The sequence below is a fragment of the Ursus maritimus genome, unplaced genomic scaffold, assembly GCF_017311325.1.
Source record: "Ursus maritimus isolate PB19 unplaced genomic scaffold, ASM1731132v1 scaffold_22, whole genome shotgun sequence".
NCBI classification, from domain to species: Eukaryota; Metazoa; Chordata; class Mammalia; order Carnivora; family Ursidae; genus Ursus; species Ursus maritimus.
The window spans coordinates 1168990-1241078 of NW_024424675.1; positions in this window are offsets into that span (position 1 = coordinate 1168990).

Sequence of the window (72089 nt, forward strand, 5' to 3'; positions counted from 1 at the left end):
AAAATTTCACTAAAATAAAGAAATATAAAAACATAAGAAAGAATCTGCTAAATTTGAAAATTCAGCTCATTGGTTTGGTTTGTGAATCCAACCTATGTGAAAGAACATCTGTCCCTGCATTCAGCAAATATTTTTTTGTGCACACCAACTATGTGCTGAGCCCTAAGCTAACCCCTTATTAGCAAGAATTGGGACCCTGCAGGATTCATAACAAGCAGCAGTGAGATGGGTGCTCCTAACACCCATCCAATAAACTATGCCTGGAGACAGCATCACAGAATAAAGTCCCATGTCTCTGGTTTCCTTGAAGATGAAACTCAACACAGAAGTTTGGTCTTATTTTCTTCTAAAAAAGAAAAATAAGCAAACTACAGCCACTTCTGGATTTACTACAAAATTTTTTCTCTAAGTGGCTTTCTTAACTGTCATTTTTGCATACATCTTTAATGTGTATTTTTTCCCCCTGAGTCTACATTTATCCTATTAGGTGCCTCTCTCATACTGCCATTAAAAGATCAGGCTCAATCCTTTTAAATCAGTGGTACTCAAACTCACCACACGTGTGCACTCCTTTAATATATGATGTGATATGCTCATTTTACTATCCTGCAATGAAATCAGTAGATAACATACATGCTTGTCTGTGTAATTTTTTAAAAGTATGCCCTAATGACAATATAAAGGATAAATAACAATACGTATTTCAAAACATAACTGTTTGGGTATAAGTAATCAGCTGCTTGCATCCAGATGCAAAATCACTGTGGACACAACAGCAAAATGAGACCCATGAAGAATATTTATTTGCAAACCAAATATAAAGAGCTTTGTCACTGGGGCCATAATTTTCCAAGCTGGTGACCAACTCCTGACAAACTTTCAAAACACAGTGGCATCTTCCCTCAAGTTATCTGATTTTAGGATTCCTGTTTCAGTATATGTTAAAACTGGGCAACAATTAACTTGTTTTTACATGTAAAATGCCATGAAGTTTTAACTTACGGGTAATTAGGCCTTTCAGGATCATAGATCTTGCCAAGCAAGATTTTAAATATGGCATAAGCCCTCACTGTGGAACACTTCAACAGAGGTGGGCTTCCCAAACTTGCTTGTGCCCCTCTGGCCAGTCTCTTTGGCCAGTAAGCTGTAGATATATGAGCAACTTTGGCCCTGACACGGTGGGCAGAAGTGATCTGTGGGACTCCTGTACTAAACCAAGTGACAGCAGGGGCCTCGTCCTTTCCTCCCTCACACCCTCCCCCTGTGAACAAACCACAGTGGCCTGGGGGCCCAGGATGGAGGAGGGTCCCACACCCGCATGAGTCTCCTCACATGAGGGAAATAAACCTGCCTTGGGTTAAGACCCCTAGAATTTGGTATTTTCTGTTTTGACACCTGGTGTTTATTATCCTGCCAAACGCAAGACCTATCCTTTGCATTGCAAGGTATTTGTGTCACGACCTGCACCCACTGAACATCAGCAGGGCTCCAGAAGTCATTGTGACAAGCAAAGACAGCCTCATGAATCCCCAGAGTGCTCCCTGAAGAACCACGGCTTTAGATCCATAGCAAGCTAAAAATCTTCACTAGTGATTCTTCTTCCACTTTATGCCTTGGAATAGATTTCTGGCATTTGTTTGAACTGCTTTCTAGTCTTAGTTAAAATTAAGGAAACAATCACCCACACCAATCGGGATTATAGTAACAAACACAGTGAGGCAGAAAGCAAACAGCCTTCTGCTTCTGACCAACCACTCTGTCTTGGACTCTCATGTTCATCAGGGCATTTGATGGATTTTGCCTCCATATGTCAGGCAGATTCCCTGCCTCTATGATGTCCAGTGCCTCGTGTGGAATGGCTTTGTTCAGGTTGAGATTTAAGCGACAGAAGGCAAATGTGCTCTCTTGACAGCCACCATTGGGGAAGATGCCACAGTTAACTGAGTTGCTTTCAGAGTCGATCCACCAAGGTGAGGCATTGGGCCCCACATTCCAGTGGCCCGCAGTGGCCCAGGCACTCCCTGCCCCCCAATCATCAAGGTAAATGAAGGGCCATGTGCAAGGACTAACCTCATATCCATTGTGCTATGCTGACACTCTGAATCCCTGTCACTCACTTGATGACATTGACAGAGTCATGAATCTATCTGCCTCTTCCTTTAGTGGGCACTCCTGAGCTGACATTTTATGTCTTTCCATGGTGCCCAAAGGACTGCCACTGACATGGAGGACACCTGACCCTGTGTTTTCCATAGAGTCAACCACAGCATAGCAACTCTATTGATAGCAAAGAAATGAAACAAGCAGCCTGTGACAGGCAGCCATAACTTGCTATTAGTCCCAAACCCACACTCCAGAGACTATCTGCTGTGTTTGGTAAGCTCTTTGAATCACCAAGGATTTAATAGAGGGGTCTCCTGGAAATCTTCAGTCCATAAGACTATTGCCAAGCACTGCACTGGAAATTAGCAGAAGAAAACATGATCAGATTTTGGATTTTGTTTGCCTACATAAATAGTTTGGCTTTCACATAACCAAAAGCAAAAATATAGTATGAAATTATACTAAAATATAGTATGAAATTATTACATAATAAGATACTGATAAGAATGATATTGACTTCAACCAGTAGAGGGCAGGTTTGTCTAACATGCCAGACCCTCAGGAGAAAAACCCAGCTTGCCTTTGGTCAAAACAAGCTTTGGGAAAGTGTCTGTTCATATCTTCTGCCCATTTTATGATTTGTTTATTTGTTTCTTGTGTATTGAGTTTGAAAAGTTCTTTGAAAATCTTGGATACCAGTCTTTTATCTGTAGTGTCATTTGCAAATATCTTCTCCCATTCTGTGGGCTGCCTCTTAGTTTTTTTTACTGTTTCCTTGGCTGTGCAGAAGCTTTTTATCCTGATGAAGTCCCACACAAGTTCATTTTTTCCTTTTGTTTCTCTTGCCTTTGGAGATGTCTCATGAAAAAAGTTGCTGTGGCTGATGTCAAAGAGGTTGTAGCTTATGTGCTCCTCTAGGATTTTGATGGATTCCTGTCTCACATCAAGGTCTTTCATCCATTTGGAGTTTATCTTTGTGTATGGTGTGAGAGAGTGGTCAAGTGTCATTCTTTTGCATGGAGCTGTCCAGTTTTCCCAGCACCATTTACTGAAGAGACTGTCTTTTTTCCACCGGATGTTTTTTACTGCTTTGTCAAAGATTAGTTGCCCAAAGAGCCAAGGGTCCATCTCTGGGCTCTCTATTCTGTTCCATTGGTCTATGTGTCTGTTTTTGTGCCAGTACCATGCTGTCTTTGTGATCACAGCTTTGTAGTACAGCTTGAAATCTGACGTGATGCCCCCAGCTTTGTTTTTCCTTTTCAACACTTCCTTGGTGATTTGTGGCCTCTTCTGGTTCCACACAAATTTAAGGGCTATTTGTTCCAGTTCTTTCAAAAATGTCATTGGTATTTTGATCAGGATGGCATTGAAAGTGTAGATTGCTCTGGGTAACACAGACATTTTATTTTATTTATTTTTTTATAATGATTTTTTATTATATTATGTTAGTCACTATACAGTACATCCCCGGTTTCCGATGTAAGGCTCGATGATTCATTAGTTGTGTATAACACCCAGTGCACCATGCAATACGTGCCCTCCTTACTACCCATCACCGGCCTATCCCATTCCCCCACCCCCCTCCCCTCTGTAGCCCTCAGTTTGTTTCTCATAGTCCATAGTCTCTCATGTTTCATTCCCCCTTCTGATTACCCCCCCTTTCTTTATCCCTTTCTTCCCCTACTGATCATTCTAGTTCTTATGTTCCATAGATGAGAGAAATCATATGATAGTTGTCTTTCTCTGCTTGACTTATTTCACTTAGCATTATCTCCTCCAGTGCCGTCCATGTTGTAGCAAATGTTGAGAACTTGTTCTTTCTGATAGCTGAGTAATATTCCATTGTATATATGGACCACAACTTCTTAATCCAGTCATCTGTTGAAGGGCATCTCGGCTCCTTCCACGATTTAGCTATTGTGGACATTGCTGCTATGAACATTGGTGTGCATATGGCCCTTCTCTTTACTACGTCTGTATCTTTGGGGTAAACACACAGTAAGCACAGACATTTTAACTATATTTATTCTTCCGATCCATAAGCATGGAATATTTTTCCACCTTTTTGTGTCTTCTTCAATGTATTTCAAGAGTGATTTGTAGTTTCTAGAATATAGATCCTTATGTCTCTGGTTAAGTTAATTCCGAGATAATCTATGATTTTTGGTGCTATCGTAAATGGAATGGCTTCCCTAATTTCTCTTTCTTCAGTATCATTATTCATGTATAGAAATGCGACTGATTTCTAAGCATTGATTTTGTATCCCACCACATTACTGAATTGCTCTATAAGTTCTAGTAGTTTGGGGGGTGGAGTCTTTTGGGTTTTCCATATAGAGTATCATGTCATCTGCGAAGAGAGACAGCTTGACTTCTTCTTTGCCAGTTTGGATACCTTTTATCCCTTTTTGTTGTCTGATTGCTGTTGCAAGGACTTCTAGTACTATGTTGAATAATAATGGCGAGAGTGTGCATCCTTGTCGTGTTCCTGATCTTAAGGGAAAGTCTTCCAGCTTTTCCCCATTGAGAATGATATTCGTTGTAGGTTTTCATAGGTGGTTTTTATGAGATTGAGGAATGTACCCTCTATCCCTACACTCTGAAGGGTTTTAATCAGGAAAGGATGCTGTATTTTGTCAAATGCTTTTTCAGCATCAATTGAGAGGATCAGATCATTCTTGACTCTTTTCTTGTTGATATGATTTATCACACTGATAGATTTGGGGATGTTGAACCACCCTTGAATCCCAGGGATGAATCCCACTTGGTCATGGTGGATAATCCTTTTAATGTACTGTTGGATCCTATTAGCTAGGATCTTCTTGAGAATTTTGGCATCCATATTCATCAGGGATATTGGTCTGTAATTCTCCTTTTTGATGGGGTCTTTGCCTGGATTGGGGATCAAGGTAATACTGGCCTCATAGAATGAGTTTAGTAGTTTTCCTTCTGTTTCTATTTTTTGAAACAGCTTCAGGAGAATAGGTATTATTTCTTCTTTGAATGTTTGGTAGAATTCCCTGGGAATCCGTCACGCCCTGGACTCTTGTTTTTTGGGAGATTTTTGATCAGTGCTTCAATCTCTTCATAATTAATCAGTCTGTTTAAAAAATTAATTTCTTCTTGTTTCAGTCTTGGTAGTTTATAGGTTTCCAGGTAGGCATCCATTTCTTCCAGGTTGTTTAATTTATTGGCATAAACCTATTGATAAAAGTTTCTAATGATCCTTCCTATTTCATTGGTGTTGGTTGTGACCTCTTCCTTTTCATTCATAATTTTATTAATTTGGGTCCTTTCTCTATTCTTTTGAATAAGTCTTGCCAGTGTCTTACCTATTTTATTTACCCTTTCAAAGAACCAGCTTCCAGTTCTGATGATCTGTTCTACTGTGCTCCTGGTTTCTAATTCATTGATCTCTGCTCTAATCTTGATCAACTGCTTTCTTGTACTTGGGTTAGGCCTGTTCTTCTGTTCCAGCTCCAGCTTCTTGAGGTGAGAATATAAACAGACACTTTTCCAATGAAGACATACAAATGGCTAACAGACACATGAAAAAATGTTCAAAATCATTAGCCATCAAGGAAATTCAAATCAAAACCACACTGAGATACCACCTTACACCAGTTAGAATGGCAAAAATAGACAAGGCAAGAAACAACAATTGTTGGAGAGGATGTGGAGAAAGGGGATCCCTCCTACATTGTTGGTGGGAATGCAAGTTGGTACAGATGCTCTGGAAAACAGTGTGGAGGTCCCTTAAAAAGTTAAAAATTGAGCTACCCTATGATCCAGCAATTGCACTGCTGGGTATTTACCCCAAAGATACAGACGTAGTGAAGAGAAGGGCCATATGCACCCCAATGTTCATAGCAGCATTGTCCACAATAGCTAAATCGTGGAAGGAGCCGAGATGCCCTTCAACAGATGACTGGATTAAGAAGATGTGGTCCATATATACAATGGAATATTACTCAGCCATCAAAAAGAATGATTTCTCAACATTTGTTGCAACATGGACAGAATGGGAGGAGATAATGCTATGTGAAATAAGTCAAGCAGAGAAAGACAATTATTATATGGTTTCACTTATTTATGGAACATAAGAAGTAGGAAGATCGATAGGAGAAGAAAGGGAAGAAGAAAGGGGGGTAAACAGAAGGGGAATGAACCATGAGAGACTATGGACTCTGGGAAACAAACTGAGGGCTTCAGAGGGTAGGTGTGTGGGGGGATGGGGTAGGCTGGTGATGGTTATTAAGGAGGGCATGTATTGCATAGTGCACTGAGTGTTATATGCAAGTAATGAATCATGGAACTTTACAAAAAAAACTAGGGATGTACTGTATGGTGACTAATATAATATAATAAAAAATATTATTTGAAAAACAAGCTTTGGGGTTATAGAATGGAGGGAGGTGGGGGGATGGGGTAACCAGGTGATGTGTATTAAGGTGCATATGTGCTGTGATGAGCACTGGGTGTTATATGCAACTAATGAATCATTGAACACTACATCAAAAACTAATGATGTACTATATGTTGGCTAATTGAACATAATATAAATAAATAAAAATAAATAAATAAATAAATAAATAAATAAATAAAATAAGCCTTGGTCTGCCCACATCTCTCAGCAGACCACAAGGCATGCTGTCTGAGGAGACAGAGTCAGCTGACAGCCAACAGAGGTCGCTGACATATTAGCAGAGGCTAGCCAAAAGACTGGGACCATTGGAGGGCCAGACCAGAGATGAAATCTCAGTGGTGAGGTAATTGGTCCTTTCTGCCTACTTAATTCACATAATAGCTTCACTGCTTAATTAACGCTAATTGCTTGATCTATTAATTACTTAATTAACTTGTTATGGGAATAAATGCATGTTTATTAAGCAATAAGTGTTTTGTAGCTTTCTTGGTTACTTTTTCCCATTGACATCATCAAACCAGAGATCATTCACATGTAACAATTGGCAGCTGGCTCAAATGACACAAAAACAATGCAGAAACATCAAGTAAGGTACTAAGTGGGCATTGACCATCATTTTTTTTGCAGTGTGGCCAACAATGGTAACCTTGAGAAGAGTAGTTTGTGTAGATTGGAGTGGATTGAGGAGAAAATAAGAGTGTGGGGATTGGAAGCAGTGAGTCCAAGTGACTCTCTTGATGTAAGGATCATGAAATCTGGAGGGGGTGGCTGGGGAGGGTAATGGCATCAAGAGAATGTAGAAGAAACAGTGCATGCTTGCATGCTGTGGGGTGAGGGGCAGAGAGAGGAGAAGGTGACACAGGGAGAGAAGTCAGAGTTGCTGCTGTGGTATCCCCAAGCCAGTGAAGGGGACAGAAGCCTAGGGCACACATAAAAGCCTGTCTGCAGAGAGTGGGAGAGGGGGTCATGAACTGAAGATGAAGGCAGCTAGCTGTATGGTGCAGATGCCAGTCTGTGCATGGTGGGGGGGGGCGCACTGTGGTTGACAGAAAAGCCAGTTGAAGTGCGGAAGATGTGGGTTAAGTCCAATGAAATTATAAGAAAAGATATCATAAAGATAAAAGTAGAACTCAATGAACAGAAACAAAGTTTAAATAGGATGGATCAACAAAGATAGAAGTTTGATTCATTAAAAAGCTAATAAAATAGGCAAAAAAATTCCCCCAAAACAGATCATAGAAACAGACCACAGGGATGGTTTTCCTGATGTTTTTCTCCTAAACCTTCCCATATCCTGCTTCTCTGCCTTGAGTCAGTGTTATTGCTCCTGACCAAACATGTGAAAAATACCACCTCTTCTTGCTGGCTTATGGCCTCAAGTTTCCATGGGCTTGGTCTGACATCACAGGAACATTCCAGCACATTCTGTCCTGCTCAGTGAGTTGGATAATTGCATCGTTGTGTTTGTCTAGGTAAGTCTTTTGCTTTGAACCCCAAAGTGCCAAATGTCAGCCAGCACTCTTGGTCAGACCCAGCTCTCTATAACCAACTAAGACAGTGCAGCAGCACCTGCCATGGCTGCATTCAGAGGGCTGCTTTGACACAGCTGGGCCAGGCTGAGTGCCAAAATGGCAGACCCTGGGACTCTATGGTGGAAAAGTCATGGTCTTAATCTTTGCTTAAAGCAGAGTTTCTACCCCAACAGACCTGGCAGTTGGTGTTCCAGCCTTGGGCACAGGGATGCTTTCCCTCACAGGCTAGCCCATCCCTTTGTTAGAGTGCCCTGCTTCTCTGAAAAGGCTCCCTGATTTAGCTGTAGAGAGCTTCTTGGAAAACCTTGGAATACCAGCTATAGATCTGGAATAATGCAAAAGCCAATCAAATCCCACTTTCACATAATAACAATATGAAAATTGAAAGCAATTCTGATGCCCTCAACCAGAGGTGAATAACTTAAAAATGCCAGGCTATGTAGTAGTGAAGTGGGTGGGGTATGTGGTGAGGACTGCAGCCACCAGACAGCATGTGCCCATCTTGTGGGACAGGTCATCATCAGCTAATCCCCATGGTGGCCATGGGACAAAATTAGCCAACAATGACAAATCTTTAAGTTTTTCTGAAAAGAAGTCAGAAATCTAGACTTTTAGTGAAAATGAACAGATCATGAATTAGAGGGTTTTTTAAAGATTTTATTTATTTATTTATTTATTTATTTATTTATTTATTTGAGAGAGAGAGCACACAAGTAGGGGGAGGGAGAGGGACAAGTCATGGAGCCCAACATAGGACTCGATCCCATGACTCTGAGATCATGACCTGAGCTGAAATCAAGATTCGGATGCTGAATGGACTGAGCCACCCAGGCGCCCCACACCTGAGTTTTTTGTTTTTTGGGTTTTTTTTAATAGTACAAGCCAACATTTTCATAATCAGCATCATCCTTAAGACTTCACTTTTCCAGGATAAACTAACCCAACCCAGTTAGTATCCTTGATGTCACAAAAGTTTTAGACCTTCAGCCCCAACACCCATAAAGATAATTCTCCTCTTAAAAATCTCACCAGGAAATTGACTCATCACTTTAACCAGATTCTTTCAGTGTAGTTACAGGGAATTCTTGTCTTTGCTCCAACACTGCAGATTTCTATTAATTAAATCTTTGCTTGTCTTGGCTTGTATCATTTGGATTTCTGTTTGGCCAAATCTACCTGTCCTGTGTGTATACAATTTATTTTTTATTTTTGGTGGAGGACTTTAATCTGTGACTCTTAAAATAAATTGAATTAAGATAGGAGGTGGTGGTGGGGATGCAGTCTGCACTGAGCCTAGGTGGTGGAATTTCCATGCATTATAAATGACAAGGTCTAGGGTGAAACTGGGGATGTGAGTGACTGACAAGGTTAGAGGACAAGGCCATGTGATGAGAGGCAGTCAGGAACTGCCAGGACATTGGAAAGAGCCTCCATGTGGATGTCCATGTGAGATATGGATTGTCGGGGAAGCTGAAATCCAAGGAATGAAGGGAAACAGCACTAAGGTGCCTAAAAACAACCACTGTAGGAAGGAGCAGAGTTCAAGGAGGAAGAAAGGCTACACCACACCAAGTTCAAGTGGTAACAGCACTGTAGAATAAATGCATTCACCCAGAGTGTGCTGCATGGGAGGCAGGTAGCTTCTCTCAACTCCTACCACATAGGCAAAGTCCTTATTATGCCCAATAGGCCCTCCTGGACCAGCTTGTGGCTACTTCTCAGCCTTCACCCTAGCACCTGGCTCACTGGAATTCCATCCACAGGCTTCTTCCCAGTCCCTGGAACAGGCCACACTCCTCCTCACCATGACTGGACTGCTCCCCTGGGGGAATGTCTCCATACCGATTCCCACAGATACCCACCTTTCTCCTGCATTTTGTCAGACCTCGGCCTACCTGTCTCCAGAAGTGGATTTCAACTGAGGGGATCTTGTTGGTTGTGAGTCTGCACCTGCATTTCTTAAACTCTCTGGTCTCATTTTCCTCTCAACAGGTGCAGAGTGTTAATCTCGTGGCCTAAAGCATGGGGTTGAAAGAGAAGCCATCGGTGAATGGGTCCAGCTCAGATCCTAGGCTTTGAGGAAAGAATGCCTAAGCCTAAATAATACATGTAAATGTACACTTAAAGAGTGAAATGTTATACAAATAAAAATGTTGGCTTGAAATAACCAATGGCCCCATCAACCCACTGTCATTGCAAAGTGGGGTCTTGGTTGGAAACATCAGCTCACACAGGGTGGTAAGGAATGAGGAACTCTCCTTCCCTCTCTCATTTTGTTCCCATGTCCTGTGTCCCTACTGCCAACAGCTCCATGGAAGGCAAGGTGTGGGAGGGGAATGATGGTCATAGGGATACCCAGGTTCCAGCTGTGGAGTACTGCTAATGAGCTGCAGCCCTAGGTAGCTCACACAGTGTCAGGGCTCCCACTCTACCCGATCCAGGAAGGGGTTTGCTCTGGATGACCTGAGGGAAGCCCCTCCATCTCCATTGACAACCTGGGGTTCTCAGTGGTTCAAAGAATGACAATCACCTCAGAGGGACTCCAGCTCATGCTCTGGCAAAAAGAGTGAATCAGCTACTGAGGTTTCAGGCAAAAGGCCTGTCAGGGTCTACTGCAGCTTCTCTTGCATCTCACAAGCCTCTGTGGAAAGCAGAGTCTTCACTACCTGGGCTTGACTTGTAGACTAGGTGTGAAGGCCAGAACACCACCTGAATGCTGCTTGGAAGCCCAATGAGCTTTGTGCTACAGTCCCACACCAGGCCCCAGTAGAATGTGAAACACTAAATTATGTTGATTTGTCATCTAGCTGTATAGTTCTGAGTCAAGGAGGATCCAAGCAGCTCTAAAGAAGACAAAATGCCTAAGATCACTTTTCTCACTGAAATGAAGCATCTGATGACCATAATTTAGTTGTCTTTACTGAATAGTCCCAGTTGGATAGTCTTTATAAGAAGGTCAAATAAATGAAATTTCTGAAGTTCAAAAATCTTAAATATCCAGAGTTTAACTAAAACCTTCAAATCCCACTGACATTTTTCTAATGCCAAATTTTGTAGAACTGAATATTGATTAGAAACAGAGCATCTTACTCTTCTGAGTTATTTAGGGGTGTTTCAGATGTCCGAAGAGGTTATTAAGCTGGGCTTTGCTACTTTAATCCGGGAATTTTCGAGATGTTTGAATTAAGGAACCAGAAGTGCCCCCCCTCCCCAAACACTGTCACCCATCGCCTATCTCTTGCTCCCTTCTCCTTGTGGCTAAAGAAAGGTAAATGGCTGAAAATGTCATAATTCTGGGTAAAGGGTAAATAAATATAATCATTAAAGTTCTTTTGTTGATAGCCAATATAAGCCAACTACTTAAACTGAGCAAAAACTAAGCAGCAAACGGAATTTGTATGAAGGTGACTGGGGTTTCTCAAGAGTTTAAGGAAGGATTGACTGTCCCTGCAGTGAGAAAGAAAGCAACCAGTGGGCTCAGCAGGAAACATAAACCCTCTCTGCAATGTTGCTATCAGCTTAGCTCAGGTCCCACCACCTCCAGCGTCTGCATCTCTCAGGTCTCCATATTACAATTTCTACTAAAAAGTGTGTGATAGGCTAAGCCTGGTTGCACAACCAGCCTGGAGGGGTCACACTGTGCCAGAAAATTTGCTGAAGGCCACCCTTGGGAATTACAGCGGGTCCTAGAGAGAGGCGCAAAGAACAGCCAGTCCACTGGTATTATTGTGCCCAAAGTCCAGTTCACATTATGTTGCTATGACTGGCAAAATGGAAATTCAAGATTGATATCCAAGTGCGGGGAAATGCAGTGTGTTGGGCCCAGTCCTGCACACTATTCTTGCCACAGTGGTTTTGTGCACAAGCCCACTGAACAAGAACAATGTTGGTAGGGAAATGGAGATGAAGGTTTCCAGGGAGACCAAATCCTGATCAAGTCACCAATGACTCATGGTGTCACTGACCACAAATACCTCTCCTATGTCACCTTTAGTGCTCAACCAACCTGAATCCTCAGCACAATGAACTATTATGTGACATCCTTTTCTAAGGTCCAATAATGCCATCCATCGTGTTCCCTGCCTGTACATCCTTACTGGTTTCCTCCAACCTGTCTGATTTTCTTCTCTGCCTTTTCAGGATCCTTCCTCAGAAATACCCACCACCCCTCCACTCAAGAAACCCATACCCAGAAGTTGGATGAGTGATTATTTCTCTCCAGCATGCTGGCTTGTGTCAGGGTTTATTCACTAAACACTATACATCATTTTGTCAGCATAAAATAGGAAGACTTCACTGAGATGCATGTCGACTTCAACAACTTCAACAACTCTCCATTTCCATCTTGCTCAGATTCAAAATTCAGATTTCCCAGAAGAGAGAATCTGAGAGGCCCAGCTTGGATGAATTGGCTACTGCCTGAGAGGCCCATGATGCAGAACAGCCACAATTGCTACCATTGGGAGCCCCCTGGGGGCAGTGCTGAAAGAGGCAAGGGCTGTTGTGAGCCAGTAGGTTTACCAAAAGCCTCCACAGAGGGCCAAAGCAAAGGCAAGGCCTTACCTAGATTTCCTCCTTAAAAGCAACCTGTCCCAACAGCAGGGAACACCATCCTGCCTTCATACTTTTATTTCATAAATAGTTCTTTGTTACTGCATCAGGCTGGCTTTGGGGGAAGGGAAGGTGGGATGGAAGTGGGTATAGAGACCTTTGGCCCTTGTCAATGAACAGACCAACTTCTCAAACATTTATTCTGTTTTGGATAATGTTGAGATTTTATTCACTCTGCTTCACCATAAGACAGCACTCTGTTTCTTGATAAGGATGCCCAACAGATGAAGTCTGATGGGACCCACTGGAACTTGAGAAATGTTTCCTTGTAAGCCACTAGGCTATAGGCAAAAGTTCATCTCCTCAAGACTGTTCCCACTCCTGGTAAAAAGACCTCCCTTATATTTGGAGTTGGTTCCTCCAAGTCGCCTCTGACAGCATGGTTCCAAGGAAAAACAATCAATCATAACACACTGACTCCTGTTGCAGTCATCAATTCCAGGGCTTGGAAAGTGAACCATGCTGTGTCAGTCTGAGTTCTTTCACAGAGTATTTTAATTGGAGCTTAAACTTCCTTTATGGTAGCAACACTTGGATGATATGGCCTGAGAGAGACCCTCGATTATATTTCTGTATTGTGCAGAAGTAAGTCTGAGAGTGATAAATTGCAGAGAAAACCAGAAATGAGACACAGAAGGGGTGGGAGGCCTGACAGTGATTGCTTCCTGGATCCTAACATCCTTTAAGCCTCACTCTGTCTCTTTCCTTCCTGTGGTTTGGATACATAAGCCAATGAGTCACCATTTTTATTCTAAACTAGTTTGGGTTTAGCTCCACAATTTGCAACCAAAAAATTCTGACTTTTGCAGAAAAAATCAGTTGTAGAATTGGAGAAATCCAAACAATAGATTCTAAAAGGGTGGAAGTAAGTCACAGAGGGACAGGAGTCACTGAAATCCCTCTTCCCCTACTGCAGTACAGAAGTGGCTGCTTACCTAAGATACAGATCTGTTGGAACCCAGATCACAGCCCCTCAACATTTCCCATCCCAGTGCTGCCAACCCACAGCAGTCACATGACTGTGCCCTCACTGCAAGCAGGCTGAGGAAGTGACATCAGGCATTTTCCACTTACATAAAGGGGACCAGACTTTGCTGCTGTTAAGTAGAAGATTCTCAAAGTGTAGGAAGGTGGTTCAGATGTCAGGCAGTCAAAAAGCATGACAAATTCCTTGTGAGCCCTCAACAGGTAAAGTTTGCCCAATTCTGCTATCAGACATGACCCTTAGGATCATGAGGCAAGTGAAGTCTTCCCAGAGAGAAAACCTAGGAGAAGCTGGTTTACCTAACCAGAAAGCCAGGGAGCCAGGAACATATAAAACAAATCTTACCAGCCTCATTTTCTTTGTCCAAAAATATACAGCAAAAAACACTCTGGACTAATATTTCTTCTTTTATTTTTCTTTTCTAAAGAAAAATTTTCATCATATTTAACTACTTTAGTTCTGAAAGAGCAAACTTAGATGCAGCCCATGTTCCTAGCTCTAGTTGTCCAAGGGTCTCAGGTGCACTCTTGAACTTGCTGCAGGTTGGTTATGTGAACCAGTAACTTCCCCCTTTTTGAGCAAACCAGGTTTTATCAGATATCTGTCACTTGCAATCCAATTAATTGTGACTCTGAGACTAAATAATTCTGCCCTAAACAGAGTAGGAAACTCTGTACCTGCTAGCATCCTCATTAAACTGAGAAGATGCATCAGTTAGCTTTTGCTGCATAACAAACCTTCCCCCAATGTAGTGACTTAAAATAAGTATTTATTATTGCTTAAGTCTATGTGCTTCTAAACATCTCTGCTGACCTATCTAGGCTTGACTGATTTTAGTTGGATTCACTCATGCCTCTGAGGTCTGTGGACAGATTGGCTGGAATTTGACTGGTCTAGGACGACCTCAGTCACCAAGCTGGTGGTTGGTTGGCTGTTGGCTGGGGTAATGAGCATGACCAGGCTTCATTCTCCAGCAGGCTAACCTGGGATTTTTCACATAGTGGTTAGGTACATTCCTAAAAGAAGGTATGGAAACATACAAGGACTCTACAATCCAGGTATGTAACTAGCATCCTGTCACTTTCACTGACACCTATTGTCCAAAAATGGTCACAAGGCCAATCCAGGGTCAGCAGATGGAGAACTACACCCTGTCTTTTGAGAAGAGGAGGTGTGTAGAATGCCAGCTGTTTTGCCATCTACCACAGCTGAAGAGAGTCAAATGTATGAGGAATTGCTGTCTCCATTAGTGCTGCTCCCTGAGAACCTTCCAAGCCTTGTCTCAGGAGGTCCTCTCTCCTTCAATCATTGGATGATTTCTAATACAACATCCTTGCCCTTAAACCAGAAATCTTTGTGAGAATCATTTCCTTAATACCAAGTGTGATAAGAACTACTACATTTTATGTAAATTACCCACCAATGACAACAGCATACAAAGTCAACAAGGGAGAGAGGAAAGAGGAAATCAGACCAGCCCAAGCCACACTGATAAGATGAAAACAGAAGGAAATATCAAAAAGAACTTCCTCAAATTTTATAAAATTTGAGGTATTAATTATAATCTTCCCATTGCCTAATAAAATTACTCAGGTATATGTATGAAGGAAGACATGATCTTGGCTAAAAGGGAGTAGATTCTGGGGGATGGTTACATGAAGTCTGAGTCTGGTGAGGAAAAATACAGAGGGTCCAGCCCCAGGTGATGCCCTGGAATTTTACTCTTTCCAGCTTTATACACATCTGCTTGTGGTAAATTTTCTCAAATTATATAACCTGGCTGATTGTAGGGATTAAGCTAAATGAAGCATGCCTGCTTCCAGAACTAGGCAGGACTCTCCCTAACCATGTGCTTAGCTGGTCCAGCTGTGAAATGTGTGGCCATGGGAAGCCATGAAATCCAAGTACAACTCCAATCTCCCAGCACCCCAAAGCATTTCATATTCAGTCACAAAAAGAAGCACTGATGAAAATCTTCAGTTCTAACTTTCCTCTAAATAGGGGCATAGAAAAACAGTGATCACATGAATTTCCAAACATAGAAAATTTCTTCCCCTGCCCTCCACCAAATTCATATTTCCACTGCTTTGTGTTACAGTGTATATTAAAAGATTTTATGAGATTTGGCCCTGTTAAACTGATATTAGAATGTAGTTTATGTTGTTCTCTACATCATAGAGTATCTTCTTTATAAAGACTCAAAGGGAAACTTCCTCTCTAAATTCACTACCAGAAATAGCTGGGTTTTCTCTAAGCAACAGTTTAGATTATCTCTCATGGATATTGAGGCCCCTGTAGCCAACTATATTCTTATCACTGCTTAATAAAAAGCTTATAATCAAACTTGTAATGAGGGAGGAAGCAAGATGGTAGAAGAGTGGAGGCCCCCTTATTAACTGGTCCCCTGAATTTAGCTGGATATCTATCAAACCATTTTGAACACCTATGAAATCATCCTGAGATGTAAGAATATACATCTGGATCTCTACAAGCAGAAAAGTGACTGCTTTTTGCAAGGTAGGACTTGCAGAGTCTTGAATCTGCAGGGAGATATCAGAAGATAAACAGAAGGGGGAGAGAGCTGCCATAAGCTGGCTCCGGGAAAGTGATATAATGCCAGTGTGCAAAATCAGAACCCTTAGAAATCTGCTCTAGTAAGAGACAGCACTCTCTGAAAGGGGCTCTGGAAATGAAAAGGCAGAATTCTAGGTATGGGATTGTGGTCTCAGGTTATGAGAGACCACAGAGCTAAAGGAGATTCCTAAAGTGGTAGAGGACCTGAAAATTGCAGCCAGGGAGCAGGCTATGGTCAGCCAGCCCAGGAAGGGACTCTCAGCTCAGCTCACCATAAACTGTGAGCTGACTAGTGGATAACCGCTCTTTCCTTGAACAGTCTGAAAAAATCTGGAACCTGCACCCCTCAGCCAGGCAAAAACTCTCAGAGCAGTAGTGGCCAGGAAAGGGTTTTGGGTGGAACTCAGACCTGATTCCAGAGCTTCCGATGCACCCACAAGCCCACAGCTGCTCACTGTTTTAGAATCACAGAGGGCAGAGGCACTCCCGCACCCCTGAGACTACCTGTGAGAGAGTTGCTGTGGGCACGCACAGTTGAAGGCTGTGGTTTTCAGCAGAGCAGGCAGAAGTGGAGACTGTTTGTCCTGGAAGGTTTATTAAAGAGAGCAGATGGCAAATTTTCAGCTCTGGGCCAGAGGTTTGGCTGTGGCCATTTTTGCTGTGGTCCCCAGAAGAGGCGTGGAAAGCCCCCAGGGAAGAAAAGACGCACAGAAGCCCAGTTGCCACTGAGCCTATCTCCCTGACATGGGGTGGGGCAACTCTGCATACACAGGGTTACCTGAGAAAGTGAGGCAGACCTCTCCCCCAGAAGATCGGCTGGAAGAACAGGTGGAAGACAATCCTATGGATTCTATAAGACTGTAAAATTCCAACACCAGGGGAAAATTGTATATTGAGCTCCAGGTGTGGCCTCACAACTTGTTTATTTTTCGGATATAATTCTCCTTTTCTTTTCTTTCTTTTTTTTCCCTTTTCTCATACTTTTTTCTTTGTTGTATTTTTCTTTTTGCCTTCTCCTCATTTCAACTAGATGTCTATTATATCAACTCATTTTTCATAGTCGCTTTTTACCTTGTATTTTTACACTATATTTTTTATAGATATGTTCTTTATTTTAGTCTGTCTTTCACTCTATTCCTATATATATGAATATATACATTCATAAACATATATATATATATATATATATATATATATATATATTCACTTTCCTTGTAACTGTGGGACGTAGTGTCCTCTAACACACAGAACAAAATACATCCAAGAACAACTGAAATGCCCTGCTTTCTTCACACTGAGAGATTATAGCCTCCTTTCCCATCCCTCCTTTTTTAAAATTTTTAAATTTTATTCTTGTGTTTCATTTTGGCTTTTTTTTTTTCGGTGGCAGCTTCTGACCACTCCGGATTTTGCTAGGGTGCCTCTAGCTGGGTCATGGTTGATAATTTGGACTCTACAATTTGCTCAACCATCCCTCAACAGAATGACTAGTAGGAGTACCTATCAACAAAGAAAAGAACCAGAGACAATGTCCTCTGTCATAGAAATAATAGATATGGATATAAGCAAGATGTCAGAGATAGAATTCAGGATAGCAATCATGAAGTCAATAGCTAGGGTTGAAAAAAAGCATTAGTGACAATATAGAATCTCTAAAGGCAGAAATGAGATTGAATCAGGCCAAACTTAAAAATGCTATGAATGAGATGCAGTCTAAACTGTATACTCTAACAGCCAAGGTAAATGAGGCAGAAGAATGAATTAGTGATCTAGAAGATAAGCTGATAGACAGGAAGGAAGCTGAGGAAGTTAGGGATAGGCATGAAAATAGACTTAGAGAGATCAGTGATGACATGAAACATTCCAATGTCAGAATTATTGGGATCCCTGAGGGGGTGGAGAGTGAGAGAGGACTAGAGGGTATACTTAAGCAAATCATAGCTAAGAACTTCCCTCAGCTGGGGAAGGAAACAAGCATTCATGTCCAAGAGGCAGAGAGGACCCTTCCCAAAAACAATAAAAATAGACCAACACCTCAACATGTAATAGTGAAGACAGCACATCTTAGAGCCGAGGAAGCTATCCTGAAAGCAGCTAAAGGGGAGAGGGTTTTTTTGTTTTATTTTGTTTTGTTGTTTTGTTTTGTTTTGTTTTGTTTTGTTTTATGTACAGAAGGAGGAACATCAAAATAACATCAGACCTGTCCACAGAAACCCACCAAGTCAGAAAGGGCTGGCAAGACATATTCAGGGTACTAAATGAAAAGAACATGCAGCCAAGAATACTACCCAGCAAGACTGTCATTCAGAACAGATGGAGAGATAAAGAGCTTATAGGATAGGCAGAAACTGAAAGAATATGTGACCAACAAGCCAGCCGGGCAAGAAATATTAAGGAGGATTCTGTAAGTGAAAAGAAATCCCAAGAGTCACATAGATCAGAAAGAAACAGAAAATCTACAGGGAATTTACAGGCAGTACAGTGGCACTAAATTCGTATCTTTCAATAGTTACTCTGAATGTAAATAGACTAATTGCTCCTATGAAATGACACATGGTTTCAGATTGGATAAAAAAGCAGGAACAATCCATATGCTGTCTACAAGAGACTCATTTTGAACCTAAAGACAACTCCAGATTGAAAGTGAAGGGGTGGACAATGTTCATAGCAGCACTGTCCACAATAGCTAAATTGTGGAAGGAACCGAGATGCCCTTCAACAGATGATTGGATTAAGAGGTTGTGGTCCATATATACAATGGAATATTACTCAGCTATCAGAAAGAACGAGTTCTCAACATTTGCTGCAACATGGACGGCACTGGAGGAGATAATGCTAAGTGAAATAAGTCAAGCAGAGAAAGATAATTATCATATGATTTCTCTCAACTATGGAACATAAGAACTAGGAAGATCAGTAGGGGAAGAAAGAGATAAAGAAAGGGGGGTAATCAGAAGGGGGAATGAAGCATGAGAGACTTTGGACTATGAGAAACAAACTGAGGGCCTCAGAGGGGAGGGGGTCAGGGGAATGGGATAGACCGGTGATGGGTAGTAAGGAGGGCACGTATTGCATGGTGCACTGGGTATATGCAACTAATGAATCATCGAACTTTACATCGGAAACCTGGGATGTACTGTATGGTGACTAACATAATATAATTAAAAAACATTAAAAAAAAAAAGAAAGTGAGGGGGTGGAGAACAATTTACCACGTTAATTGACCTCAAAAGAGTGCTAGGGTAGCTATCCTTTAACCAGACAAATTAGATTTTAAACCAAAGACCATAGTAAGAGATGTAAAGGGCACTATACTATACTTAAAGGGCCTATCCAACAAGAAGATCTAATGATTGTAAATATCTATGCCCCCAACATGAGAACAGCCAATTATATAAACCAATTAATAACCAAAATAAAGAAACATACTGATAATAATACATTAATAGTAGGAGACTTCAACACCTCAATCACAGAAATGGACAAATTATCTAAGCAGAAGATCAACAAAGAAACAAGAGCTTTGAAGGACACATTGGTCCAGATGGACTTCTTAGATGCATACATAACATTCCATCTTAAAAACAACAGAATAACATTCTTCTCGAGTGCACATGGAAATTTCTCGAGAATTTAGACCACATACTGGGTCACAAACCAGATCTCCAACGATACCAAATGATTGAGATTATCCCCTGCATATTTTCAGACCATAATGCTGTGAAACTGGAACTCAAACACAAGACTACTAAAGAATGAATGGGTCAACCAGGAAATTAAAGAACTTTAAAAAAATCATGGAAACTAATGAGAATTAAATCACAACAGCCCAAAACCTATGGGATCTGCAAAGGCGGTCCTAAGAGGGAAATACATAGCCATCCAAGCCTCTCTCAAAAAAATTAGAAAAATCCCAAATGCACAAGCTAACCTTACACCTAAAGGGGCTAAAGAAAGAATAACAAATAAGGCATACACCAAGCAGGAGAAGAGAAGCAATAAAGATTAGAACAGAAACCAATGAAACATAAACCAGAAAAACAATAGAACAGATCAACAAAACTAGAAGCTGGTTTTTTGAAAGAATTAATAAAATCAATAAGCCACTAGTCAGACTTATCCAAAAGAAATGGGAAAGGAACCAAATTAATAAAATCATGGATGAAAGGGTAGAGATCATGAATAACACCAAGGAAATAGAAAAAATTATTAGAAATTATTACCAGCAACTATACGCCAACAAATTAAGCAATCTAGAAGAAATGGACGCATTCCTGGAAACTTATAAACTACCAAGACTGAAACAGGAAGAAATAGACAACCTGAACAGGCCAATAACCAGCAAGGAAATTGAAGCGGTAATTGAAACTCTCCCAAAAAAACAAAGTTCAGGGCTAGATGACTTTCCGGGGAATTCTACCAAACATTTAAAGAAGAAATAATACCAATTCTACTGAAGCTGTTTCAAATAATAGAAACAGAAGGAAAACTTCCAAACTCCTTCTATGAGGTCAAGATTACCCTCATGCCAAAACCAGGAAAAGACCCCATCAAAAAGGAGAATTACATACCAATATCCCCGATGAACGTGGATGCCAAAATACTCAAAAAGATCCTAACCAATAGGATCCAACAGTACATTAGAATGCATGTGACCCTTCCTTTCACTACATCTGTATCTTTGGGGTAAATTCCTAGTAGTGCAATTGCTGGGTCAGAGGGTAGCTCTATTTTTAACATCTTGAGGAAACTCCATACCAGTTTCCAGAGTGGCTGCATCAGCTTGCATTCCTACCAACAGTGTAGAAGGGTTCCCCTTTCTCCACATTGTCACCAACATTTCTTGTTTCCTGTCTTCTTGATTTTGGCCATTCTAACTGGTGTAAGGTGGTATCTCATTGTGGTTTTGATTTGTATTTCCCTGATGGCTGGTGATGCTGAACATTTTTTTTCTCATGTGTCTGTTAGCCATTTGTATGTCTTCTTTGGAGAAGTGTCTGTTCATGTCTTCTGCCCATTTCTTGACTGGATTATTTGTTTATTTGGGTGTTGAGTTTGAGAAGTTCTTCGTAGATCTTGGATACCAGCCCTTTATCTGTAATGTCATTTGCAAGTATCTTCTCCCATTCCATGCATTGTCTCTTTGTTTAGTTGACTATTTACAATGTTGTGCAGAACTTTTTATCTTGATGACATCCCAAAAGTTCATTTTTGCTTTTGTTTCACTTACCCTTGCAGATGTGTCTTGAAAGAAGTTGCCGTGGCTGATGTCAAAGAGGTTACAGCCTATGTGCTTATCTAGAAATTTGATGGATTCCTTTCTCACATTGAGATCTTTCATCCATTTTGGGTTTTTCTTTGTGTATTGTGTAAGAGAATGGTAGCAAAACTGTGGAAGGAGACAAGGTGACCTTAACGGATGAATGGATAAAGATGTGGTCCATATATATAATGGAATATTACTCAGCCATCGGAAAGGATGAATACCCATAACTATTTGCATTGACATGGAGGGGACTATGCTAAGTGAAAAAAGTCAAGCAGAGAAATACAATTATCATATGGTTTTACTTATATGTGGAACATAGGGAATAGCATGGAGGACACGAGTAGAAGGAAGGGAAAAGTGAAGGGGGGGGAATTAGAGAGGGAGATGAACCATGAGAGACTATGGACTCCAAGAAACAAACTGAGGGTTTCAGAGGGGAGGTGGCTGGGGGGATGGGTTTGCTTGGTGGTGGGTATTAAAGAGGGTACATATTGCAATGAGCAGTGGGTGTTATACAGAAACAATGAAGCATGGAACACTATATCAAAAATTAATGAAGTACTGTATGCTACATAACATAAGAAAAAAAAAGGATCCAACAGTACATGAAAAGGATTATTCACCATGACAAGGTGGTATTTATTCCTGGGATGCAAGGGTGGATCAACATTTGCAAATCAATCAACATGATACAGCACATTAATAAGAGAAGAGACAAGAACCATACGATCGTCTTGATGCAGAATAATCATTTAAAAATTACAGCATCCTTTCCTGATTATAACTCTTCAAAGTCTAGACTCTTCAAACTATAGGGATAGAGGGAACATATCTCAATACCATAAAAGCCATCTATGAAATGCCCACAGCAAATATTATTCTCAATGGGGAAAAACTGAGAGCTTTAGTCCTTTAAGGTCAGGAACACAAAACGGATGCCCACTCTTACAACTTTTGTTCAAAATAGTACTAAAATCATAGCCTCAGCAATAAAAAAACAAAAAGCAATAAAAGGCATTCAAATTGGCAAAGAACAAGTCAAATGCTCTATCTTCACAGATGACATGATACTCTATGTAAAAAACCCAAAAGACTCTGTCCCCAATTTACTAGAACTCAAACAACAATTCAGTAACATAGGATACAAAATCAATGCACAGAAATCAATTGCATTTCTATACACTAACAATGTAACTGAAGAAAGAGAAATTAAGGAATCGATTCCATTCACAATAGCACCAAAAATCATAAGATACCTAGAAATAAACGTAACCAACAAGGTAAAGCATCTATACTCTAAAAACCGCAGAACACTTATGAAAGAAATTGAGGGAGACAGAAAGAGATGGAAAATACATTCCATGCTCATTGATTGGAAGAATAAATATTGTGAAAATGTCTATGCTGCCTAGAGCAATCTACACTTTCAATACAATCCCTATCAAAATGCCATTAACATTTTTCAAAGAGCTGGAACAAATAATCCTAAATTTTGTATGGAAAAAGAAAAGAGCCCAAATCACCAGGGGAATGTTGAAAAAGAAAACCAAAGCTTGGGCATCACAATGCCTCACTTCAAGCTATATTACAATACTGTGATCAATTTAAACAATTTCTGGAGACCAATGAGAATGAAAAGACAATGGTCCAAAACCTATGGGACACTGCAAAGGCGGTCCTAAGGGGAAAATACATAGCTTTCAGGCCTCACTCAAAAGAATAGAAAAATCTAAAATACAGTTTTTATATTCTCACCTCAAGAAGCTGCAGCTGGAACAGAAGAACAGACCTAACCAATGCGCGAGAAGGCAGGTGATCAAGATTAGAGCAGAGATCAATGAATTAGAAACCAGGAGCACAGTAGAGCAGATCAACAGAACTAGAAGCTGGTTCTTTGAAAGAATAAGAAGATCGATAAGCCACTGGTAAGACTTACTCAAAAGAATAGAGAAAGGACCCAAATTAATAAAATTATGAATGAAAGATAAGAGGTCACAACCAACACCACTGAAATTGGAAGGATCATCACAAAGTTTTATCAACAGCTTTATGCCAATAAATTAAACAACCTGGAAGAAATGGATGCTTTCCTGGAAACCTATAAACAACCAAGACTGAAACAGGAAAAAATTGATTATTTAAACAGACCAATTAATTATGAAGAGATTGAAGCAGTTATCAAAAACCTCACAAAAAGCAAGAGTCCAGGGCCCTTGATTCCCTGGAGAATTCTACCAAACATTCAAAGAAGAAATAATACCTATTCTCCTGAAACTGTTTCAAAAAATAGAAACAGAAGGAAAACTACAAAACACATTCTATGAGGCCAGTATTACCTTGATCCCCAAACCAGGCAAAGACCCCATCAAAAAGGAGAATTACAGACCGATATCCCTGATGAATATGGATGCCAAAATTCTCAAGAAGATACTAGCTAATAGGATCCAACAGTACATTAAAAGGATTATCCACCATGACCAAGTGGGATTCATCCCTGGGATTCCAGGGTGGTTCAACATCCACAAATCTATCAGTGTAATAGATCATATCAACAAGAAATGAGACAAGAACCATATGATCCTCTCAATGGATGCAGAAAATGCATTTGACATTCAAAGAAGAAATAATCCCTATTCTCCTAAAGCTATTTCAAAAAATAGAAACAGAAGGAAAACTACTAAACTCATTCTATGAGGCCAATATTACCTTGATCCCGAAACCAGGCAAAGACCCCATCAAAAAGGAGAATTACAGATCGATATCTCTGATGAATATGGATGCCAAAATTCTCAAGGAGATCCTAGCTAATAGGATCCAACAGTACATTAAAAGGGTTATCCATCATGACCAAGTGGGATTCATCCCTGGGATGCAGGAGTGGTTCAACATTCACAAGTCTATCAGTGTGATAGATTATATCAACAAGAAAAAAGCCAAGAATCATATGATCCTCTTAATTGATGCTGAAAAAGCATTTGACAAAATACAGCATCCTTTCCTGATTAAAACACTTCAGAGTGTACGGATAGAGAGTACATCCCTCGATCTCATAAAAACCATCTATGAAAAGCCTACAGCAAATATCATTCTCAATGGGGAAAAGCTGGAAGCCTTTCCCTTAAGATCGGGAACACGACAAGGATGCCCACTCTCGCCATTATTCTTCAACATAGTACTAGAAGTCCTTGCAACAGCAATCAGATAACAAAAAGGGATAAAAGGTATTCAAATCAGCAAAGAAGAAGTCAAACTGTCTCTCTTTGCAGATGACATGATACTCTATATGGAAAACCCAAAAGAATCCACTCCCAAAATAATAGAAGTTATAGAGCAATTCAGTAATGTGTCAGGATACAAAATCAATGCTCAGAAATCAGTTGCATTTCTATACACGAACAATGAGAGTGAAGAAAGAGAAATTAGGGAATCCATTCCATTTACAATAGCACCAAAAATCATACGTTATCTTGGAATTAACCAGAGATGTAAAGGATCTATATTCTAGAAACTACAAATCGCTCTTGAAAGATATTGAAGAAGACACAAAAAGATGGAAAAATATTCCATGGTCATGAATCAGAAGAATTAACATAGTTAAAATGTCTATGCTACCCAGGGCAACCTACAGTTTCAATGCCATCCTGATCAAAATACCAATGACATTTTTCAAAGAACTGGAAAAACAGCCCTTAAATTTGTGTGGAACCAGAAAAGGCCCCGAATCGCCAAGGAATTGTTGAAAAGGAAAAACAAAGCTGGGGGCATCACATTGCCAGATTTCGAGCTATACTAGAAAGCTGTGATCCCAAAGCCTGCATGGTACTGGCACAAAAACAGACACATAGGCCTGTGGAACAGAATAGAGATCCCAGAAACAGACCCTTGGCTCTTTGGGCAACTAATCTTTGACAAAGCAGGAAAAAAACATCCAGTGGAAAAAAGACTCTCTTCAATAAATGCTTCTGTGAAAATTGGACAGCTACAAAAGAATGACACTTGACCACTCTCTCACACCATACACAAAGATAAACTCCAAGTGGATGAAAGACCTTGATGTGAGACAGGAATCCATCAAAATCCTAGAGGAGAACATAGGCTGCAATCTATTTGACATTGACCACTGCAACTTTTTTCATGACACATCTCCAAAGGCAAGAGAACAAAAGAAAAAATGAACTTGTGGGACTTCATCAAAATAAAAAGCTTCTGTACAGCTGAGGAAACTATCAAAAGACTAAGAGGCAGCCCACGGAATGGGAGAATATATTTGCAAATGACACTACAGATAAAAGACTGGTATCCAAGATCTACAAAGAACTTCTCAAACTCAATACACAAGAAACAAATAAACAAATCATAAAATGGGCAGAAGGTATGAACAGACACTTTTCCAATGAAGACATACAAATGGCTAACAGACACATGAAAAAATGTTCAAATCCTTAGCCATCAGGGAAATTCAAATCAAAACCGCCTTGAGATACTGTAATCTTATGTCAGTTAGAATGGCAAAAATTGACAAGGCAGGAAACAACAAATGTTGGAGAGGATGTGGAGAAAGGGGATCCCTCTTACACTGTTGGCGGGAATGCAAGTTGGTACAGCCACTCTGGAAAGCAGTGTGGAGGTCCCTTAAAAAGTTAAAAATTAAGCTACCCTGTGATCCAGCAATCGCACTACTGGGTATTTACCCCAAAGATACAGATGTAGTGGCAAGAAGGGCCACATGCACTCTAATGTTCACAGCAGCAATGTCCACAATAGCCAAATTGTGAAAGGAGCCAAAATGCCCTTCAACAGATGAATGGATAAAGATGAAGTCCATATATACAATGGAATATTACTCAGCCATCCGAAAAGATGAATATCCACCGTTTGCATCGACATGGATAGAACTGGAGGAGATAATGCTAAGTGAAACATGTCAACCAGAGAAAGACAATTATCATATGGTTTCATTCATTTATGGAACATAAGAAAGAGGAAGATCGGTAGGAGAAGAAAGGGAAGAATAAATGGGGGGTAAACAGAAGGGGGAATGAACCATGAGAGACTATGGACTCTGGGAAACAGACTGAGGGCTTTAGAGGGGAGGGGGTGTGAGATTGGGATAGGCTGGTGATGGGTATTAAGGAGGGCAAGTATTGCATGGTGCAGTTTGTTATATGCAAGTAATGAATGATGGAACATTACATCAAAAACTAGGGATGTACTGTACGGTGATTAACATAACATAATAAAAATTATTATAAAAAACAATGATCAATTGTGATCGTAAAGATAGCATGGTATTGGCACAAAAACAGACATGTAGATCAATGAAACATAATAGAGAGCCCAGAAATGAGAGCCCCTCAACTCTATAGTCAGCTAATCTTCGACAAAGCAGGAAAGAACTTCCAATGGAGAAATGACAGTCCCTTCAATATACGGTGCTGAGAAAACTGGACAGCCTCATGCAGAAGAATGAAACTGGACCATTCTCTTACACTATACACAAAGAAAAACTCAAAATGGATGAAAGATCTCAATGTGAGAAAGGAATCCATCAAATTTCTAGATGAGCATATAGGCTGTATTGTCTTTGACATCGGCCACAGCAACTTCTTTTAAGACACATCTCCAAGGGTAAGTGAAACAAAAGCAAAAATGAACTTCTGGGATGTCATCAAGATAAAAAGTTCTGCACAGCATTGTAAATAGTCAACTAAACAGAGAGACAATCCATGGAATGGGAGAAGATACTTGCAAATGACATTACAGATAAAGGGCTGGTATCCAAATCTATGAAGAACTTCTCAAACTCAAAACTCAAATAAACAAATAATCCAGTCAAGAAATGGGCAGAAGACATGAACAGACACTTCTCCAAAGAAGACATACAAATGGCTAACAGACACATGAAAAAAAAAATGTTCAGCATCACCAGCCATCAGGGAAATACAAATCAAAACCATAATGAGATAACACCTTACACCAGTTAGAATGGCCAATATCAACAAGGCAGGAAACAAGAAATGTTGGTGAGAATGTGGAGAAAGGGGAACCCTTCTACACTGTTGGTAAGAATGCAAGCTGGTGCAGCCACTCTGGAAAATGGTACAGAGGTTCCTCAAGATGTTAAAAATAGAGCTACCCTGTGATCCAGCAATTGCACTACTGGGAATTTACCCCAAAGATACAGATGTAATGAAAAGAATGGGCACATGCCCTCCAATGTTCATAGCAGCAATGTCCACAATAGCTGAACTATGGAAAGGACCCAGATATCCATCAAAAAATGAATGCATAAAGATGTTGTTCATATACACAATAGAATATTACTCAGCCATCAGAAAGGATGAGTACCTACCGTTTGCATCGACATGGTTAGAACTGAAGGGGATTATGCTAATTGGAAGATGTCAAGCAGAGAAAAACAATTATCATATGGTTTCATTCATATGTCAAATATAAGGAATAGTGCAGAGAACCATAGGGAAAGGGAGGGAAAACTGAATGGGAAGAAATCCGAGAAGGAGACAACCATGAGAGACTCTGGACTCAGCAGATCTCAAACTTCTGTGAATGACCTCCACTCTTGGATTTAGCTCTGTCTCCCCCCCCCCTTTGTTCACTTGTCTACATGTAATCAGCTTCATTAAAAATATATATAATTTTGATAAGTTTTTTTAACTGTCCTTCAAATCATTGGAATAAACCTGAGCAGAAATATCTTAATGTGAAGATATAATCCTTGGGTAAAGAAATAGCTACTACCACATGCTGTGATTGAAATGCACAAATCATAAAAGTACACTTTTGTTATATGTGTGCATTCATGTAACCCACACACCTATCATGATATAGAATTTGTCCATACCTACAATGTTCCCTGGCAAGCAGACTGGCCTTGGGAGAAGGTATACCATTTACCAGCTGTTAGTCTCTGGACACACAGCCCAACTGTCCTGGGCACAGCTTCCCCCTGGCAAAAACAGAAACATCATACTCCTGTCATGGATGGCATAAGGATCCAGGCCAATGTGTAAAACATGCCTGGTGTAGTCTGGAACACAATAGGTGGTCAATATTTTTCCAGTAAAGCCACACATGGAGCACCACATATACATTCAGAAACCAAATCTATACTATGCAAAATATCTCCATGAAAGTGGAAAGATATAGCCAAACATTCAAAATAATTTAGCAAATATTTGGACTCATAGAAATATCTGGATTTTTAGATCTGAATAACTGGACAGTCAAGATTCTGTTACAATTATTAAGTCTTTGTTACAGCAGAGTTCTAAATCCCATTTGATCTTAAGTATACCCAAATTCCTTTTAAAACAAAGTCCACCTACCAACCTAAATTTCACTTTCCATAAACAGTTTTCCCTAAAATGGTACAAATTGTGCCTTCTTGCTCATTTGCTGACTACAGAAACTCCTATGCCATTTTGTCACATTTGGCAAGGCTGGTTGGGACATCACTTGAATATTAAACTGTATCTCTGCAGCTAAGTGTTGAGATTCACTTGTTTTATGGAAGTTAATCAAACTCACCAGAAGCATTTTGAAAGAATTAAAAGGACTGCAAGCTTGAAGTAGCAGTGGTCTTGGGGGCTGCCAAAATCCATGTCTAGTTGCACAGTGACCCCTACCACTCTCTCCTGAATGCAGAACTCATGCTCCCTGAAACTCAAACAGTACTTCTCCTTCCTGTAAAATTTGACTTTTTCCTCAGTAAAGGTGAAAAAATAAATGTACATAATAAATATAAAGTTTTAAAAGATCTTGCCTGATCCCAAATAATTCAGCAAAATAGGCTTTCTCAGTGTACACTAAGTTTGAGCAGAATCTTGCAAAAGTCCAAATTTAATTCCTCAAGAGCCAGTGAGTTCTTTGGAGCCAGATGATGAAAACAGAAATATTTCAAAAGTCAATCCAATCCCTTTCACCCTCAGTTCCTGCAGATGCAGCATGAACCCAAGGTTTGCAGGACCTAGATATTCTTTCTCAAACATCTCCCCAGGAACCACCTGGTGGCCTCCTTGGAGACAGCTGTCCTAAAGCAGATAAATGCATCCTGCTCCCAGAATGAACAGGATCACCCTTCCCCAGGTACTGACAGCTCGGATGTCAGGTGTGTTTCCTGATGCTAATGGTACATGTTACCCCAATCAGCCACCACCCCCAAGCTGTTTAGGGATCTGCATGCCAGACAGGTGTGCCTCTGACAGCTTCTAGGGGCCCTCCATGTCCTTAGCAGGTAGAAATGGTACCAGAGATGAGGGTGACAGGCACAAGGGACTCTCTTTTTAACAGATAATACAAACTGGGGAGTAAAATTTTTTTCCATTGTTAATTCATTTGGGATGCTCAAAGTCTCATATGTGACCCAAAAGAAAAGATAAGAAGACAGAAAACTGGGTGGACTTTTGGTCAATTTTATTTAATGTCCATAGAACTTTCCTTACACACTGGTCAAAAGGTTACAATCCTGATGTCCTCAGATCCAGAATTATTTCTAAGTAAAAATTTAGCTTGTTTGACCATTAGGATGTTCTTTTCTCTCTCTCTTCCTCTCTCTCTCTCTCTCTCTCTCTCTCTCTGTGTGTGTGTGTGTGTGTGTGTTTGTGTGTGTGTGTGTGTCTGTCTGTCTGTCTCTGTCTGTCTCTCACACACAGTTTGAATAAATGGCTGTGGAAGAATCTTAATAAACCATAAAAATGGAAGGACACAGATCATATACTCCTATATGAATATTAAACTGTTTCTGCTAGAGACCAATGATATCCACCCTGTGTTATTTCCTATGGCTGTTGAAAGATTAGCACAAATTCAGTAGCTTAAAATAAAAAAAATGTATTAATACAGTTCTGGAAGTTGGAGGTCTGAAATGGGTTTCATAGGGCTGGCATCAAGGCATCAACAGGGCTCTAGGAGAATCTATTCCTTGCCTTTTCTAGCTTCTAGAGATACATGCATTCCTTGACTAGTGGCTTCATCACTCCAACCTCTGCTTCTGTTATTACATCTGCTTCTCTGACTCTGAAGCCCTGCGTGCATCCTGTAAGGACCTTGTGATTATATTATGTCTATCTGTATAATCCAGGTTAATCTCCCCAACTCAAGACCCTTAACTTAATCACACTTGCAAAATCTCTTTTGCCATGTCAGGTAACGTACTCCAAGGTTGCAGTATTAAGACATGGATGTCTTTGGAGACATTTCTCTGCCTCCACACAACTCATCTGTAACTCTACCCTTCATCCTTCTTGAAAGGCTGCTGTCAGGACATAACCATCCTAATTCCCCATGACATTCGTTCCTCAGTCAATGGTGACTGGATCAGAGGTAGGAGTGTATCTACAACTTTGTCAGTGAAACATGCCTCTGAAGGTATGTATATGAGACAGAGATTCCACTGCAGAACTGAGCTGAATATCCATATGTACTCAGGCTACTGATCTGCGCTGCAGATCATGGGAAAGCACCAGCATGGTGGAGAAGGCAGTCTGCAGAGAGAAGTAAAGCAGATGCATAGATACAGGAGGGTGTAGCCAAAGGGCAATCAGGTGGAAGCAATGGATAACCTCTTCTCACAACCCTGCCATGCTTCTCACCTACCATGTTCCTGGATGGGGGGGGGGGGTGGCTGATATAACTAATCTGCTTAATATTCGAGTTCCTTAAGTGAATTTCTGTTACACACCCTAAATGCTACACAGCTATGGTAACTTAAGCAGGAGAGTTTAAAAGATTAAACTACAGCCCTTGTTTTGTCTCCCGCTCCTGTACAGCATCTGCTTGTTTTTACATCCTCTGCAAAATAGAATGACTCATGAGCATTGACACACAATATGTGCCTGTGGTTGGTAGATCTTCTACATCAATAAGGGGGAAAATGGTCTGTGGAAAGGAGGAAACAGAATTACATTAGAGGCCAAATTTTTGTCAGGACTGAGATCATATACCCCACAGTGGGAATGGGAAAATCAGGGCCTTTTACATGTTCAGAAGGAAGAAAGTTTCTTGTATTATTGCCTCTCAAGTTAGTCAAGCATGGGGAGCCTGGACTGAATACATAAAATAAAAATCTCATCAAGGCATAGTCAACAACTGCACAAAATAATGTTCCAAACACTAAGGTTTCATAACAAGAACCCTTGTGTTTGAACTGAATCAGGCTCCCCTCCTCCAGGGAAATTCAATGGAATTAAGTCTCTTCTGTTCCCACTTAGAAGTTCATACATAATCATAGCAGGTTATTACACAGACAGAAATACAAGACGGCAAAGACAGAGCTGGTATATAATGCAATTTATTTCCGCCAGTAACACATTGCCCCCTTGGTAATGGAAGGAAGATATGATGGTAGAGGCTAAGGGAAAATAACATCCTTTCTCCAAAATGTTCCAGCAGAGGCACCTTTCTCGTGGGCTACTTGGGAGCTAACAGAATTGCTGCTATTTCATTTCTCCACATGGTGAGCTCCCCAGCCTCTGCTGATATCAAGATGACTTGGCACAGCTTGGCCTCTGCCAAACTGGCCTGTGGACATATATTTCTGGAAAATTATTAACTTTTTATCTGGGAGTTATTCTCAAACAATGAATCATGGAACACTACATCAAAAACTAATGCTGTACTGTATGGTGACTAACATAACATAATAAAAAAAACTTTTTATCAACCTAAGCAGGACCTTATTCTAAATTTTATTTTAATAATCATAGATGTGGTAGAAAATATCAGCCAAGACAGTACATCAGTTACTAAACTCAAAGGAAGTCAGGGAAAAGCTTTTGGATTTATTTGGTAAGTTCATGTTTATATATTAGGAAATTACTGTCTTTTTTTAATAATAATTTTTTATTATGTTATGTTAGTCACCATACAGTACATCCCTAGTTTTTGATGTAATGTTCCATGATTCATTACTTGCATATAACACCCAGTGCACCATGCAATATGTGCCCTCCTTAACACCTATCACCGGCCTATCCCAGTCCCCCCTCCCCCTCCCCTCTGAAGCCCTCAGTCTGTTTCCCAGAGTCCATAGTCTCTCATGGTTCATTCCCCCTTCTGTTTCCCCCCACCCCTTCCTTCTTCCCTTTCTTCTCCTACCGATCTTAGGAAATTACTATCTTGCAGTGAGAGTGGTCTGCTCCAATTCCTGGTCCTGTCATTTTGTACCAGGGTGAGCTCTGGTTGTTTGCTTAACATACCTACATCTTGATTTCAAAGAAAACCTCCTACATACTTGAGAGGGGTTTAGTGGAGATAGATTGAGGTACTGCATGCATCACACCCAACTGGGCTTCAAACACAAAGCAAGTACCTGATGTATTATAGTCCTCTTCCCACTCCTTCTTTTTCCTATGCTTTGTTTTATGGAGCTGAACTGAGTCTAATTACCTCTATAAAACACTGTTACAAAGAGACTTCCATTTCCAGATGGTGGTCTAAACTCAAGTAATTACATCCCCCTACTTGAAAAGATTCTAATAATTTAAAGACATCAAAAAGACAAATGAATAGCCAATAGCCCATGATGAGAAGGAATACTCCACACCATAAAGATGTCAATTCTTCTCAAATGCAATTATAGTCAAAACTTCAACAGGCTTTTTGTTGTGTATGCAATTTTAGGTTTTTAAAACCTAATGGATGTGTACAGCGAGATTGGACAAGACACTCCTGAAGAAGTAAAAGAAAATGGAAAGGGCTACCATACCAAATATTATTAAACTACAGTAATGAAGGCTGCAGAATTGGCAGTAGAGCAGAAGGGAGCCCAGAAACAGGCCCACACAGAAAAGGGTGCATTGCCAGTTCCTGGGGGAAGAAAGGACTGCTTAACAAGTAGAGACGCATATTCATTGTTATCCATGCAGCAAATTGAATTAACACATCACCTCATACACAAACAAAATTTCAAGCTGGAAGGAGTTATGCTAGGTTGCCATAGATTGTTCTGTGATAATAAATAACCCCAAAATTTCACTGACTTGATCTAATGACATTTATTTCTTGCTCACATCAGATTTGCTATAGCTCTTAGAACTCTCCAGGGCCACCCTTCTCCATGCTGTAGCTAATCACTCCAGCGTGTTGTGATCTTGTGGGCACTCCACATCAATATGTGCATCTCAAATTGTAGCAGCAGTGGATGCAAGTTTAGGTAATCATGCATTGGATCTTAAATGTTTCCATAAGAACTGACACATAACACTTTTTGCTCAAGTTTCTTTGTGCAGACAACTTATAGGACCCTGCCAGTTTGAAAATGGGCTTATGCTACATACAACAAGAACAAGCCGTGGAAACAAAATGTTATTGAAAGAAAAAAAAAGTTCCCTGAAGGAACGCATATTCCTATAATATTTTTATAAAGTTTTAAAAACATTAAAAATAAATATTATTTAGACATGCGTTTTTAAAGGTCAAACTTGTATATTTAAAAAGAGAATGAATAAAACCAAATTCAGAGTGGTGGTTACCTCTGTGGACAGAAGAGAAGTGGAAAAGGAAAGATACATAGGCTGATGAGAGTAGGTGGAGTTGTTTCCATTCTTTTTTTTAATGTTTTTTTATTATATTATGTTAGTTACCATACAGTACATTCCTGGTTTTTGATGTAAAGTTCCATGATTCATTAGTTGCATATAACACCCAGTGCACCATGCAATACGTGCCCTCCTTACTACCCATCTCCATTCTTGAAGCATTGGTCCAGGATCACTTGGTATTGAAAGAAAGCCAACAATTCCAAGAAAGCAAGCAAGGTTAACAAAAATCAGTCATTCCATAGAAAATGAGATAACTCAGAAGAGAATATTTCTAAAAAATCTAATGTATCTTCAGATGTATTTGAAAGATACATATTTGAAGAAAAAAATATTTTCTTGTTCTTTGATCCTTTCCTGGCAGCTTGTCATTGTCTTTTAGATGCAGTTTCTCAAATATGACTGAAGATATTTTGGATTTTTAAAATATTATCTTCTGAATTATCTCATTTCCTACGTAATGAATTCTTTTTGTTGACCTTGCTTGCTTCCCTTGGAATTGTTGACTTTTATGGGTAGTAAAAATAGTCATTTCTGAAGTGAAAATAAAATCATTAGTAAGACTAAAAGATAAAAACAAAAACCAAAACCTCCCAGACTCTAAATCAAAAGTTAAGATGATGGAAAATGTCAGAGAAATGATTGAAAAACCCAATCCAAAATGTTCAAAAACATCACACAATAAAGTACAGATACAGGGAACAAAAATGTTCCTAGGGTTAAGAAGGCTATTTGTTATGCTTTTTCCAGAGTGTACATATTTCCTGGCGTGTGGTATATTCTTTTAAGCTGCAGATTCAGCTTTTTCTTCTAGGAAATTTGGTTTTATTACATTTTGGAAAGAAGTGTGTTTCCATTCTATTTGTTCCTCATCTTCACAAATCCCAATGCATGCATGTGATCTCTTTCTCTGATATCATATAATGTCTTTCATGAATTCCTGTTTCTCTTTTATCACTTTGTGCAGTGATGCTGCTTAATTTATTTGAGTCTCTGGACAACTATGTGTTCAGACTCACCCTCTTTCATTAATTTATCTTCTGGCATATGCTTTTTATTTCATTTGGGTTTTATTTATTCTTTCTAATATTTATGCACAGATCATTTCTGTTTATCTCTCATTGTTGAGCCAGGACCAATGAAGCATGATGGGCAGGGAGAGGGGAAGAAGTGAGATGTGGGAACTCATTTTATTTGGTCTTTTTGGTTCAATGTATCAAAAAACATTAATTTATGTGCTTCTCTGTGATTAGCAATTTACCCAAGTAAATTATTTTCTTTTCCCTGGCAGGTGCATTTCTTCTCAGTTTTCCATTAGAGATATTGGTACAGTCCCAAGTCTCAGGGTTGCAATCTGGTCCTTTCATATTATCTCCCTCTTTTTCCTCACACATTACCCTGGTCTGAGAGGTAAGTCTTAGTCAATAGCCGTGGCTTGGATTCTACTCCAGTCTTTCCTCTTTGCTGTTCTTTTGTGTAAAACTGCATCTTTCAAAACTTATTCCCTGCTTTTTGAATGACCCCCAAGCCCCTAATATCTCTATAATTATAGAACTTCTCGACATATCATAGGACAGGGACTTACACCTTTGGGGAAATGTGGATCTTGCTTGAGATTCAAGACACACAAGGCATTTAGAAACTCCAGGAAACACACACACATACATGCAAACTTTCAAGAAAGGCATAGTGTAAATGTGAATCCAACTAAAATGTGGTCTGATGAGCAGTGGAGGGGAGTAGCTTGTCTTTTACTCTAGAAATATTCTGCTCTGCATGTCCCAGGGTCATAATATTGGGCTTGGAGAAGGGGATGGAACTCAACCATGTGAATAGGATCTGGATAAATAATATTTACCATAAGTTTGTTAAGGAAATGTGTTGGTTTTGCACTCTTAAATCAACCTGCAAAGTACACAAAACTTAATTTTGGTACAGAATATAAAATAAATGTAAACAGGGATCAGAGAGTGGGTGTAGAAGTGGAGATAACAAGAGATAGAAATCTGATTTTAAAAATATTTACTTAATCATATCACTTGTATTTATACTGTAACTAATAAGAATACTTTCTAAAATTTGGATAAGGCCAGAAGAAGAGAGGGAGGTGATTCAAGGGAACTAAATTTGTGTATTGCTTTGATAAATATTAAAACATAAATTTTTTAATTCCTCTTATATAAAAATAATTGTGTATCTATTCTACTCACATTTCTCAATGTTTGAGCTCACTGATCCTAAACACAATATAACCATTTTGCTGTCTGACACCATGTGGGCTCATTCGGTGGTACTAACTCTAAATTCTCTTTGCCTTGAATTGCTCTCTAGCTGAAAATAGGCCTGTTGACCTCTCAGACCTGGAAGGAAGTTGACAACCACCACTTGTCTGAATTCCTGTCTGGAAAACTAATGCAAATGAGAACAAAAGTCTTTACTCATATTACAACTTTCCAAAATGATTAATGATGGGGAAGAACCACTATACTTCTGTCTTTTTCAGAGTTAAGACCTTTCTTCATGGGTAGGTTAATAGCAATAGCAATTGCTACACTTTTGTGTAGGCCAATGTCTCTGAAGCTGAATGATATTTTTAAGTGTCTCACATGATCAAAAATAATAAATTACAGCAACATTGCTGATGTTGTGGTGGAATGTTTATCTCTGCTACAACTCAGTCTAATTCAGAGCAGTTTCCAAGTGGCTATCAAGACAGTAGAGCTCCTGTAAGCTAACTCACATTCAAAAAAAAAGAACTTGCTACTGCCCGTTATTTAAATAGATGAAAGAGGAGACAAAACACAGTTCATTAACTGGAATTAATTTAGGCAATTAAAGAAGTCTGATCCTCCAAATGAAGAAACAGTAAGAATCTAGATTTATTTGGAAGCAGCTTTGTGTCTTTCAAATAAGTTGAGAGTATATTCAAGCTAAAGAATCCCAGACCAGGGTCAATGGATAGCTGTTGGTGAATGCCTGAGAACTGGTTTCAAGGCTAGTGATTACACTCTCCTCTACACCCCATAGGACAGACTAGACCAAATGGACATGAACCTGGGGGTCAATAGGATGTTAACTTCTCTAATAGTTAGAGGTATTCCTTACAATCTTGAGGACATCGGGAGAGCTGGGGTGGCCTTGGAAAGAGAAGTGCAAAGAACCAGCTTCTAGTTCTGTTGATCTGCTCTACTGTGCTCCTGGTTTCTAATTCATTGATCTCTGCTGTAACCTTGATCACCTGCCTTCTCGTGCATGGGTTAGGCCTGCTCTTCTGTTCCAGCTCCAGCTTCTTGAGGTGATTTTTCTATTCATTTGAGTGAGGCTTGGATGGCTATGTATTTTCCCCTTAGGACTGGATGCCTTTTCAGTGTCCCATAGGTTTTGGACTGATGTGTTTTCATTTTCGTTGGTCTCCAAAAATTGTTTGATCTCCTTCTTAATTACCTGGTTTACCCAATCATTCTTGAGCAGGATGGGTCTTAGTTTCCAAGTGTTTGAATTTCTTCCAAGTTTTTCCTTGTGATAGAGTTCCAGTTTCAAAGCATTGTGGTCTGAGAATATGCAGGGAATAATCTCAGTCTTTTGATATCGATTGAGATCTGTTTTGTGACCCAGTATATGGTCTATTCTGGAGAAAGTTCCATGTGCATTCAAAAAGAATGAGTATTCTGTTGTTCTGGGGTATAGTGTTCTGTATATATCTATGAGGTCCATCTGGTCTAATCTGTCATTCAAAGCTCTTGTTTCTTTGTTGATTTTCTGCTTAGGTGATCTGTCTATTGCTGAGAGTGGAGTGTTGAGGTCCCCTACTATTAACATATTATTACGTATATGTCTCTTTATTCTGGTTAAGAGTTGCCTTGTGGTACTTACCCCAAAGATACAGACGTAGTGAAGATAAGGGCCATATGCACCCCAATGTTCATAGCAGCATTGTCCACAATAACTAAATCGTGGAAGGAGCTGAGATGCCTTTCAACAGATGACTGGATTAAGAAGATGTGGTCCAAACTAATGAATCATCGAGCCTTACATCGAAAACCGGGGATGTACTGTATGGTGACTAACATAATATAATAAAAAATCATTATAAAAAAAAAAAGAAGATGTGGTCCATATATACAATGGAATATTACTCAACCATTAAAAAGAACAATTTCTCAACATTTGCTGCAACATAAACAGGACTAGAGATAATGCTAAGCGAAATAAGTCAAGTAGAGAAAGACAATTATCATATGGTTTCACCCAGTTATGGAACATAAGAAATAGGAAGATCGGTAGGAGAAGGAAGGGAAGAATGAAGGGGGGGGTAAACAGAAGGGGGAATGAACCATGAGAGACTATGGACTCTGGGAAACAAACTGAGGGCATCAGAGGGGAGGGGGGTGGGGGAGTGGGATAGGCTGGTGATGGGTATTAAGGAGGGCATGTATTGCATGGTGCACTGGGTGTTATATGCGAGTAATGAATCAGGAACTTTACATCAAAAACTGCTGTACTGTATGGTGACTAACATGATATAACAAAAAAAATATATTATTTAAAAAAAAGAGTTGGCTTGTGTATCTAGCTGCTCCCCTGTTGGGGGCATAGATATTTATAATCGTCATATCCACCTGTTGGATACATCTTTTAAGAATAATATAGTGTCCTTCTGTATCTCTAACTACAGTCTTAAGTTTAAAATCTAATCTGTCTGATATGAGAATTGCTACCCCAGCGTTCTTTTGAGATCCATTGGCATGAAAAATAGTTTTCCATCCCTTCACTTTCAGTCTGGATGTATCTTTAGGTTCAAGATGAATCTCTTGTAGACAGCAAATGGATGGGTCATGTCTTTTTATCCAATCTGCAACCCTGTGGCATTTATGGAGCATTTAGGCCATTCACATTGAGAGTGATTATTGAGGGATATGATTTTAATGATGCCATGTTGCCTGTAAAGTCTTTGTTTCTATAGATTGTAAATTTCTGTTCTATGTCACTCTCGGGGCCTTTCTACTTTTATAGAACCCCCTTCATATCTCAGGTAGGGCTGGTTTGGTGGTCACGAATTCCTTCAGTTTCTGCCGATCTTGGAAGGTCCTTGTTTCTCCATCAATTCTGAATGACATCCTTGTTGGATAAATGATCCTTGGCTGCATGTTCTTCTCAGATAGAGCTTTGAAAATACCCTGCCAACCCTTCCTAGCCTGCCAGGTCTCTGTAGACAGGTCTGACTTAATTCTGATATTTTTCCCTCTGTAGGTAAGGATTTTCTCCCCCCTGGCCACTTTCAATACTGTATCCTTGAATCTAATATTTGCGAATTGCACTATGACGTGACGTGGTATATAGGCCTGTCCACATTGATCTTGGGCAGGGTTCTGTCTGCCTCTTGGACGTGAATGCTTGTTTCCTTTGACAGATTAGGGAAGTCCTCAGCTACAATTTGTTCAAATATCTCTTCTAGATCTCTCTCTTTCTCCACCCCCTTGGGGATGCCAATGATTCTGACATTGGAACGTTTCATTGAGTCAGTAATCTCCTGTAATCTACATTCTTGAGATTGGATTTTTTTTTGAGCCAAGTTTCTGTTTTAACTTTCTCTTCTACCATCTTATCCTCCAATTCACTAATTCGTTCTTCTGCCTCATTTACCTTGGCCATCAGAGCATCTAGTTTAGACTGCTTTTGATTCATAGCATTTTTATTTCTGCCAAAGATACAGACATAGTGAAGAGAAGGGCCTTATGCACCCCAATGTTCATAGCAGCATTGTCCACAATAGCCAAATTGTGGAAGGAGCCGAGATACCCTTCAACAGATGACTGGATTAAGAAGATGTGGTCCATATATACAATGGAATATTACTCAGCCATCAGAAAGAACGATTACCCAGCATTTGCAGCAACATGGATGGGACAGGAGGAGGTTATGCTAAGTGAAATTAGTCAAGCAGAGAAAGACAATTATCATATGATTTCACTCAGTTATGGAACATAAGAAATAACAGGGAGATTGGTAGGAGAAGGAAAGGAAGAATGAAGGGGGGTTAGACAGAAGGGGGAATGAACCACAAGAGACTATGGACTCTGGGAAACAAACTGAGGGCTTCAGAGGGAAGGGGGGTGGGGAATTGGGATAGGCCAGTGATGGGTATTAAGGAGGGCACTTATTGCATGGTGTGCTGGTTGTTATATGCAAATAATGAATCATGGAACACTACATCAAAAACTAATGATATACTGTATGGTGACTAACATAAGATAGTAAAAAATTATTTAAAAAATAAAAAAATTAAAATTAAACTTAAAAATAAAAATAAAATAAAATAGGAAAAAGAACAAAAAAAAAAAGGAAAGAGAAGTGCAACAAGCAGAGTCAGGAAAAAACATTCTAGAACCCTGGACAGCACCCCCTCACTGCCCTTGCTGCTTTTTTTTTTTCCCCCTTACTTTTTATTTTTCACTTTTAAAATTAGATCAGGAAGCCATAACATAATAAAGATAGTCTTATAGGTAGTCCTGCTTGAAACAAGGAAAATTAGTGTATTTCACCCCTGATCCCCAAGTTAGTTCAACATAAATATTTTCAGGACCCAGGTTTAGGTTTTTTTTTAATGTGGGCTAATGTTTTTAAACTTGGATCCAGTATTCAGGATCCAAATTTTGCACCTAAGATTAAGAATATCATATAAATTGATAAAAACATTAAAATCCAGTAGATCAACAGGTAAAGAAACCAAATACAACATTCATAAAAGACACTATTATTGGCAAATATGTAGGAAAAAATTAAACCCTTATGAATAATGACAGCAACAACAAACATCCTATCACAGGAAGGGTGAAAAAAAAAAGAAATTAGAAATCTCATATATTGGTTGGAAGCTAACAGGGCATTAAGAACTGTCTGTCCCAGGATCCTCTCTAGGAATAGCAGATGTGGTGGAACTTTCAAGAATAATTTAGAATATCCAAGCATGCCTTTTCTATTACTTTTAACTGTTAAGACTGACCCTTTGGCCTAGAGCTTCCTTTTTACCAACTTCTATCCATTCCATCTCAACACACCAAACACGTAGAAACCTGAAGTTACTTTATAGATTTAAGCTCAAAGTTCACTTTTTCTAAGAAGCCTTTCCTGAGACTTTCATTGAAGAAAAGATAAATCCAACTCTCAGCACACTAGCAGGTTTACAGTTTTGACTGCGTTTCCTAGGCTATGTGTCCCTCAAAGGCAGAACCTATGGATTACTTGTCTATTTTGTGATCTATGGATTATTTTTTCATTTCCAGGGAAGGTCAGTACCAGGCATAGTGATTTCTTTTATTGAAAAAGTATGTGAGAATTGTGCAGGTGGTTCTAGAGAAGATACCACATGTCATATTATGACTTCCTTGGTGCTCATCACGTGGGTTAAAGCAGGGTGCAGAGGGCTGTACTTACACCATCATCTGTTCCAGGTTCTTAGCATAGAACAGACACCAGTTCCACAGCTTTTGTCTGAGAAGAGCATCTCCTTCCCAAGTCTCATGACAAGACAAAGAAAAAGGCCATGTTGTCTTGCTCTGGGTTTAATGTTTGCTTACTTCCATGCATGCAGACTCAGTAGCATGATGAATCCCTTACTCTCATTTGTTCCTAATTTTTTGTCCTCTTCCTGCCACTTAACATAAGATAGTTGATTGACAGTCCATGGGGGGAGGGCACTTACATTTTAAGCTACTCAGTAATGCAGTACACTGTGCACCAAGTTGGAGAATTCTATGGATATCATGCCTAGAGAGTCAAAAAGCATTTGCAGGCCAGAGAAGTAGCAGGCTCCTCAGGGAGGTGCTGGTTAACCAAGATTCTAATCCTGGGATAACTCATCTGGGGCCATTTTCCTGATGGTGATTAAATGCATGGCCTCTAATTATTGTTGCTCCTCCTATTGGAATGTAGGGTCTGTGAGCCACCTCCTTGAATTTGTAATGAACAGAATACAATGGAAGTGGCACTGTGTGACTTCTCAAAAAGAGGTGGAAGAAGGCCATGCAGTTTCCACCTGGTTCTCTTGGGATGTTCTTGTGAGAGGAAAGCCAGATGCCCCATAAAAAGTCCAGGTCCCCAAAGTCCCCCATGATGGAGAGGCCATGTGATACCTCAGCTTCGTGAATGAACTGCCCTGGATATTTAGCCCAATTCAGCCCTCAGTGGATTGCAGCTCCAGCCAACGCTGACTACAACAGCATGAAAAACCCAACCAAGAATAACTTAACCCTTTCTTGAATAGCTGACCCACAAAACTGTGAACAAAATTAATGATGTTTTAGGGGCTGAGTTTGGGGGTAATTTATTTGTGTCAATAGTCAACAGATACCTCTCAGCCCCAAAGAAAGTCACCTGGAAGTGTAGCCTATTTATATTAGGGCAGGCTGCACCTTTCATTTCTCACATAGCCTTAAATTCTTCAGGGTCCACGGTGTGGCTCAAAGAGGTAACTTATATGAAAGCACTTTGTACACCAAAACTGTAAATGTCATCATAAGTATGCAAGAGAAAATGAAACACCATATAAAGGCAAGTTGTCATCATTATTATAATTGTTGAAGTTTTCAATTAGCAAACTTGGAAAGATACTTTTAATTTGATGCCCAATTAACGGCAAATCTGATGAAGAGAGATGGGAAAGTATGCCTGTTGTTGGCAGCATGGCAGAGCTTAAGCTGTCTTCTTCATCATTCTCTTTCTACCCCCTGCCCCTGTCTTTTTTAATTAGCCTCGCTGTCTCTTCTCACTTGTCCGCCTCTCCCTCAGAATGCCAGTCTCCATGCCCTATTTCCTCCGATTCCTTTGCTTCAATTCCCCAGGGAATTGAAGAAGTGAGCTGGGTTCCTTTGCTGGTGAAACTGGCCTATGCTCAATCAGATGAGCAAAAAGGACCAGGAGGACCCAGGTCCCACTTGGTAATATCATGAAACAGTTCTCTTTCTGAGGAAGCTTCTACTGGGATCATTATCCAAGTGATTAGGGGTTTCCACTCAATTTGCAGGCTTACTATTTGCTATGTGTGCCTCAAAGCACCAGGCGGCAGAGGAACTAATTAGTACTTAATAGCCAGCAATGAAATCTAAAGAAGGAAGAAAGTAGAAAGACAATCCCCTCATTATTTCAACTTTTCCTACACTGGGCCCAATTACACAATAAGTCACTCTATTTCCTAGCTGCTGCCATGATACCCACATGAGTGGTGGAGTCACTTAATTTCAAACTACCTTTAAAACCAGGTCTTCTGGGGAAGAGATATTTGCTTTATGCTGATGCAATTAAAGAAGCTAATTTCAATTTTGAAGCACACAAGATGTATGCAAGTTAATAGCTTTGCAGCACTTGGCCTCTAAACAGAATGAGAAGCTTGTTGTTCAGGTTTAATAACCTGTGGAACAAATCTGAGCATTTATATAAATTGGAGACCTCACTCTTAACTGATTTTTTTTTTCATACAATTGCTTCCTGATAGGATGATGCTTATCTCAAATCCTGTAAATGTTCGGATGTTTTTTGTTTGTTCTGCATCTGGCTGTCATTTATTTGGAGTGTCATAAAGGGAAAATGCAGCAGAAAAGACACCTCATGGGACAGCCTTGCAAGATGGAAACTGCTCATGGAGCTTTGCGGCAATAACAACCTGGTCCCAGTGTTGTTCACAGTGCCTTGTTGCTTCACTTCCCTGTTCAAAGTTCATTTTATGCAGGTGATAGACATTAGCATTCATCCATAGCATACTAATTCAGGCTCCTGAAATCTTCTAGTGACTTCACTCCTCTTGAAGGCCTCCTGCAAACACTTTATGAGTGTGCGGTGCATCAATAAGAGGGTGTGAGAGCCACAGGAAGCACATGGCATGGATCCTTGATCATTATTATAATTGTTGAAGTTTTCAATTAGCAAACTTGGAAAGATACTTTTAATTTGATGCCCAATTAACGGCAAATCTGATGAAGAGAGATGGGAAAGTATGCCTGTTGTTGGCAGCATGGCAGAGCTTAAGCTGTCTTCTTCATCATTCTCTTTCTACCCCCTGCCCCTGTCTTTTTTAATTAGCCTCGCTGTCTCTTCTCACTTGTCCGCCTCTCCCTCAGAATGCCAGTCTCCATGCCCTATTTCCTCCGATTCCTTTGCTTCAATTCCCCAGGGAATTGAAGAAGTGAGCTGGGTTCCTTTGCTGGTGAAACTGGCCTATGCTCAATCAGATGAGCAAAAAGGACCAGGAGGACCCAGGTCCCACTTGGTAATATCATGAAACAGTTCTCCTTCTGAGGAAGCTTCTACTGGGATCATTATCTAAGTGATTAGGGGTTTCCACTCAATTTGCAGGCTTACTATTTGCTACGTGTGCCTCAAAGCACCAGGCGGCAGAGGAACTAATTAGTACTTAATAGCCAGCAATGAAATCTAAAGAAGGAAGAAAGTAGAAAGACAGTCCCCTCATTATTTCAACTTTTCCTACACTGGGCCCAATTACACAATAAGTCACTCTATTTCCTAGCTGCTGCCATGATACCCACATGAGTGGTGGAGTCACTTAATTTCAAACTACCTTTAAAACCAGATCTTCTGGGGAAGAGATATTTGCTTTATGCTGATGCAATTAAAGAAGCTAATTTCAATTTTGAAGCACACAAGATGTATGCAAGTTAATAGCTTTGCAGCACTTGGCCTCTAAACAGAATGAGAAGCTTGTTGTTCAGGTTTAATAACCTGTGGGACAAATCTGAGCATTTATATAAATTGGAGACCTCACTCTTAACTGATTTTTTTTTCATACAATTGCTTCCTGATACGATGATGCTTATCTCAAATCCTGTAAATGTTCGGATGTTTTTTGTTTGTTCTGCATCTGGCTGTCATTTATTTGGAGTGTCATAAAGGGAAAATGCAGCAGAAAAGACACCTCATGGGACAGCCTTGCAAGATGGAAACTGCTCATGGAGCTTTGCGGCAATAACAACCTGGTCCCAGTGTTGTTCACAGTGCCTTGTTGCTTCACTTCCCTGTTCAAAGTTCATTTTATGCAGGTGATAGACATTAGCATTCATCCATAGCATACTAATTCAGGCTCCTGAAATCTTCTAGTGACTTCACTCCTCTTGAAGGCCTCCTGCAAACACTTTATGAGTGTGCGGTGCATCAATAAGAGGGTGTGAGAGCCACAGGAAGCACATGGCATGGATCCTTGAAATGCACACATCCCTGAGGGATGACCAGGAGCTCACACTTTCTGTGAGAGCAGCACTACATCTAAGAAAACAGCTGCAGTAATCGTTCTGTGGCTGCTAGAAGGTGTCCATCTACTCTGTCTCCTTTAACCATTTGACCAGCATACAGACCAGGAGACTCTCCACAGTCTCACCTTGAGTAAAAACTGGAATTCATGTGAGCAGTAAACACTGTTATAAGAGTAAGCATCTAAGGACCTGCCTCTAATCCCGTGTCCACCTGCCTTCTGGTTCTCCAAGATGAACCTCACCTCTGCCACCATACTGCTAATACATTGAGCACTTTCACCTGTGTTATTGCACATTCAACTTATAAAGAATATCACAGAAGGTCTCCATATTGCCCAGTCTCTTCACAGAAGACACCTTCAATCTCCTGTCTTGAGAAGAGTAGGCTTAATAGAGGTAGTTGTGATAAACACAGAATTAGTAACTTAACTAAGGAAAGAACCAGAATAAACTGGCAGTGTTTCGTGGAAAACTCTGAAGAATTTCAGGCCAAAGTCAAGGAAGAATGTAGAACTACTGGGCAAGAACTTTCTTTCTGGTGGCAGCTCTGCTGCTTTGTCAAGGGATGGGCAGATGGTTGGTAGGACTGTTGACTGCTACACAGAAAGCCTCAGAGAAGGAAAAATGAAACACAGGCACCACACAACAAAGGTGCTGACATTTATAGACTCAAATATGGAATCTACTAAAGGGAATAATGTGAGGGGGACTTGAAAATGTTTGGATTGGCTCTGTCACCTTGGCCTTGTCCCAAGTAAGCATAGTCATTGAGGACTAGGACCAAGTCCTCATCTACCAAAGGTCCAGATAAGAGGGGAGAACATTAGAAATTCCCTTCTTACTCATCACTGGAAGCAGGCTGCTCCCCTCTCCCATCTGCCAAGTACTTGGAAGCCATTGCCTTTGATGAGATACTGGCTCCCAGATAACACCCTAAATGATTTTTGGCTCTGTGGGACTTTGTCCTGAGAATGGACCTCATCTCAGAAGGCAGCCCACCAAGGACCCTGACCCGTTTGCTTGGCTCCTCCCAGTTTTGTTTCTCCTGGATGGCTGTATGGAATCTCCCCCTGTACTTACCTGGAATCTGCACACCTTTATATTAGTTTTTGTTTTCCTGGGTTATCTCTATACATCCTTGCTTCTGCTCTTTCAGAAGAATGTTTTCAGATGCAGCATGTCTTTATTATTTTTTGTATAAAGTTGAGATCTAAATATCTCAAAGGGAAAAAAATCTAAATATGCCTGATTTGGATTCCCCTTAAAGCAGATCCTAAGCTAAGGACTAGGGTACAAATGCTTAATGGGAAGGTGTCCCCAGAAAGCACAAGAAGGGAAATTAAAATGCAATATCCAAAATGTGTTGTTTGCATACAATGGAATATTTTTCATCCTTAAAAAGGACAGAAATTCTGATACATGCTACAACTGGGGTGAAACATGAGGACATTATGCTGAGTGAAGTACGCCAATCACAAAAGGACAAATACTGCATGATTCCACTTATATGAGGTATCTAGAGTCATCTAATACATAGAGACAAGAAAGTATAATTGTGATCAGGGACTGGGAAAGGGGGGAAATAAATTACATTGTTTCCTGGATACAATTACATTATTTTCTGGATACAGATTTAAAAACATTACTGAGACAGTTGGTGGTGAGTTGCATTATAATGCGAATGTACTTAATGCCACTGAACTGTACATTAAAAAATGGTTGGGATGATAAATTTTATATTATGTGTACTTTACCACAATATAAAAACTCAGCAGGAGGTCTACTGTTAAATAAAAGCCAATGATGCTGGTGAACTAGGACCAGTCCTTGAGTAAAGGAATAGGACTAACCAGAGGGCTGTGTTTCATGCATGTAATAAAAGCATCAAAACAAAATAGAGGACTGGAGAATGAGAAGCTTTCTTGTGCTACCCCATCATAATTAGGTCACTTTAGATGCCATACTTGGGAAGGGAATGGGTTTGATTCTAGTGGTTATGTTAATTTTGTAAAATAAATCAGACTCCTGAATCAGCAAGCTTTGCAGCCCTTTGCATGAATTTAGAATATAAATGAAACTGATTTTTCTCCCAAGATCATCTAGGTTAAAAAGCAATAACCCATAAGAAATAGATGAGCCATTTCATGAAATGACATTCTGAGATCTCATACTCTAAAGTTATTAGCAAGGCAAGAGATCTGCATTTTAACATCATTGTACTACTCAGTGACTGAGCCATGAGCACAGCAAGTAGAAATGGTTGGTGACGCCTCCAAGGAAGAAGCAACAAGGTACTAGCCATGAGGTGGAAGGATTTTGGAGTGTTGCAGAAAATGTTGAAGGGGCTTTTAGTAAACAAGGAGTCCTTGGGGTCTTGCCTGTCTCACCAACAAGCATCCCCATATATTTAGAGGAATTTGCAAAATACAGAACATATAAAGTACAAGAAGTTTCCCTAGCTTTGGTTTGCACCTGACCCTGGTAGTCTACAATGTGTTGGGAGGATAGAACAATCACAGGTGGTATTTTCCTTCTAAGCCCAACATCACAAGCCATCCAGTAAAGTTCAGAAGGCGAAGGCCTGGTCTTCTATTCCTCCAGTGAAAAGGGACTAAATTGTTCGTCTAATATATCCAGAGGGATGGGTAGTGACTTTAATAAGGTTCTTTTTAAGGAATTTTTGTTTGATGGGACTGAAAAGGGATGGTAAATGAAGGTGAGATTCATTACTGGATATTTTTTGAATCTCTGTATACATAGGTTTTATGAAGATAGGACTGAAGGAAATTTTAGCTGGAAAGGAATACAGATAATTTACTCCAAACTGTTCACAATCTGAAAATGAATTAAACCCCCAAACTACTCCTAATCAAAGGAGCAATTCAGAACATCCTTCCACAATTTCACAAAGAAATAACACTTATAGCTCAGAACAGTCCTTCAGCACTATAGTGGGAAGATTGTAAGGGGACCCCTGAGGATCCCACCTCCAGTACCCACAGCCCAGCTGTGATGCTCACTGATATAACTCATTAGGTGCCAGGCCTGAGATGGGTCTGGGCAACATGCTAGTTCATCCATTCCCTTGTAAGTCCCATGTGAAGAGGTCACAGTGCTAAGATACAGGCATTGGGTTGCACTTTTGTATTTGGGGTGGAAGTAAGGACAAGGGACCAAAAGTGACATGGAAAAGTGGCCACACCATCCAAAAAATGCCAGAAAATCAATAGAAATTAATATTGTATTCTTTAACTACATGATTCATGTGAACTTGGCATATTCAGTGTAGTTCTTGAAGGACCAAAAGGAAGCAGAGGTAGAAAAGAAAACCAGCATAAGGTAGGTGAGAACTAGGTATGCTAGAGGAGGTAATGCCTTCTGCTGCAGACATCCTGAGGGAGCAGGAGGAGCCTTTCCAGGGAGAGTCCAAGGATAAGGCCTGGATGGGGGACACCTGGGCCAGGGCTGGAAAGGGAAAAGGTAGCCAAGGTCTGGAGCTGTATGTCCCAAGTCTAGCAAGAAGAGGGCAGGAGAGCAGTGGCACCACTGCGACCTTGCAGCTGGGGGGCTTCCTTTCACAGTACCAAAGAGGAGAGAATCCACAGGAGGAGGGTGGGATAGGGAATTAGAAAATAATGGTGAGGATGTGTGCTTAGGAAAGGATGCTTTTGTCACAATGCCAGAAAATAAAATCAAAGATAAAGCAAACATGGACTGTTTTCCCAGATTCTGATATGCTAATGTGCAAATGTATGTAAGTAACAGAAGGTGGAATGAACCATGAGAGACTGTGGACTCTAGGAAACAAACTGAGGGCTTTAGAGGGGAGGGGGTGGGACATTGGGATAGGCCGGTGATGGGTATTAAGGAGGGCATGTATTGCATGGTGCACTGGGTGTTACACGCAAGTAATGAATCATGGAACTTTACATCAAAAACTAGAGATGTATTGTATGGTGACTAACATAATATAATAAAAAGATATTATTATTTAAAAAATGTGAATGAGAGCAAAGTAAATATGCAACCAGGAAGAGGGCACAATGCTTATACAACGAGTAATAAATGTTGTGATTTCCTTATTTTTGAGAAACGTCCCAAAAAGGGTTTGGACAAAATCTGAATGATGGAGTGGCAAGTGGTTAACAAGAGGAAAGAGAAACGATCTAAACAATTAAGGCTGAGGTCAGGGCACATCCCTAGGCTTTTTCTCACTCCATCCCTGGGGCCACCAATCTTCCTCCTCAATCAGAAGGAGATTTCCTTAGTCCTTACTAATGAGGTTTCATAAAACCAGAGCCCTACCCCAAACCTCCTGGATTCATCAGAAATTTAGCCTGAAAGCATCTCCCCAGCTTTATGAAAATCAGGATAAAGTTGACTATAAAGCCCACCCCAGCTGCTTCCTTCCTCCCATGTAGAATCAACTCAAATAGCTCCTTTGTCACCTCAGGGTGAATGAAAGACTGCTCTCATAACCTCAGTGCCCCTGCAGGCGCTGGCCAGCCAGAGTCATCACATAGCACAGGAAGGAAGAAAGCCCTGCCCTGTCTGATTTCACACCAACACCGGCCTCAAGACCACATGCATGAGATTTGGAAGGCTAAAGGGGAGAAGCAGTCTTTACACTCAGAAGGTCAGTGCAGAGCCTAGGCCCTGATGCAGCTTGCTCACATTGCTGCCTCTGTGCTTGGGCCACCATGCACCGCTGGGCCACAGCCCACCCCACCCTCCAACTCTTGCTTGACTTCTTACCTCAGCTTCTCTGAATCTGAGCCAGACACCTGTGCAGTTCTGTGGCTGAGAGCACAAGCTTCTCCAGATTGCTCCTATCGTCCAGGCTGGAGGCAGTGAGACAGACGTGGGTTCTAGTTTCTTTTTGTTCTCTCCCACTTCACATCTAGCTCTGTGGCCCCACTCTCAGCTTCCCATCACCAGACACAATAGAATGGCCTTCCACAGACGTCTCCTTCAGCTCCCACAACTGCATGAGGTGTGATCCCTACAATGGCCCCTGGTCCATATCACTCACAGTGTTCTGCTTCTCTGCTCAGAACTTACGCCATAGGTTGTGAAGATTGTGACATGTTAGGGTCTTCAACACTGCAGTTGTCAGTTGTGGGTTTCTTTTCCCGCTAATTGTTACTAGATGGAGTTCAAAAAAAGGAGAAATTCTGATGATCTGAAGTATCCACATTTGGCATTTTGTAGATGATGTCGCTGGCCTCTGACAGGGTGTTACAACACTCGGCTGTGTGCTGTTTCTGTAGATTCTGCCCACTGAGGAGAACAGCAACCCTGCAGATGAAGAACCACATCAAAGTGCTGGACTCGTGGTACATCTATCTCAGCCCCACCACAGCAGCAAGCTTCCAGCTTACCTGCTGACTGAGTCCCTCAGGCCCAACTCAGTGAGGCATGCTCCATCTAAAAACCCCACCAGTGGTCCCATGAGGCTAGAGTCTGAGTCTTCCCTCTCACTCTTAGATGTCAGTGGTGGCCCCAGTGGCCTCAGGAGGCCCAGATCCAAGAGCAGAGGGGTTCTTCATGAATAACTTCTGAGTTTTCCCCTGATATCTATGGCATTAGCCTAGGGACACACCCAGAAATCATTATACTTGCTTCTAGTGTTTCTTGTTCATTGGTTTATCAGCCAGCTTTTGCTGAACCCCAAGCAGCACCCAAAATTTGGTGGCTTAAAGTTTATTTATTTATCCATTTATTTGAGAAAGAGAGAGAGCAAGAGCACAGGTGACTGGGAGGAGCAGAGGGAGAGAGACAAGCAGACTCCATGCTGCCCATGGAACCCACATGGGACTCAACCTCAAGACCCTGAGATCATGACCTGAGCTGAAATCAAGAGTCGGATGCTTAACCAACTGAGCCATCTGGGCATCCCCAAATTTAGTGACTTAACGTCATTTTCTTTTTTGGCTCAACATTCTATCAGCTGGCAATTTGGGCTGGGCTCAGCTGAGTAGTTCTTCCACCAGCTTTTTTTTTTTTTTAATGTTCAATTAACCAACATATAGTACACCATTAGTTTTTTATTTAATGTTCAACGATTCATTAGTTGCATATAACACCCAGTGTTCATCACAACATGTCCCCTCCTTAATACCGATCACCCAGTTACCTCATTCCCCCACCCCCTCCCTTCTGTAACCCTCAGTTTGTTTCCCAGAGTCCAGAATCTCTCATGGTGTCTTCTTCTCTGATTTCTTCCTATTCAGTTTCCCCCCGCCCCTCCCCTATGGTTCTCTGCACTATTCCTTATGTTCCACATATGAGTGAAACCATATGATAATTGTCTTTCTCTGCTTCACTTCATAGTCATTCTTCATTCTACATCACATGCTGCTAACCAGCCTCCTAATATCCATCATACTTGTCTCCCTATAATTATGCTACAATGTCAGAAAATGTCAATTTGACCCAATTTTTGCCCTTTCCTAGATAAAACCCAAATTCTTTAGCAAGGCATACTAAATTTTACATCATACCCCAACCAAACCTCCTAGTATAAACCATAGCCTCGCCTCCTATTGTCCCCAAAACAGACACATGCTCATTCACCCACAGATACACACACGCTATACAGATAACACGTGAACACATGTCAAATATCATGCACACACACATACAAGTGTATACACACTCATGTCCATCACACTATGTATTCTATACACCTGAGTTGTCCCTTGTGTCCCACACTGCCCTCAGAATGGCTTGAGTCCTTACCTTATAGGTGATCTCCCAACAATCACCCAACATGTAAACCAAATGAGGTAGCCTGAGTCAGTCCATGATTAAAGTAGTATTAAAGCTTATTTCCTTTGTTATGTTTAGATTTTTTAAAATACAAACAAAGTTATATGTTCTATAACCTTGATGTATTTTCTTACTAACACATAGGACCACTAATCTGGGCAAAATGCCACTGAATGGAGCAAAAACTAAAACTCCTGCCTTTGAGAGAGAAAAAAAAGCACATAGTTGAATAAGAACTCTTTCCAAAATGATACTTTCTGATGCAGACATATAGGATAAAAAGTGCAAGTTTCATTTCACCCAACCAATGTGTGAGGACCACCATCTGGGTGGCAACAGTGCTCTGACAGAGTGATCAATATGGAAGGTCAGAGGAACTCTGAAAACACACCTTGCTGCTTTCCTGGTTTGGTCCAGGACTTACCTGAAAGCATCAGAGATCTGATAGGATCAAATCATCATTAACAAAAATCAAACTATTAGTTCTAGACTAAAGAAATTTCACATATGTCCTTGAGGGAGGTTAAGGATTCAATTTATGGATAAATCAAGAGGACACCATGGAAATTGATGCTATGCTAGAAAGTTACCCAGCAGCAGCTCTGAAATGATATTTCAGAAAACGATGCAGGAACTCTGTGATTTACAGCATGAAATGAAAGGTTCAGGTTGAAAGTCCATTAGGACATAGTTGACACAGCTGGGCAAATCCTCAAATCCAGTTTCCATGTAATTTTCTTATTAAGATTTAAAAACATGCAGTAAACTGAATGATATTATGTTAGCTTAGAAAACGTATTATCTTGGGGCACCGGGTGGCTCAGTCTGTTAAGCATCTGACTCTTGATTTCTGCTCAGTTCATGTTTTCAGGGTCGTGGGACTGAACCCTGCATGAGGCTCCATACTCAGGAGGGAGTCTGTTTAAGATTCACTCTCCCTCACCCTCTGCCCCTCCCCCTGCTTGTGCTAGCTCTCTCTCTCTCTCAAGTAAATAAATAAATCTTAAAAAAAGAAAAATATTATCCTAAGAAATATGGGGAACAAGAATAAATACAATAACAATAATAACAAGTAGAGGTAAACAGAACAATCAGTAAACAGAACAACAAGAGATCACTTCTCCTGAGCTGAGAGTGTATGCCCCTCTTCCTTGAGGGCACCAGCCATAACTAAGTGGCATTGCCAGTGGCCCCTTCATGAGGTCTCCTCTGAAGGCCTCAGTCTCCCTCTGACATCATGGGAAATATAGAAGACAGTGGGGTTGAGTACAGACTTGTTTGGAGGACAGTTGATGTCTCATGGTATCTTTTAGAGAAGGGGGAGTCCATTCAGAGGGTGTCATAATGAAGAAGGAGAGTCAAAAGTTGAGTGGAGGTGCAAGACTGAGTACACCACAGAGATAGCATGTCATGGTAGACAGGAGGGACAATGGATGTGATAGTGTCTGAAGGTAAAGAATACTGGTGAGTAAGAAAGACCAGCAAGCAGGGGATGAGGGATGAAGGGCATGTGGAATGGTTGCCCTGGCAGGGAGAGTTCACAAAGACCAGAGCCAAGTTCACCAGGGATAAGGCATGGACAGGGCCTGGTGGCTGGCAGGTTTTCCTGTGTCCACCCTGGAAAACTAGTTACTGGATCATAGAATATGAAACAAGTGTAGCCATCATCCCCAAAACCAGTGACCTGGCAGAGCCTGAATCCTGTGTCACCTTGGATATGTCTCCATTCCTCCACCCAGAAACCCCTCTGGCATCGACCTTCCATTTCTACCCCTGCCACTATAAGTGAGCCCCATCCTTCTGGGTGGGGGTGGGAAGGATGACTCTGGTCTTCTTCATTCCTTCTCCCCATTTCACCAGCAAGGTGAATCTTCTTAGATTTCTACCTCAATGAGGTATCATTCTTCCCCCAAATCCTCAACTGCTTCTAATCACTTCTCAACTAGGCCCAAACCCTTATGACTATCATTCAAGGGCTGCATGACTTTGTAACACTCAATATGCTGCCTTGTTCTCACTTCTACCCATAACCCAAGAATTCCATTCTACATGTGCTCCTTCCCATCCCTGTCTCTGCAGTTTTTCCCTGTCTTCTTACTGCTACCTATCCAAAGGCCTCCGTGACTACACCAGCCAAAAACAACCCCTCACTTTTTAGTACCCAAAGTGCTCTTTGGACCACTACCATGAGATTTTATACCTTGTTTTTTCAGTACACAGATAGTATGTGCACATCATTTTTCCAGACTGTAAACCTCGGACAGCAAAGGCAGATGGATATAAATCAATTTCCCAAAGTCAAGTCGAAATTTCCCCCGAGAAAGCCTTCCAGCGTTCTCAGATGTCCGTGCCTATTGGGGTACCATGATCCACTTGTACATTTTCCTCTGGGAATGGAGGCTTCTGTTCAGTTTGTACCACTCTTTCTTGCAATGATGCGTCATAGGCATGATCAGCAGTGTGATCTGGATCCACAGAGAAAGCACCTGATTCAGTGGAAGGAGCAAGTTCTGGACAAATGCGGGACTTGGTCTGTTTGTTGTACCTGTTCTGGAATCGATGCAGAGGCAGTTTGCTCACAGGGTAGCCCTCCTTTCCCAGGATCACTTTGTGGGTGGGATTTCAGAATGACACGGAAGTGCAAGCAAGCATGTCTGCATCAAGGGAGGTGGGCTTATTTGGGCCAGTTGGGCTGAAGATCTTAAGTCCTTTGGAGCTTGACCAATTGCTGTATTCAATTTTCTGTAAAGTTCACCTCACTCTACCAATGAAATAGTACAGGTGTTAGTGGAGCTCAGTATATATTGACAAGAGAGTCAGTGAGAAGTGACAGAAAGTTTGCCATTATCCCATTTGTCCTGTGCACTCAACATCCACTTTTGTAATTATTCTGCTCACATAGCATATGCATAAAGCATACTCATCATGACCCTTGCCTTAGGCAGCATTGTGCCCTCCACTGGCAAAGCATGCCAGTGGTATAGGTTCTTGCATATGGAAGGTAGTCAGCAGGTGTGTGTTGAGTGATAATCCATGATTCACCTTCTAAGGTATGTTTTGAATGATTAGGAAAATAGCAACTCTCTATAAACTCCGAAGGTCACAGTTGACTCAGCCCTTCTCCACGATTGTTAAGCCATGTGGTGACCCTTGAGAGAAGAAAGATTATTGAGTCTGAAATTGGTTTTATTTTTCTTTTGCTTACCCCTTAAGGCATTAGAGTGCAAACCAAGACAAATGATGACAACCAGGGACAAATCAGCAGCTTCAGGGGACTCTGGGTAGCTGTTTATACTACAGGAGCCCCCACCAAATTGTAACACTCCCATTCGTGGGCTAGGGGGTTTCACATGAAATATATGGGTGTATCCTCTTTCAGCTCTGCAACACTGTGAGCCTAAAAGCCCAGACCCTGGCAAAGCTGTTCAGAATTTGCAGGGTAGCATCATGTTTGTGCAATGATTTTATTCCTGTTGACTCACTTCCTCAGCCACCCAAGCAAGTGTGACAAAAAGAGTTAGCCCCCAAAGACACATTACAACCAATACCTCAGAATTAAAACCAGGAGGATGCCCTTTGGTCAATCCAAGATCATCTCAGTTGCCTACCTGTGAGAGGACAGGGTGATGGTGTTTGAATGAAAGTTGTCAGGTCCTTGGAGGAAGGATCTCACTGGTTCCTGATGAACACCATCTGTGAGTTCCCTGCACTGAGAAACAACCTAAGTGTTCTGAGAACAGACCCTTGGGTTTAGCAGCATGAATGTCACATTGGCCTTGACAAGAACAGTCTCTGTGGGATGGTGGACTGAAGCCTGAATGGAAGGGATTCAAGAGAAAATGGATGAATTTCATCTGAACTTATGTTCTCCTATCATTAGCTGAACCCCAGAGTCAGGCCACACAGTACAAGTCCTGACTCCATGACTTATTAATTTGTAACTTTGGCAAAGAGTTTTCAACCTGTCTGTCCCTGAATTTGTTCATCTGTGAAATGGAAATAATAATAAAAACTATAGTTTTGAGGATTAAATAAGTTGACAAATGCCAAGTGCTTAGAACAATGTCTGACTCATAGGAGTTGCTCGATAATGTCAGTAATGATTTGTTTTTGTAACATTATTAGTATTCATGGCACAGATCACAGCATGCGATATGTGCTCCTGATTGTTTAATGCCTGATGAGGACAAAAATCAGGTCCATTTGGGACATAATTTCAATCCAAGTGGTCCAAAGTGGGCAGACAAAAAGTGATTTTTTTTAGAACCTCACCTTTATATTATTCACACTATGCAAGGTCATAAGGATATTTTTATTTTTTTTTATTTTTTTTAATGATTTTTTTATTATATTATGTTAGTCACCATACAGTACATCCCCGGTTAGGATATTTTTAAGTCTGGGTGTTATCATCATTGAAAGTGTTAAGCTGAATGCAGAACCATTCTCAGCTGTCCATGTCCTCAGTATAAGCCATGGGATGTGTCAGGACATGAGCCCTGTACATGTCTGTAGAGACATTGCCAGTGCACCCACACTTGCTCTCAATTTAATCTAAAGAAAAAAAAGTTCATCACTGTTCTTCAGGAAAAATGGAAGCTTCTCTCCAAGTCACTGCAACCCGATTCTTTTGTATCAAATCTCCTCCGGATCATCATTGGACACATAACCTATGATTCATGCTTGTTTCCTCTGCTAGTCCTACAAGCCCGAGGTTGGGTGAGACACCAAGAAGAAATCAACATGAAGACCTAACAGAGGAAAGATCCGGGGCAGGGGTCATACCCATTCATACCCATTCTCCAGGCTGGAGATGACACTATCAGCTTTTTCTCTGAACATCCTTGCCTCTGCCCATCAGAAATATGGCCCTCATGTTGTTGAGAAGGATGAGGAATGAAGAAAGTTTATCCCCAAGAACAATGCACAGTAGACTGAATAGTGAAGTTGCTAATGGCTTAATACGAATTAAATGATACCAGAGGAGGGATAAAAAGTTGCGTGAGCATTTGAAATATTGCCTTAAGCTGCTGGATGGCCAAGAAGTCCAGATAATAGCACTGGCATGTTGATCACTTAGTAGCCACCACTAAGCCAGTTCTGTTGAATCAAAGAGCCCATAGTGCTGATGGAAAAGAAGACAGGAAAACCAGGCTGCCTGCAAATGTGGCCCCCTGGTGTCTGTGTCCTAGTTGCCTCACCAGAAACCAAATTCCAAATTCTTTACCAGTGATCAATTTATGAAACAAAATGCTGAGCCACGTGTCAATCTATGAGCAGATCCTGGCACTGAAACACAGGTTCAGACCATAGCTGAGCCTGAGAAAAACAACTCCCCAGGACGTCCCCATCCTTTGTCATAAGAAATTAAGGTACAAATTCTCCCCATTTGGGGTGAAGAGAACATGGATGCTGTAGTTTAATGTTTGACTGAAGAGCCAGAGGCACAGACCACATCTCTGGTCTAGCTGGTTATTCTTCCAAGAAGAACCCAACCCCAAGTGCCATGCTTGCTGACCCCACCTCGTGTGAGGTGCTTCCAACACAATCCTCTGGCTCCAACAAAGAACACGAGAGGATAATTCCACCTCCTCAGTAATAGTTTTAAGGAAGGTTTATGGGCACTCTTTAAGGTAAATAAACTCAAAACCTTGTTAGCCTGTTAGCCTGTCTGTCCTCTGGCCTTTCTGAGCTCTGTCATCACTTCCAGAACAGAGTCTTGAGAAGATTGGATTTTCTAGTGATAGCCCCTTCAATAGCTCCCATTCTCCATGCTTTCCTTGTTACCCCTCATCTGGAGAGATGTATACATCACCCCATGTTTCAGCATGTTTCAGCATAGCTGTTGAGGACAGATATTACCAATGTGACATCTATCGTTTGTACTTGATATCCCTGTATCAGTTATCCACTGTTGCATAACAAGCACCACAAAACGTAGTCACTTGGAATAAGTATTTATTTAGAACGTAACTCTGTAGATTTGCAATTTCAGCTAGGTTTAGCTGAGTGGTTCTTTTACTTATTTTGACCAGATTCATTCATGCATCTGTGATCACCTAGAAGACTGAGATCTAGCATGATCTCACAGTGATCTAGCATTGCATTATCATGTGATTGTTAGCTGCATAGCTTGAGGGCTGGAGGACTGGACCATATGTCTGTTATTGTTCAAGAGGCTAGCCTGGTCTTACATGTCAGTCTCAGGGTTCCTGAAGCAGCAAAGGAATAAGTGCCAATGCACAGGCACTTTTCAAGGTTTAGCATATATCATATTTACTAAAATCTCATTGTCCAAGGCAAGTCACATGGCAAGTCCAGACTTAAAGGTTAGAAAACAAATTTCACCTCTTGATATGACTCTTTAAGGTCATGTTTCAATGATGTAGATGTATGTAGGGAAGTATTCATAGTCATTTGTTCAATGTACCATAATGACCAAACGAAGATTCTAGACTATTTCTAGTTCAGCTAAAAAACTTATTGGTGTTAAGAAAAACAACAACAAAACAAAACAAAAAACTCAACACTTTTAAAGTAGAATCTGCTGGCAAAGTTAAGATGGAAGAGTAGCAGGGGGACCCTGAGCTTGCCTCATTCCTCAAACACAACTAGATCAACATCCAACTATTTTGAACAACTAGGAATATGATCTGAGAATTAAGAAAACAAACTGCACAGTTGGAGGGAGAGAACATGGTAAATGTGAGGCTTGGAGCCATAAATTGGTGGGGAGGAAAGTCATGGGGCCACAAAGGGAAGGGAACCCTTTTTGTGGAGTAAAGTCAAGGAGAGGGAGAGAGCAGGAGAGAGCACAGTGGGTAGGGATCACACAATAATCCAAGGTGAGGAGATCCCATGGGTCACTCTGGGAGAGAGCACCCCCCCTTCCCAGAGTACATTTGGAAGAGCGTATTTTGCCTCTCCAAGGACAAAAGGCCAGCTGGGAGCGATTGAGCAGAGCTCAGAAGCAGGGTCAGAGGTGTGCACAAGAGGGCAGAAAACCTCTATTTTTGCTGTGAACTATAATAGACTTTAAAGTCTGTGTTCATACCACAGAGCTGCTTTTCTGGGACAGAACTGAGCAGAGAGCAGAGACAAGAGCAGACTGCAGATAACCTGGCCACTACTTCTCGCTATCTGCCATAATAGAGCGTCTATGCAACTGCTTTTCCAAGACAGAATGGACTAGGGGACTGAGTTGCACACAGATGGCCAATAACCTGGTTCCAGCTTACCGCTGAGTGTTACAATAAACTCTAGACTCTGTGTACAAACTGTGTGACTGATTTTCAGGGATGGAACAGTGCTGGGCATGCTGTGAATCTCACTTCTGGGGGAAAGGAGTGGATTTTCACCTTTCCAAATCCTTCAAAACTTGCAGTTTTGAATCCCAGACACCAGCCAAAGATAAAATACAGAAGATCTGTGGCTCTGGGCATGCCAACAGCTGGAAACAGATAGGTTAAGGGCAGGGAACTGAGAAAGGCCAGCACATAGGAGATTGTTCACAATTCTGAGAGGGTCTCCTGAACAGCTGTGGTCAAGAGTGCCCCTCCCCAGGGATAAGAGAGCAGGGTGATGCCATATTTTTCCTCCTCCACCACCCATTCTCCCTACCCTTCTACCAGCACAGTCCAACTTCAGAGGGAAACACAGTGCCTCCAGTGAAGGCTGGAGTCCCTTACACTAAATGCTGCACCCTGCATAAGTCAGCTTGTCAGCCAGACTAGCAGTCTTCTCCCTCAGAAGACCAACACAGGCCCCCCCACATGTACCAGGTCTACTGATTAAAGAATGCTCCAAAATGTTAGCTTCTGGTGTAAGTAGTACCAGGCTTTCTTCTTTTTTTTCTCTCTCTCTCTCTTTTTTTCTTTTCTTAATTTTTCAAATTTTCAAATGTTTAATTTTTCTATTTCTTATCTCTAATCTTTTATATATATTTTCTCTTTTTTTCCTCTTTACCTTTTTTTGTATCAGACGTATCATTTTTTGTTCATTTGTTGGTTTCTTGGTTTGTTTCCTTCTCTTATTTTTCAGATCAGTCTTCCTCTCTCTCTCTCATTTTTCTCTTTTTTTCTTTCCTTATTCTTTTTTCCTTCTTTCTTTTTCTTTGGAATCAGGCTTACAGTTTTTTGTTTGCTTGTTTGCATTTTTGTTCCTTTTCCTTTTCTCTTGTCTTAGATTAGGCTTTTTTCTTTGTTCTTTTCCAGGCTTATCTTAACAAACAAACCAAGGCACACCTTGTTAAGTTCCAAACACTCCCCACTATAAGCAAGGAGGAATTCTGTAGAGGACAGACCAGTGGAAAAGAGGAGCCAAAACCGAAGAGCAGTGTGTACACAGCATACACCAGAAACACTTCCTGAAGTTGTTGTTTGTTGTTGCTGTTGTTTTTCTTCTTTTTTTTTCTGAACAAAATGGCAAAATGGAGAAATTCACCCCAAACAAAAGACTAGGGGGTAGTACTCACTGCCAGGGATTTAATCACTACAGATAGAAGTATTATGTCTGAACTAGAATTTAAAACAATTATAAAGATAAAAACTGGGCTTGAAAAAAGCATAGAAGACACTAGAGAATCCCTTACTGTACAGACAAAAGAACTAAAATCTAGTCAGGCCAAAATTTAAAATGCTATTACTGAGATGCAGTCCCAAGTAGAGGCCATAAAAACAAGGATGAACAAAGAAGAGTGAATCAGTGATATAGAGGAAAAATTGAAGGAAAATAAAGAAGCTGAAAAGAAGAAGGAAAGAAACCTATTAAATCATAAAGGCAGACTGAGGGAATTCAGTGATTCTATAAAGAGAAATAATATCTGTATTATAGGAGTCCCAGAAGATGAGAAGCAGAATATAAGGGGCAGAAGTTTCATCTGAACAAATTATAGCTGAGAATTCCCTAATCTGTGAAAGCAACAGGCATTCAAGTCCAGGAGGCACAGAGAACCCCCCTCAAAATCAACAAAAATAGATGAACAGGAGTATTATAGTGAAGCTTGCTAATTACAAAGATAAAGAGGATATCCTAAAAGCAGCTCAGGACAAGAGATCCTTAACTTACAAGGATAGATAGATAGATAAAGCTGGCAGCACACCTGTCCTCAGAGACTTGGAAGTCTAGAAAGGACTGGCATGACATATTCAATGTGCTAAATGGGAAAAATATGCAGCCAAGAATGTTTTTCCAGCAAGACTATCATTCAGAATAGAAGGAGAGATCAGGTGTTTCCAGGAAAACAAAAACTAAAGGAATTCATGAACACTAAACCAGCCCTGCAAGAAATATTAAAGGGGATCATTTCAGCAGAGAGACAGCCCAAAAGCAACAAAGCCCAGAAAGGAACAGACACAATCTACAGGAACAACAATTTTACAGATAACGCAATGGCACTAACTTCATATTTTCAACAATTACTCTGAATGTAAACTGACTAAATGCTCTAATCAAAAGACATAGGGTGTCAGAATGGAAAACAACAACAACAACAAAAAAAAAACAAAACCCTCAATATGCTACTTACAAGAGACTCATTTTAGACCCAAAGATAAATGAAGAACCATTTATCATGATTATAGACATCAAAAGAAACCTGGAGTAGACATCCTTGTATCAGACAAACTAGATTTTAAACCAAAGACTGTAATAAAAGATGAAGGACACTATATCATAATAAGGGGGGGTCTATCCAACAAGAGGATCTAACAATTGTAAGTACTTTTGCCCCTAATTTGGGAGGACTCAAATATATAAACAAATTAATAACAAAATTAAAGAAACACATTATAACAACAATACACATATACATAATAATACAATAATAGTAGGGACTTTAACACCGCACTTACATCAATGGACAGATCATCTAAGCAGAAGATCAAGGAAACAAAGGCTTTGAATGACACACTGAACCAGATGGACTTCACAGATATACTCAGAGCATTCCATTCTAAAGCATCAGAATACACATTCTTTTCAAGTGCACATGGAACATTCTCCAGAATAGATCACAAACTGGGTCACAAATCAGGTCTTAACAGGTACCAAAAGATTGAGATCATACCATGCTTATTTTCATACCACAATGCTATGAAATTTGAAGTCAACCACAAGAAGAAATTTGGAAGAACCACAAATACAAGGAGGTTAAAGAACATCCTACTAAAGAATGAATGGGTCAGCCAGGAAATTAAAGAATTTTTTAAAATACATGGAAGCAAATGAAAATGAAAACACAACAGTTCAAAACCTTTGGGATGTAGCAAAGGTGGCCCTAAGACAAAAGTACACAGCAATATAGGCCTTCCTCAATAAACAAGAGAAGTCTAAAATATACAACCTAACCTTATACCTAAAAGAGCTGGGAAAAGAAAATAAAATAAAGCCCAAATCCAACAGGAAAGAAAAATAATAAAGATTAGAGAAGAAATCAATGATATAGAAATCAAAAAAAACATTAGAATAGATCAATGAAACTGGGAGGTGGTTCTCTGAAAGAATTAATAAGATCAATAAACCTCTAGCCAGACTTATCAAAAAGAAAAAAGAGCCAAATTAATACAATCATGAATGAAAGAAGAAAGATCACAACCAATACTGAAAAATACAAATTATAAGAGAATAGTATGAGCAATTATATGCCAACAAATTAGGCAATCTAGAAGAAATGGATGCATTCCTGAAGACATATAAACCACCAAAACTGAAACAGGAGGAAATAGAAAACCTGAACAGACCCATAACCAGCAAAGAAATTGAAGCAGTAATCAAAAATCTCCCAACAAACTAGAGTCCAGGGCCAGACGGCTTCTCAGGGGAATCCTACCAAACATTTATTTTTTTTATAATAATTTTTTATTATGTTATGTTAGTCACCATACAGTACATCCCTAGTTTTTGATGTAATATTCCATGATTCATTACTTGCATATAACACCCAGTGCACCATGCAATACCTGCCCTCCTTAATACCCATCACCGGCCTATCCCGATCTCCCACCCCCTCCCCTCTGAAGCCCTCAGTCTACCAAACAATTAAAGAAGAATTAATACCTATGCTTTTGAAACTATTCCAAAAAATAGAAATGGAAGGAAAATTTCGAAACCCATTCTATGAGGCCAGCATTACCTCCAACCCAAAACCCAGAGAAAGACCTCACTAAAAGAATTACAGATCAATATTCCTGATGAACATGGATGCAAAAATTCTCACCAAGATACTACCTAATAGGATCCAACTGTACATGAAAAGGATGATTCACCATGACCAAGTGGTATTTATGCCTGGGCTGCAAGAGTGGTTCAACATCCACAAATCAATCAATGTGATATATCACGTTAATAAAAGAAAGGACAAGAACATATGATACTCTCAGTAGATGCAGAAAAATCATTTGACAAAATACAGCATTCTTTCTTGATAAAAACCCTCCACCATGTAGGGATAGAGGAAACATACCTCAATATCAGAAAAGCTATATACAAAGACCTACAGTGAATATCATCCTCAATAGGGAAAAAATGAGAGCTTTTTTTTTTCCCTTAAGGTCAGGAACATGACAGGGAAGTTCCCTCTCACCACTATTGTTCAACATAGTGCTAGAAGTTCTAGCCTCAGCAATCAGACAACAAAAAGAAATAAAAGACATCCATACTGGCAAAGAGGAAGTCAAACTTTCACCCTTCACAGATGACATGATATTCTATGTAGAAAACCCAAAAGACTCCATCAGAAAATTGCTGGAACTGATATAGGAATTCAGCAAAGTTGCAGGATATAAAACCAATGCACAGAAGTCAGTTGCATTTCTGTGCATTAATAATGAGGCAAAAGAAGAGAAAGCAAGGTATCAATCCCATTTACAATTGCACCCCAAACCATAAGACACTTAGAAATAAACCTAACCAAAGAGATAAAGGATCTGTGCTCTGAAAACTATAGAACACTTATGGAAAAAAATTGAGAAAGACACAAAGAAATAGACAAACATTCTATGCTCTTGGATTGGAGGAAAAAATATTGTTAAAATGTCTATGCTACCCAAAGCAATCTACACCTCAATGCAATCCCTATCAAAATACCATCAGCATTTTCCACAAAGCTGGAACAAACAATCCTAAAATTTCTATTGGACCACAAAGACTCTAAATAGCCAAAGGAATGTTGAAAAAGAAAACCAAAACTGGAGGTGTCACAATTCCAGGCTCCAAACTGTATTACAAAGCTGTAATCATCAAGACAAAGCTGTAATCATCAATCATCAAGTACTGACACAAAAACAACACATAGATCAATGGAACAGAATAGAGAACCCAGAAACGGACCCTTAACTCTATGGTCAACTAATCTTTGACAAAGCAGAAAAGAATATCCAGTGGAAAAAAGACAGTCTCTTCAACAAATGGTGTTGGAAAAATTGGACAGCCACAAGCAGAAGAATGAAAATGGAACACTTTCTTACACCATACACAAAAATAGATTCAAAATGGATGAAAGTCCTAAATGTAAGACAGGAATCTATCAAAATCCTAGAGGAGAACACAGGCAGCAACCTCTGTGACCTCAGCTGCACCAACTTCTTACTGTAGATACATCTCCAAAGGCAAGGGAAACAAATCCCAAAATGAGCTATTGTGACCTCATCAGGATAAAACTTTTGCACAGCAAAGGAAACATCTGTCAACAAAACTAAAAGGCAACCTATCAAATGGGAGAAGATAATTGCAAATTTCTTATCAGATAAAGGGCTTGTATCCAATATCTATAAAGTACTTATCAAACTAACACCCACAAAACAAATAATCCAGTCAAGAAACGGGCAGAAGACATGAACAGATATTTCTCCAAAGAAGACATACAAGTGGCTAACAGATACATGAAAAAATATTCAACATCACTTGGCATTGGGAAATAAAAATCAAAACTGCAGTGAGATACCACCTCACACCTGTCCGAATGGCTAAAATGAACAACCCAGGAAACAACAGATGTTGGCAAAGATGCAGAGAAAGAGGAACCCTCTTATACTGTTGGTGGGAATGCAAGTTGGTACAACCACTTTGGAAAACAGTGTGGAGGTCCCTTAAAAAGTTAAAAATAGAGCTACCCTATGATCCAGCAATTGCACTACTGGGTATTTACCCCAAAGATACAGACGGAGTGAAGAGAAGGGCCATATGCACCCCAATGTTCATAGCAGCATTGTCCACAATAGCTAAATTGTGGAAGGAGCCAAGATGCCCTTCAACAGATGACTGGATTAAGAAGTTGTGGTCCATATATACAATGGAATATTACTCAGCCATCAGAAGGAACAATTACCCAACATTTGTAGCAACATGGATGGGACTGGAGGAGGTTATGCTAAGTGAAATTAGTCAAGCAGAAAAAGACAATTATCATATGGTTTCACTCATTTGTGGAACATAAGGAATAGCAGGGAGATGGGTAGGAGAAGGAAGGGAAGAATGAAGGGGGGTAAACAGAAGGGGGACTGAACCACAAGAGACTACGGATTCTGGGAAACAAACTGAGGGTTTCAGAGGGGAGAGGTGTGGGGGATGGGCTAGCCCAGTGATGGGTATTAAGGAGGGCACATATTGCATGGAGCACTGGGTGTTATATGCAAACAATGAATCATGGAACTAATGGTGTACTGTATGGTGACTAACATAACATAATAAAAAATTTAAAAAATAAAATAAATAAAATAAAATGTCCTTTCCTCATAACAGTGATTTCACTCTGCAGTTCTATTTATTTGCATTACCAAAGGTCCTTCTTAGCTCTGTTATTAAATCTTTATTTCAAATTAAGTCATTTTTAATCTTATTACAATGCTTTTACATCTTACCCTATTGTCTTTTTGTATCACCTGCTATCATTTCATCTCAATTTTTCTTCTCCTTGTCACTTTCTGCTCTGGACTTATAGAGCATTATCCATTTATATGCTATTAAGAATGTTAGTTTTCTAAACAAGCAAACAAACGCCAATGTATGCTCTTAATGTGCATATCTATGACATCTCATTTCCCTGCATTTGAAACGTGTTTTCTTGGGGGAAGAATGGTGTAGACAATATTATATTTTTCTCTATTAACTCATCTTCTAAGGAATGTAGAGTTAGCCTTGTATTTCTCCAAATGGTGGGAGCTGCATGGCTTCATTTCCGTTCTTCCCAGCAGGTCAGATGGAGAACAAGTTGACAGGCAATTCTTCCATGAGCTGGAATGATTCTGATATGAAATCTACATCCATGCCCACCTCATGTATTGACACTCTCAATTCAAAGGAATGCACGATAATCTTGACTTCCCACATACCCTACTTCATGGACATGTGCTTTTACTTCCCTGACCCAGAATGATTTGCTCATAGACATAACACTTTCAACATTTCATGTGCCACCACAGGTCCTAATTTGCCCATTCCACCACATTTTGTTTCTGGGTGGCTTGTAGTTTCTGAGTGGACATATTGAAAGAAGAACTTACACAAGGAAGATATGCTGTGTTGATTTTTGCTGGCTTAGCTCTGCAGCCTCTGAGCTCAGAGCAGGCTGTAGAACATACTCAATGCACCTACGTGCCTCATTCTGGGTGGGCAGGGAGTATGTCCATTGAGGCAAAGCACAAACAAATAACCAAAGCTGCCCTTCATCCAATTCAATCTTCCTTTATATTGGTGGAAATTCCTCCCAAATTTTGGAAATGAGTTCTTCATCAACTTTGGTTTTATCTTTTTCTGTTTTTATCAGTTTCCTAACAGAAATATGAAGTAAAATACTTTAAGGGCCACAATTTAACATCCTGGGAAATACAATAACAATGAAAACTTTCCTCGCTCTGTTAGAACCTGAAGGAACTCCCCAGCACTTAAGCAGAATATCATAAGAGCCCTGAGTCTGTTGCTTTTCTTCATTTAACTACTCCATTCCAAACCATAGTGTAGAAGCCCAAAGGTAGTGCTTCTCTTAGAAACTTGCTTTTTCTCTCTGGATGCCAGAGAAAGAGGTTTCCCTTTGATTCTTGCCCAGAAAGTACATAAATATGATCAACCATTCTAATGGGATGACAGCAATATTCCTGGTCTTAGAATAAACCAGGGAGGTCAGCCATTTTGCCTCTTCTCTCTCATCTCTTCAAAGGGGCTCTTTTGTCAGCTTTATCAGCCACAAAAGGGCTCCAGAATTCAATAATATGAACTCAAGTCATAAATTAGAAATCTCTAACTTAGCATTATATTGTTACTGGACGAACAAAGATGATGATCCAGATCCCTTGCTTGAAATTGCTTAATATTTGGAAGGGAGGATTCAAATTGTTACAACCAAATAAAGATGTGTATTATAAATTATAAGCCACATACTCTGGAATTTCCAAAGAGGACTTCACTGAACATCTCTGCTTATGTATATAACTCTGCTGTGCTGCTTAATATATTTTTTGATGATTCTCACAGAGCTAGTTCTGATAAATTTTTATGTATGCCCAAGCGATATCATCTTTCCATATAAAAATCCAATTTGAACTTCGGAAGAACAAACTGAAACACCTTAATTACAGAGATTCATTATTTTTTTTAACCTGAGAAAGATTAACTTTTTCTATCATTGACAATTTAACTCCCCTAGCAATCTCATTTACAAGCCAGATACATGTTCCTTTACGAAGCCTGCTCAATTTTATAGCATTAAAAATCATCTGGACAGAGAGTATTAGCTTAGATAGAAATTTGTCTTCCATGCTGGAATGCAAACTGAATTCTACGATGAAATACATTAACTTTGCTCTTTAATTTTTAAAAGTAGAAAGGAGATGACTCTGTTGGACAGGGGGTACCATTTAATCCCAGGGTTGGCAGAAACAACAGAATTAATCCCCAACAGTACCTATTATAACTAAGCAAAGTCAATCAAGGTAAATATTTTAAAGAAAAGTGGCTGCAAAGGAGTGGCAAAAAATGAAAATACCTATAGTGTAGTACTAATGCCATAATGTGGCCACCGAGGGGCAGCATTGCCCATGTGAATAATTCAGAAGGGAAATTTCAGAACAATGTAGAGTGATTATTATTAAATTACATTAATTTTCCCTTTAATATTACAAACAGGAAATGAAGTTCATTTTTCAGTGTTCTTGCCAGCTGAAAGACGCAATTAAAATTAAAAGGGGAAATTGATTTTTCTTTGGGTTCAATTAAATCTTTCATTTGGTTAGTCAGAGCTGAAGGCAGAAAAATGGGCTAGCCTAGAATTCTATTGTCTAGGGGAATTATTGGAGTGGGCTTCCAGCTGCTTCTGGTTTCTGGGGCACCATCATCAATTTGATCTCTGGCTGTAATGTGATTCTAGAAATGTTTGTGATGTCAGGTAGAGTCCAGCCCCAATCTGACCACTACCACTAGACACACTTTCTCAAACAAAAACATTTTCTCAAAAATGAGATTAAATGTGTACCAGGTTCTTGGTCCATGAGGATCACAGTGGTCCCAATGCAGGAGAAATCCTCTGTGACCCCTGTCCCCTCATGACTCCCAGGAGTTGCACCTCCACCCTTTGCTTCAAACCACCCTTCACACCATTGCCAGAATGTTCATATTTTGAAAACATGAATCTGATCACATCCTTGCCCTACTTAAAATCATTCACATCTCTCAATTACCTTCAAGACAGTTAAGAATCTTGACACTCAGGAAGCCTTATCTCTTCACTCCCAGTGGCTCCTGGCATATGGGACACAGCACTCTGCACACACTGCACATTGCACACAGCTCACACCCACTCTGCCTTTTCTCTCCCTAATCACTCATCCATCACTCCAGAACAGGGTTCTCCACCTCAGAGCTATGGGCATGTTGGGCCGGATAATATTTTGTCATAGGGCTGTCATGTGCATTGTAAGATATGGCCTCAACCCTTTAGCTGCCAGTTGCACCCCTTTAGTCATAACAACCAAATGTTTCTGAATATTGCCAAATGTCCCCAGGGAGGCAAATCATCTGTAGTTAGAACAACTGAGCTAGGCTTAGGTAATACTTCCCTTGAAAAAACTTCTCCTTTCCCTCTACCTATGTGTCTTCTATCTACAGTTCCATATTATAATTGTCTCTATACTCATCTACCTCCCCACAGGAGCACCACCAAGCCCCAGCAGAACTCATCCCACTCAACAGATGCACATCAAATGCTGATGGATGGATGGTTGCAAGACTGTGTGAATCAATGCATGGATGGTTCATGGTTGGATGCATGGATAAATGGATAGATGAGATGTCAGAATTTTAAATAAAGAATATCCCATTTATGTGTGAAAATCCCAGGCTTCTGGTCCAAGAAGTTTCTCCCCAGACACAAAGCTGAAATCATTGGTCACTCATGTAGAGAGCATAAAATGCAGAATGGAGACAAATCCAGGCTATAGTCTCCCTAAAGCATAGAGTCTAGACAATTTTATCCTTTAAACCAGGGAGTCACAGGACCCAAGACTGTGATCTTCCTTGAACCAGGGAAGAAAACAAAGAACTGCTGCAATGGCTACTGTAGTTGAGAAATTTCATGCTTTAAAGTAGAATCAGTCATTTAAGTTATATTTTACTTTAGCTAAAATATTATTTGTACTTGAAATATCATTTGCTTGGGGCGCCTGGGTGGCTCAGTCGTTAAGCGTCTGCCTTAGGCACAAGACATGATCCCGGCATTCTGGGATCGAGCCCCATGTCGGGCTCCTATGATGGGAGCCCACTTCTTCCTCTCTCACGCCCCCTGCTTGTTTTCTCTCTCTCGCTGGCTGTCTCTCTTTCTGTCAAAAAAATAAATAAATATTTTTTTTCTTAAATATCATTTGCTTGCCCGAACATAGAGAATAATTTTACATAATATGGAAGAAAGCTTGAATTCTTCACATAATGTACAGTTTTCAATCTTGACCCAGAGAACAGATCAACCCTACCTATTTTGTCCTTCTCCACACCTGCAGCAAAGATCTTCACCAGCAGTGAACCCAGGTGTTGACTAGCAAGTAGATCCCCAGAGCCTCTATGGGAGAACCTGAGATGGGAGGGAAGCATCTCTTGGCAACCATGGACAATGACCTCAGAATGGAAGCTTTGTAGAACCTCCAAGCTCCTGGATATTAAAGGAACACCATTTACTCATCCCAGTCAATAAAATACTTCTAGGATTCCTTGCCATGGATTGTTGCATTGTCCAGTAGCTTTTATGTTCCTGGAAACCTACGCTTCAAGGTTAACTTCAACTCCCTTTTAATTCACTTTCATCCTCACAGCTGACAATTTCTCTTCACAATCTGTAATTTAGCTTAGACATCTACATTTTTAAGTCTCCAGGAGCTCAGCTTTTGGTCTCCTCTTCTACCTCCATTCATTGAGCATGGGGAAATGATCCAGACTCTTGGCTTTGAGTACCATACACTCATGAATGACTTTGAACTTGTAACTTTCTTCCTCATCTCAACCCTAAATTCCAGGCTCATAGTTTCCAAGTGCCTACTCCTTGTCTCCACGTTGATATCTAATGGACATCTCAAACTTATCATATCTAAAATCAGTCTCCCAGATGTACCCCAGAAGGCTGCTTCATCCACAGTCTTCCCCACCTCAGCAAAAAAATGGCACTTTGTTTAAAAAATCCTGCTGTTCATGCATTTAAAAAGAAGAAGAGAATCAGCAGGGACTGTTAACTGAATTATGCCATGGGCTCACAATTTCCACTTAGAGAAGTAATAAAAACATAAATAAATTAAAAATCTTCCCTTGGTGTAAGGAATGTCTACAGTTTAACTCCAGCCATTGCCAATGAGAGAATCTGAACTCTTAAAATAACAGTGAACCCTTTGGAGCACTCCTTGTGTTTCAGGCCTTGTTCTAAGCACTTTACACGCATTAAATCATTTAATCTACACAGACACATGTATTAATATTACACCCCCTTTACAGAAGAGGAAACTGAGACACAGAGAAGGTATATAACTTTCCCATTAGCGGCAGAAGGGCAATCGGGCTTCAGAGACCATGCTCTTGCTCACTTTCCTTTGCCATCTGTCAGTGCATCTTTGCAGACATGCCAACCCTTGTACGTAGTTGGGAAGACTTCGGAGGAGGAGTTTGATCCAGACTGTATACAGCCTTCACCAGAGCTCAGTGCAATTTGGCAGCCTCCTAGGGCCATAGCTTTCTGATAGCCCCTACCTAATATAGAGTCCTTGGTCCAGTAAGTTTTGAAGACACAGGGTTAAGCAAAGGGGGACAGGGTTCTTGATCCAGGACTTTCAGGACCCTGGAAATGCTAACATGCCCACAGCAGGCACGGGAAAGGGATAGAGTTTGTAAGTCTTCCATGAATCAACTATGAGAAACATTTCATTAAAAGGACCTGCCCTTTGGCCCAAGCCAACCTTTTAAGAGACAGAGGGCTGTGCCCTTTCATTCTTCTTCATTCCAGGACAGCAAAAATGCAGAAACATGGTTCTGAGGCAAAGCCAAGCCTGGGGCTTCCAGACCCAATAGTTCAAACTGTTTTAATGTCCCTCCTTCTCCTTCCCTGAAATTAGAGTGTTTTCTCACTCTTTCAGGGACCATCTTCACCCAACCTTGAGTACAGTTTCTAGAGCAAACCAGAAAGATTGTCACCACTTCAGCTGAGAAACAAACTGAGGGCTTCAGAGGCCAGGGGGGTGGGGGAATGGGATAGACCGGTGATGGGTAGTAAGGAGGGCACGTATTGCATGGTGCACTGGGTGTTATACGCAACTAATGAATCATCGAACTTTACATCAAAAACCAGGGATGTACTATATGGTGACTAACATAATATAATAAAAGTAAAAAAATTTAAAAAAAGAATCAAAGGGGGTGGGTGGTCTTTGTGATGTAGCCACAATTGTGTGTAGGTGTGGTTTTTTTTCATGGCTTATCTCCATGTTCCATTTTGCCTGATTTATTTTAACTTGAGTCATTCATTTCATGCATGATATTTTTAA